The sequence below is a fragment of the Cucumis sativus genome, chromosome 6 (assembly GCF_000004075.3).
Source record: "Cucumis sativus cultivar 9930 chromosome 6, Cucumber_9930_V3, whole genome shotgun sequence".
Taxonomy (NCBI): Eukaryota; Viridiplantae; Streptophyta; class Magnoliopsida; order Cucurbitales; family Cucurbitaceae; genus Cucumis; species Cucumis sativus.
In genome coordinates, this window is record NC_026660.2 from 24,898,261 (window position 1) to 24,956,084 (window position 57,824).

The window sequence follows — 57,824 nt, forward strand, 5'->3', positions numbered from 1 at the left end:
GGACCAAACATTTATAGGTTTTTTGGTCAATCTTTAGAAGCTACCAACCCATCATAAGCTATTTCCTAGTACTATAGTACTATAGGTAACATTTGATTAAATATTATGTTGTTGTATAGATTCTAAGCAAATCTTGAAGAAATTCTGAATTCCTAGAGGTAAGAGTTTATCATAAAGATATAAAATTGATGTTATGTTAGGATCCAACAACTTCTTGAGTTTGAACAAGGAACTAATAGCAAATTCACAACTTCTAATTCATAAGTGAGTGAGCCAAACGCATCCTAAATGTTTCTTTTGTATATTTTAAAATAAAAAATCATATTTCATACACTTAAAGATGATGGTTGATTCGATTTTGCTAGTTCTAGTGTCAATTAAGATCTGAACCAATCCAACCAGTTTTTATAGAGAATGGATTGAAACTAATGTTCAATAAAGAATAAAACCACCAATGAATTAGTTTTCATTTGGTTTGGTTTATCACCAATTTGGTTCTCGATTTTAATACTTTTTTCTCCTAAATTTTGTTTTTGTTTGAATGGGTCATTTTTTGTCACTTAAACTGAATGTGGGCCAATTTTCTTTTAATAAATTAAAATCACAATTTTTTTATGATAAAAAATGACCAATAGATAACTTTTTACAAAGAAAAACATTGCAATGCATGTTTGAAATCCAAACATTTCACAATGAGTGAAGGAGTTTCAAGTTCTTTAATGCTTTATGACGTAAATAAAAGGTCGGTTTCCATTTCTTTATAGATTTACATCATTCTACGTTAACACATCTAGAACTGGTCATCCACGCAAAAACCTCTTATTGTTTTTCTGTCTGGGTTATGGATATTGTAGGCACTTACATCATGTTCTCATTGGACTACATTGCGTGTGCTTGATAACCTTGTCCTTCAACCTCCTTATTTTATATTGATCCTGTTCCAGTTTACCTATGTAAGAGAGCATCACACGAATTCACTATGGAGCCTAATGTACTCTAATGCTTAAATTAGTACAAGAAGTTATTAATTTAGTAAAAAGCACAAAAAAAAAAAAAATTGTATATCTTCCTTAAAAAATTACTTACTCCTTTTTTTGAGTGGTCAAATAGAATTACTTTTAAGCCAATTCTTTTACACACATATACTGACCAAGATTTAATAGACGTGTTTGGTAGTTGTAAAGTGTAATCTACCATAAGCTTATTTATTCCTCGTGAATAGATTTATATAATACTTTACAGAAATTTAAAAAGTCATACAATAAATTAATACCCAACCTCTCTTGAAGTGGGGAGTGGACAATTTAAAAAAATGGCAGCTACTCTAAATGAAATGCAAACCATACACATTAAAAAAATTCATTTTTGACCCACAAAGTTCATATATATATATATATTTAGAAAAAGAAGTTTTAATATTTTTCTTACTTAAAAGAGATTTTCAAAATGTGGATTGAAATGTATAAAAGTTTTCTAGTAAATAAAAATTTTGAAAAAACAGTGGGTGGACACGTGGCATGCAGTAGAAGGTGGATGTGCATAAAGTGCAAAAACCTACCCCCATGAACCCAACGCCCGACCTCACCTACCAACGCCACCTAGAAACTCCCAACGTACCACAAACTCTTACATCTTTCTAATTACTTTTTTTTTTTTTATATATATATATATACACATATTCTTTCACTACTACGAAAATCAAACCAAAATTTCCTCTTATTCAAACAAAAATTATTACAATACTTAATGTTGATTTTCACAACACAATATTGAATACTATCGGTCCATTTAATTCCTTAATTGGGCAGGGATGGGTAAGTTATTAAGTTTTGACACAAGTGGTTAACTATTGCAATCGAAATCAACCTACCTTAATTACTACCAAGTTTAATTCCTTCGATCCTACCTTTTATACATAAAAATCATCTTGATAATTGCAATCAAAGCCTCTAATTTTCAATTACAAAAACAAAATATTAAAATTGAACTCTAAATATTTTAAGATCTATTTATTGTTATTATTATTTTTTTTTGGAAGGAAAGGAGAGAAGAAACAAATATTGTAATGTAAAGGAGGGAAGGGTTATTATAGAGCGCACGAAAATGGATACTGTGATAGCATATTGACATTGAAACTTCTGACGATGACACACATTATATATGGAATACACTGCCATCTTCTTTCTCTTTGTCCCATTCCGTATCTCCTCCTTCCCTTTTGCTTCTGATTCCAGTTACTTCTCTTCCGCTTTCCCCATCCTTCCCATCTCCTTCATCTTCTTTCCGCTTCTCCCTTCTGATTCTCCTCTGCTACCTGACATTTTTTTTTTAAAACAAAATTTATTTCAGGATTCGCCGCATCCGATTCTTGCAGTTTCCACTTCGGTAATAATTCCATATTTCTACACCTGCCGATCGTTGACCCCGACACCTGTTCTTCTGGTATCTTTTTTACCTCTCTCACCTTTTCATGATTCTTCTCTTTTGCAATTTCGCCGCCTCATCAGTATTCGATTTAACCTGCAGGTTGTTTGTGGTTATCTCTGTCTTTAAAGGTTAATAATACAGGTAGCTGAGGGACGGAGGTGGTTCGGTTGGGACTATGGAGGTAAACTTTGGACATTTGCAGCATTTATCAATCCGGATTGATTTCGGAATGGTTGTGAGGAAACCGAGTGGTTCGGTTCGATTTCTTCAGCCAATTTCTGATCAGCAGAAGCTTCCGGGGCTTGTTTCGGCTTTTCAGCAACCTCTGAGACTTTCGAATCGATGCAGAACGGTCTCTGTGGAGACTTCCTGTTATCGTGAGAATATTTCAGGTAGCGTGAGATTTTGGAGTTCTAGTGTGATATAAGAAATGTGAGAGTATACTCTATTGCTTTTCTTGGCGGAACTTCATTTATAGTGGGAACTTCTGATCTGTTTCATATTTTATTTTATTTTTTTAGGAGTAGTACTAGTATTTGGATTGGTGAAGTCCTTTGCGTCCATTTTCTGACCTGAATTAGTTTGTATTTCTCTGATGAATCATAATCATATAGTATGGATGCGCGAACTAAACAGTATAATTGAACAACTTGTCTGAAGCAGTCTAATTCTACATCTATCATGCTATGTTATCATCAGTTTTTTTTCTTCTGAAGTTTCAATAGAACCTTTCACATTATCATGACATCAACATCCCTCATGCTTACTGCACTGTAATCACATTTAATTGGTAACGTGATGGAAATGGTTTGAAAAATGAATTTGATATCATGCTCAGAAATTTGTGTGGCTTCTTTTCGATGCAATTGGTCCCCCTAGATCAAAAATTCACATTGTCCCCTTCCTAAGTGGAAATGACCAGTGTTATCCCTTGGGTTTGGCCAACGAATTAAGAATTATGTAAACAAAAGCAACAAAATTCATCTCAGGAACCGATCCTCCTTGTAATTATACTTCTTACTTAATAGGCCTCTGAGTGAGTAAGTACTTTATTTAGATGTTATCTGTTGGATTTTTGAGTGCCTTCAAATCTTTAAGGGAGAAGTGCTATGCTGAGCGGATACACATTCTTTCACATTATCACGTACGATACCAGTAGTGACTTTGTTGCCATTTGAAAGGCTGAGAGCCCAGAACATGCTTTTTGTGATTGTCATGCATGATGATCGATGAATGATTTGTCTTCCTCTTTATTGTCTACAGCTTGCAAGTAACCAGTTGATCTTTGGCTTATGCTTTTCAATATTCCTTTCGTAGGTTTGACATTGGAAACTGAAAAATCTCATCCCTTCGACAAAGATCTACTTTTAAAGGTCAAGCAGAATTCTTGTTATATGTTTACACCTTCAGTAGCGTTGTGGTAACGTGGAATATGAGCTTTTCTTTCTGATTCATGGAATATACTCTTCTCTCTCTCAAATAGCTTCAAACCATAATAGATGAGATTTGAAAGGATCTTTGTTGTGCAAGTTTGAAAGTTTATCTAACTAGAATTTGGAAAAATGTGCAGAACAAGTCACAAGAGGTCCAGCCCCATCTAAATGGACAATGCATATATTTAGTTGGTTAGTGTCTTTTCTCTTTTACGCTTTATAATTGGAATTCTTGTGCTTGGATACTATACTAAATCTATCTAAATGCTGATTTCCAGGAATGATGGGCTCTGGAAAGACAACCATAGGCAAGATTCTAGCGAAAGAATTGGGTTACACATTCTCTGACAGGTTTGTTATTTAATTGCTAGCTATCAAAAAACATTGAATAACATATTGGAAGAAAAATTGTTGCACAATTTCATCATCACATCATTATTCCAGCATACAAGGTCTATTACAAATCTGGACTGCGTTGGAACAACAGTTTTGAAGTGATACTACATGCAATATATGTTTTTTTTATTCTATGCTATTTTATAGGAAATTAGGCATTCATAATTTGCGTCCCTTTTGAGCACAAATGAGTTATTAACCCAAGTTTTTTGTGAGCTTCCTTTCCTATTAATTATGCATCACATATCTGGATCAGCGATACATTGGTGGAGCAAGAAGTTGGTGGAACATCAGTGGCTGACATTTTCAAGCTTCACGGCGAGGTTTTTTTCAGGGATAAGGAGGTTAGTGTTACGAGGACATTACTATCTACTGTATTTGATGTTTTTACGAACCAAGTACAATGTGGGAAGTACAGTGCATCATGACAATTTTCCTTGGAGTGAATATTTTAACTCTTGAGATGTTTTAAGGGGCAGATGTGACCATGCGATTTTCCTTCCTCTTTTATAGGAATTGAAAAGGTTCTGGATTTATAATTAGGAATGCTCAAAAGGCCGAATGTTTTTTTTTTCAGTTAGGCTGAGTTGAAAAGTTTTATGGATTGGTTTTACTACATATAGATTAACCCCTGTAGATTGCTTTAGTTCATGAGTACTAAACTTAGTTTGGATTGGACCAAATGTATCCAAGTTCAAGTTCATATAATGTATGGTAGATTGGGTTGAGTTTGGTCTGTTAATTTAATTCAAGGTTATTTGGGGTGGACAAATCTTGTCACCTTTGAACTTTTGAGTCTGGTCTAAAATGTCATTGAATTAAGTCCCTCAACCCAGCCCACTACCACCCTTTCATAGTAGTGATCTGTTTTGTGTCTTCCAATTATTAATATATTGGGCCTATTCGTCGAGTAATATCAAGTATGATTGTTTATTTTACTACGTTTAGTCATGGACTTTTAACCATCAATGGATGGTTGATATTTTAAAAAATATTCGAAAGTCATGCTGATTTTTTAAACATGATGCTTCTTAGCCATTCTTGCCACCATCTCTACCTAGTTACTATTGCTGTCTTATTTCCCTGTCTAGCTGCCATGGTTTCAAGCAGCTAAGTAAAATGTTTTGCAACTCTGAGCTGTTATAACAGATCAAAGTTAAGTGACAGTGGTTTTCCTGCTAGACTGAGGTATTGAGAAAACTATCATTGATGCACGGGTTTGTTATTTCCACTGGAGGAGGTATTGTTGTTCGTCCTATTAACTGGTAATTTGTTTGGACACTGACACTTTCTAATTGTTTTATAGTTTTATCTATTTTTGTTAAGTGAGAGTCGTCCGATTTGATTGTAGGAAATATATGCGCAATGGGATTAGCATCTGGCTAGATGTTCCATTGGAAGCCTTGGCAAAGAGAATTGCTGCAGTAGGTACTGATTCTCGCCCCCTCTTGCACCACGAGTCAGGCAATGCCTACACGAAGGTGGTGAATCGTTCTCCATGAGGAAACATTTATCCATAAACTACTCACTTTTCTTTATTTAAAGCTTTATTGCTTATTCAGTTGTTAACTCATCATCCTTAATTCTAATACATCTTTTAATCTGCCGATTCTCGCTCAGGCTTTCAGGCGATTGTCAGTCCTTCTTGAGGAAAGGGGTGATGCATATGCCAACGCCAATGCCAAAGTTTGTTTAGGAAGTATGAAATATAGAAATCTTGACATCCTTTGTCTTTCTGGAAACATTGAACCTAAATAAGGCTTCATTACACGATCTCTTCTCTTTCTTCTTCTTTCACGCCCGAACTGCCAATGTCACAATATTTATCGTTAAAACCTAAAATCAAGTTTTCTTTTTCTCAACTTGCAGGTCTTGCTGACAAGCTAGGGTTGTCAGATGTTTGTAATCTTACACCCGCAGATATTGCTGTAGAGGTTCCCTTTCTGTCTCATCTATTGTTCTTTGCTAAATTCGATTGAAAAGAGATAACCTTGTAAACTTGGAGTCCTTTTCAAAACTTGTTTTATAACACTGATTGATTTTGAAGTTTATTCTTTTCAGGCGCTTGTACAAATTCAGAACTTCCTAGAACAGGAAAATGATTACGCTACAACTTAATAGTGCAAGAAGCATGGAATTCATTTGCTTCTAAGCCCGTTGTATAATCATGGGATGGTAAGTGCTTTTCTGAACTTGACCTGGTCGGTATGGTTCTTTTGAAATGTTAATGCTACTAGTTGTTGTGTAGTATGGAAATTTTGTGGTCAATGAAATTTGTGTCTATACATATTATATAGTTGCAAAGACATACGAAATAAATATAGACTGTTGAAGATGTAAGCTATAATTTATGTATTGTTGTTTGACCACAATTTTATTTTTGTATCATTTATGTATATGATAGGGCGTTGCATACGAAATAAAAGGCCAATATAAGTTTTAATTTATATATGATTCTTTGGCTTTCCATGCAGGATAGTTTGCAAATATAAATCCAACTGTGGGGTATCATTTAATTGAAAACCTATTAGCATCAATAAATAATTTGGTTTTGTTTGCAATTATTTGAAAGCTGTGAATTTTTAATTCTAAAGACCAAATGACCATATTGTCCTTTTGAACATATATCAACGTTACAAAAAAGAAGCCCTACTTAGTTGTCTCACTAATTTGACCCAAATAGTTGTGATGAGACACAAAGCACATTATATAAGCTTGGTCTAAATCATACTCGTATTGAAAAACATACAACATCCATTCTATTGTGTGATCACTCAATATGAGCACATATTTTATTGAATACATATTTTGTTGTTTGATTGCGATGTTTCCTATTTATAATTCACATCACATCTATGGAAACAAAAAAATATTATTCTTTTGTACGTAATAAACCCAAACCACAGCAAAGGCTAAAGTAGAAATTATTAAATTAAGAATAGGATGCAAAGATTCTTTATTAAAATAAGAATAAAAATAGGATGTAAAGATTCTTTCCTCAAATCTCCTTTTATATATGATATAGGTAAATAAGTGATTTTCAATAAACTAAAGTCTATATGTATAAGGCATTTCATTTTTATGATAGAAAGCTGAATTTTTGCTATCATTCCTCAAGATAAATAAAAAGTATTTTGAAAAATACCTTGGATGATATTAGATTGTCCAAAGAACTATCAAATGATCGAATATATTTTTTATTAGTTGAGCACTAACATATCTATTGAATTACTCTTTCCCATTGATTAGACTATTAAATGGCTTCCACAAAAAATATTTGAATATAAACGATTACATAATAGGAAGTAATTAATGATTACCATCCATTTCAAGAGAGACTTCTCATCATGGACATCCAAAAGGCAAGAGAATTCATATAATTCCTCATATATATATAGACATTTGCCTATTAGCAATGTTTCACTACAAAAGCTTAGTATGATTTTACATTTCATGCATTAAAAACAAACTTATTATCTTCTCTAAATTTTACCTAAAAAGAAGTGGAACTTCTTCAATCATGAAATAGTTGGGCTTAGAATAACTAAACAAAATCAAAATTACTCAACCCTTTAACTATTTCAGATTCTTTCTCAATTCAGATGAAGTTCTTCTATATATGTGTATGCATAAATTACTTACACTGTTGAATTGAATGTGTTTCAATTCCACTCGGATTTAATAATTTATATATACACATTACTTACGTACCTCTGTTTCCAACGCTCGGCATTCAAATGTCGTCGGACCAATCGCCGGTGTCGTTTTCGTAGAAAAGACCGTCGACGATCTGGTCAATAAGCGAATCGATGAAGGTAGTGCAGCTGATGCTGAAGATTCGACCTACTCTGTTTCGAGCGTTGGAGGAGAACGCAAAAATGGTCGCCAGAGTAACGGCGCCCAAACATACTCCTAATCCTTCCTCAATCCCTTCCAGATCCATCTTTCTGAATACTGAATTTCCGGTGACTACCTCCATTGCTACAGTCGCCGCAAACACAATCTACAAAGAATTGGACTATAATAAAGGAAGAAATCGCCTCGCAACAGTAGTTTCAACTATCTTTTTCGAGTTCAATCAATTCAGCTATTTCTAAACCCTAATTTCTCGAATTATACGAAAATCAAAGTTTCATTAGGTAGATCAAGACTCGAAACATGAAACTCACCATAGCGAGGCGGCCGGAAATGATCTCGAATTCATGGCTGTCCTTCGAACTCTCTATGTACTCCGACAGAGTCGCAAAGAACGGAGAAACGTCGTCGTTTGTAGCATCGTCTCGAGTGGATACTCTCTTAGACTTGATAGGAACGAGCGGATCGGATCCGAAGGATCTGAGAGTGCATAAACGAGGCTGTAGAACAATCTTCGAGGTAGTTTCCGAATCCGCAGGCTTAAGTTTGGGAAAAGAAACGGAAAGAGACGGCGATCGCGGGGGAACGTCGGGCAAGGAGGAGCGGAATTGGTAGCGAAGGGAGCGTGGCGACGCAGCCATGGAAGAAGATTGGAGAGAATTTCTTTGGAAGAATATGAACAGTGAAATAGAAGAAATGAGAAAGAATTGCGTACACGTAAGAGGTGATTGAAGCATGTTACGTGGCCTCTTTTTTGTACGCTAACGCTCTTTTCAATTTTTATTTCTCTCTTTTACTTTATTTCATACACATTTTTGTAATCTAAGTTACTAATAATAATTACATAATTTTGCAATTGGTAGAATTTTCAGTGTTAAAATTATCATTTAACCTAATAGTACTCATTTTTGGACCTTTTAATATAATGATTTTCGATTTTCTTATAAGTTTGATCAAATTTCACAATAGCAAACTACTTTTTTTAAGTTTTAAAATTTATTTAAATGTTCAAAACATATTCTCAATAATAACAAATTAAGTAAGTTTATTGTCATTAGGAGACGTAAAATCTAGTCCTATTATACTTTTTTAAAAATTACCAAGTTTACCTATAAGGTATATTAAAAAATTTGACATTCGGAATTAGGATTGATCAAAGATAGCCAGGATAAATAACACATAAATGAAGGAGAAATTTAAATTCTCAATTAAGAATACATGTTTTAACAAAGTTAAGTCTAAGTTATAGTTGGTGATAATTTTATTTAGAAAGGTATATTTTTACCCTAAAGCACCTATTATCCTTCTGAAAATTGATCAGCAGCAATTCTTGCGGAGGGAGGAAGAAAAAAAATCACAAGTTTCAACTACTTGTTATTTTGCAAATTTTTATTTATATCTCTAGATGTTGTACACCTAAACTAATGCTTTTTAAAATGAGATTATTTAAAGTGATATTATTGTTATAGGACAAAATAAAACATTAGAAGGCGTCTTCCAAGTTGGGTTGAGAACTTCTTGCTTGAGATGGCCTTTTTGTCTTTGTGTTGAATTTGGACATGACAGCCCACAACATGACATATATCCATCCTTTATCCTTCAAGAAGAGGGGCATGAGTTTGGCATTCACTATATGCAAATCCAAACCAAGGACTTACATGGCTATCCTTTTTCTTTTAACATCATAACCTCTTTCTTTTAAAACTATATATTTCTCTTGTTAAAAATCAATTTTGGTCTCTCAACTTCCATAGAACTAATAATTTAGATTTTGGACTCTGAACTTTCATAGAACTAATAATTTAGATTCACTTTTTTCAATTTTTGTCACAATGTAACAATATATAGTCCCAATATATTAAAATTTATAACAATTTAGTCCTTGTCATTAAAATTTGTTTCAAAAGTTAACAAGATTTCTTACACAAACAAAACAACAAACTAACTAAAGACTTGGTGTCTACATCGTAAAATACTAGAAATTAACATCTACTTTTAAAGATTTCTTTTTTACATTAGGGACTAAATTGTTACACATTTGAAAGTGTGAGGACTGAATCGTTACATATGAAGGGTAGTGGCTAAATTGTTACCAATTAAAGTTTAAAGACTAAATTGTAACTTTCACAAAAGTTTAGAGACCAAAAGTGTCTTTTAACCTCTCTCTCTCTCTAGTATGTTCCTTTCATGTTAAAATTACCGAAGGAAACCACCATAACGTGGTTGCCATCAAATCATTTAATCGACTTAAAGTAAAGAAACTACATGATTTTCCTATAGTATGTTGGTAATCACAACTTAAAATTCCTCCACGCACATAACCTATATGCCTCTCCTTTTCCTGTGGTCCAGAAGTGAACAGAAAAAGAAGTCTAATGGTAGGAAGAACATCAACCAACAATGTTTGATAAACCAATCATCTAATAGCAACAAAAAAATGGAAACTTGAAAGCAACTTCCCTTCATTTTTTATGGTGGTCAATCACATTTTAAGAACACTTGACTGACGAGGGTAAAACCTTGAAAATAATTCTTGAAGGGAAAATTCATAATGGGACATCCGATAATACATAAACTTGTTAACTCAGAAGGAAAAGAAAGGAATTTACTTACAGTGATCAAACTTTAATCGATAATCTTGAACTTCCAACTACTCTACTTCTTACCTCGTTTGCTAAAATAATTCAAGGCCAGCCCAGAGAATCTTGTAAGGGAGAGAAATAATTGGAAGATGGAACGTCCTTTCAGAATCCCTTCCTTAATGTCTTTTGCCCTTTTAGCCAGAACTGGCTCTGCTCCCCTCACTCCCAGATTGGTTATTGTCATTTCCTGCACTGAGGCTAATCAAGTGAAAAACCAATTCATTGCCTAATATTCAATACTCTCTCTTTTGTAGGAACAAATGGCAAAGAAGTCATAAGAAAACCTGTTGGAGACATGTTTGTCAAGCGACGTAATCTCTCTTCCGCTACTCGAACAGCTCTAGTGGAACTTCTCACACCTTGGGTGATACCCTGCCTGCAAAACATACCTAATCAGTCTTGTGTATTGTTCTTTACAACATATAACATTAGTTGCCAAATAAACAACAGAATTCAAAATCTGAGGTGAACAAACCCAAGATCACTGAGTTCCATGGTCAAATCACTGATTTCCATGCCAGATAATCGAATGGCTGCCATAGTTCCTGGAATTTCCTCCCTTGTGACATCCATGAGTTTCTCTAATGATTCGGCTGCTCTCTTGAATGCCTTCGACATTAAAATGTTTCGGACAACAGGTTATCAGTTTGAAGCATTGAAGGAATGGCAGATTAATGCTTAGACAACATCAAGTTAAATTGAAAACATTCTTCCTAATCGAAGTTGAAGAATACAAACCAGAAGAGTGGGGATCGCAGAACAAAAGAGCCAGGTTGCAGAAATTGCCGTCTACAAAGATGTGAAAATGCACAGTTATCAGCAACATATCCCAATTACCAGTAAAAGAACAAGCCAAATAAGATTTCAACAGCTTTACAAAAAAGTCCACACATAGAATTACTCTCAGCAACAACTATGAATTTTATCAGAATTTCTCGGCATAATTCGAATTGAAAGGCCCCAATACCACAGTAAAGCAAATTACCAACAAAATAACATAACTGCTCGCATATTTCCAACTATTACCGCTGGAAAACGTAAATAGAAATTTTCAAGTTCAACTTTGCTTGAGTGAAAATCGAAAGCAGTCAAAAAAAGTGGAGCTCATGCTTCCAACAATAATGACCACTTGAAACTAAACCTAAAATGAATTAATCGCATCGAAAAAGTCCATTGAAATCAGATTCTTAGAGAAAGCTTTTAAAAGGAGTGGATTACCGCGCAGGCAACGACATTGAGAACAAGGATGTGGCGTTGAGTTAGCGTGCACTGAGGGAATTGAAGAAATGCTGGAGAGGAGGTTCCAATCGTGTCCGTATAACGCGATGAAGTCGATGGATCAGATAGCGATTGTGCTCGTATCGAAAGCGAAGGAAGTTGACGGTTAGGGAGGCCGAGATTGTAAGGTAGTCGGTAGAATCTAAATTGGCTTGGAAGTGCTCGAACGACATTAAGCTTCGCCGCCGGACACGGTGGTGGTATTTCCAAAGCTGTAAACATTGCTTCCGCAGTTGTTTCTCTGCAGAGAAATCTCCGAGATCGGAAGAATGAGCATAGCCGAGAGGATGCGAAGATTATGGGCCTGCCAAGAGACGGCCTGCTTGTAGTCATCCGGGCCACCATAGCCCAAGTATTTACATATAAAACCTTCCCCTTTTTTGTCTTCCAATACTTTTCATAGATATTACATCTAAAAAGTTCATTTATTGTATAACTTTTTAAAAGACTCAATTTGGTCCTTTGATATTAAAGGGTCACATTGTCATTTCAAGTTGAATCATAATTCCATTACGAAACAATTATCTTTGATAAAAAAAAATAATAATAATTAACAAATGTATTCATTGTGAGTCTAAATCAACGATAAAGGCTTAATATTTGAACTTCATCATCGTAATGTTTTCATTCAAGAAAAATAAACTAAACTTTGGTCAAAGAATAAGATCAAACTAAGGCAATGAATTATCTCACTCACATGTTATCTGTTAACATACTATTAAAAGAAAGTTTCATAAAAAAGTGAGTTTAAACGTCCTGATATCCACGAGCACAAAACCATGATCTGAAATATCTTCCTCCTCACTTTAGGCCAAACTTTATGACAATAAATAATCTAGAGCCATCCTTGTGTACTTATTTCTAAACTTAAAACTATACTTTACGCACCTTAGACAGTTCAGAGTATATGTGTGTGTGTTACCAATGGAGAGTGCCGAAAAATGATCTCTACGTTTATCAAACGGCCACCGATTACTCCAAAATGCAGAATTTAAAGCTAAATAATCAGAGCATATAGCTCTAACTTCACTTGAATAATCATTAAAACATGAGTTCCCTATTTTATAAGGGGGAGACAACCGGATTCCAAATGAAGGAAATATTTTGCACTCGCTATAATGGTGCACGGCAGATAGCTTTTACTGCTTATGAAACATATTTACACTGGGATCTCAAAGAGAACTCACTTTGTATGCATCCGAGAGCCACACTTGCTCAGTTTCTCACAAGACTTCCTTTTCATCCAAAGATCAATGTCCAAAATTGGATCTTTTTATCATGGAGACATTATGACTGTAAAACTTCCATCTCTACATTGAAGTTGAGATCAACAAGGAAGAGCACGAGCACGAGCACGAGCACCGCAACCCTCCTTAGAACCAAACTTTAATTCATGCAAGCAGCGGAAGAGAAGCAATCTGTTCCCACAGCCAAACCTTCCTTTTTGTAGATGTACTTTGTTGAAAATGCCACTTTCAGCTCCATAATTCTATCTTTTAGCTCTTGAACCAGAATGAGATTTTGATGGTGGCTAGCTAGCCTTCTTCCGCCTACTCTCATTTTAAAATTCTTCACTGATTATCAGAGGAATGCTGTAGGCTATAGTCAAATCCCTTTGAGAAACCCGAAGAGAGTAGCTCCATTTGAGCTATGGATCTCCACGGATAATTATGCTATGATTAAAAAAAATATAGTGATTCACTAAGTCAGAGAAAGTGATAGAGAGGAAAAGGGGAGTCATCAAGTACTTTCCTTGGTATTTACATCTCATATATACAGAATATTCCCCCTCAAACTTACTACAAAATTCCCTAACCAGGATATGCTTTGACATATAACCCAATTTGTACACCTATACAACTATATAGCTACATGTTTAAATTTGATTCAAACTATCTTCTATTCCGACCCCCCTCCCTAAAAAGAAAAGTACCAAAAGTAATAATAATTAATAAAATAATTGCCTCCTCTGATAGGACCTCATTTGTATCAGCACAATGATTGCGCCTATTAAGTTCATTGGTTGCTAGGTCTGCACCACCAAAATTGGTGCCGTCTTATTTTCATTTTTCATTAGTGTGGAACATAAATACTTACTAAAATGTCTAATTAGTAACAGCTCTGATAACGTCCTCCACTGCTGCGTTGCAAAAGAAACATCTCTCACAATTCAAAAGATGCCTGGAAATACAACCATAGCACGATTGGTGAGAGCAGGGTTTAAAACATGCATCAGCTACACTTGCATAACAGATGCAGCATATGCTGTCACTAGCATCTGTTTGATCATCAAATGCGGAATTATCAAGAGCTAAAGACTCCATCCTATAAAGAAGAAGGCTTAAAAAGTTCTCCAGCCGTTCAAGTTGTGCAACATAACCATCCCCTCTAAAGGAACCAGCCTGTAAAAAGTCACTGATGAGAGTTAAAAAGTTTATTTAATAGAAAAAAGATTCTCATTCAAGAAGATGACTGCACAAAACACAAGAGCACACCAGTGAAGAGGATTCAATATAGTAAAATATTTGGGTGCATCACGGATTTTTCCCATCTTTTTGGCCTACACAGTCAGTCCAACCAGAATTGTCCTATGACAAACTCTCCTCTTTTTCTTTTCTTTTTTATTTAATGTTTTTGTTTTTTTCTGCTATGGTTGGAGTTGGAGTGGACTGCAAAAGAATGAATGGAGCCCAAGATGTACTCAACTATTGCTCTTAAATATATAGATACACACACAACACAGAGAGGGAGAGAGCTAACCCAGTTGTAATCCAACAGAAGCCGAAATCCACAGTTTACAGTATTTAGACATTCCATGCTAGCGAAAATACCAACAATGTCATTGTATTCTTTGTACTTCAGCTCAGCACTAGCATCCCACAGATTCAAAATGATACCGACAAGAGGAGCCAATATCATGCCTCTGTTTACTTTCTCTAGAGATTGGCCAGTACGTCTAAGAGACCTGCAGATAATATTGAAAGTTTATATGCAGACTTCAATTGTAGTTATGCAATCATTTAAATATTCCTCAATTTTCAACTATGTACAGAATAAACTAAATTTGCTCCAACTAATCAAAACTTACAAGTCAAAGAATTCAGCATCTGCTGCTGAAGTTACATGGTTCAGCACAAAAAGTACCAACTCAGTCAACCTTCTGAGATTTGTATCAGATCCTAACAGGAATGCTTGAGGGATTTCCCGTGTAAAAAATTCCAAAACCCTTGCCAGATTGCATGAAAGATCAAATATGACATTGCATTTTCTTTGATGAGAATCTAGTACCTGCAAGAGTGTTATACGTCAATTAAAATGATGATACTACACAATATGATCAGCTAACTAGATAATAAACAAAAAATTTATCTACTTGAAAGGCATATTCCACTTCAGCACCTATGTGATTAAATAATGAAAAGAGATAATATAAGCACACTTCAGGGGAAATAACAGGTCCTATTTCACACGAATCAGCTTTTCTTTCCAAGCAACGGATGTGGGATGTGAACGTTTTTCACATATTGGCGAAAGGGAACAGGGTTATGTTAGATACCTAGATTAGTATAGGGTAAGGGTAAAAGGGTAATTAGATTTGTTGATAATTAGTTGGTTATAAATAGGAAGTTGGGGAGGGAAGAAGGGTATGAAGAATTTGGTGAAGAATTAGGGCTGCAACATTCCTTGAAAGAGAGGAAGGGCAGAGGGTTAGGGTTCTTTTACTGCTTTTATATTGTAATTCTGTTGAAGGTATCAATAAAATAGAAACACTATATCAGTGTTCTATCAGGTTATTACTATGTTGAAAACAATATAACTGTACCTGGTATTTTTCTTGCATTTCTCGAATTGAAACTGAGAATTCAGTCATAGTCCAGCTAAGAGTATTGAATAAACGATTAAGAAAAGGTGAGAACAGCCCTTCATCTGTGACACATGCCTCTCGTAGTAGTATCTTCATAGAGCAGGAGGGCAGGATGAAGAAACAAACATATGGTGAGAGAAACTACTAAAAATAGGACTTTATAGGAAAAAGGAAAGGAAAGATCATTTTACCTGAAATGTGATGGATGACGATGATGATTCTCCATACTTTGAAGAACCAAAGCCAGAACCTTTGCATAGTCGCAGAAGAATGTTCGTCACGGGAATCCAGGATCTGTTATCAAATGCTAATAGCAACGACTTTGGCAACTTTTGTGTAGCTGCCTCGTTACTCTCAAAAGTGACCAAATATTCTTTGTACTGAACAAGAACAGATATGGACTGAAGAAGCAGATCTTTTAGATCGGCACTTGATATCCTTGGGTCATTAAAGTGAGTAACTACAAATGTCACCTGATAAATAGGAAACCGTAAAGAATTTAGTATGGACTGTTGATTGGTTGTATCAGAAAGAAAAGAAGAACATAATTAAGTATTAACTACAAATGTTGTCTGATTAATAGGAAACCGTATGGAAAAGAAATAGATTAAACATTTCGTAATGACAGATAATAGGTTGGAATTTGGAAGTCAAAATAAGTCGTCATGCCAATATCAGACTTGTCGGATGCATCAGAGTGAGTCTATGCACATCCTAAACTCTAAAAATGACTACTTGCAAAATGTTCACCTTTTTCTTCCATTCTTGTTGCTTGTTAATCGATTTAATTTTTTGAAAATTGGGCAGAAAAAATGGTGGAAAACTATGGACAGAAATTGGTAGAAAATTAATGAGTGGCAGACAGACCATTGAAGTAACTCGCTGGAAAGTGGGGAGAGGAAGGTAAACAATGGAACAGTCAAAAGAACAATGATGGTGAAGACATGAGATATAATATCCATTTTATTGCCAAATAAGATAAATACTTTTTATGTAATCTCCAATTTCAATATTGAAATTCATTTAACTTCAAGCCTAAACTTCAATAGACAAAACGGAAAGGAAACTATCTACAAAAAAAATAGAAGAATGAACTGTCGCAGCTAAATATTGGGTCTAAAAGGAAGCAAGAACACCAACAAAACACAAAGTTCCGCCTGCCAGTCATGGAACAAATCAATAAGCTAGTCTAGTCAATATGTTACAAGCTTACAACATTTATTCAGAAGGAAAAAAAACTACAATAGTGTTGGAGATATCAATCTTCACATTTTTTTTATACCTGCCAGTTATTAAGAACAAAAATAAATAAATTGAATTACAGGATCATCAGGCATTTTATCAAATTAGATAAAGAAACTAGTAAACATTTAATGTAAAAGAAAATCAGTAACCCGATTCGTCTAAGAAAGATAATATGGTACAAATGTAATATTTTGTTATGAACTGTAGGCACACACAGCTGGGGTTTACAAATCAATATGAAAGTGAGAAAAATGAATACATACAAATGACGCAAGTCCTTGCTTGAGAAATATAGTTGAAGGTACAAATGCAGGATCTCCCTTGCGTAACACATGGAAGCAGTCAACCTGTAAAAGGACAGAACAACAAACAGAATAAAAGTGGTACGATCATTATTAATAATTTTCATAAGGTTAATTTATAATGAACTACAGAGTAGCAATCATTAATAATTTACATAAGGTTGAAAATCACTTTTGATCCTGAACTTAATAAATAAGAGTAACAATTTAATCTTTGAGCTTTTATTTCTAATGACTTTCTGGGTAAGAATTTAGTCTTTGAATTTTAATTTGTAACGATTCAATTCTTGTACTTTCAAATTTGTAATAATTTATCCTTGAATCATATAGTATGCACCGATTTAGTCATGTACTTCAAAATTTGTAACGATTTAGTTTTTATCGTGAAAATTATTGTTAAGATTTAATGAAATTTTGTATATAGATACAATAAACCAATTAGGGACTCAATAGCTTTATCAGCTCCAAAATCTAAATCATTAAATTATGAAAGTCAATATTTAATTTTGATGAAAATTTATGCTGCATGGATTGTGAATTATTGAAAATTTGAAAGTAAGAAAATTAAATTGTTATATACTGAAGTGCGAGGACTAAATTGCTACAAAATTGAAAGTTCTCTAAATCATTAAGAATCAAATATCAGGAACCAAATTGTTTTCTAGAGGCAAAAAATGATTAATAACCCTTCAAATAATGTACTTCCTCTCCTAGCAGCTCTGAAAAAAACATATTTGTCACGTGGTTTTAAGAAACATATTAAATTGTTCGCAAATCCTCTAAATCTAAAGTGAAATATCATGAAAAATTAAATTTTTTAGGCCACTAAAAGTAACTTGAAGATTAAAAACACCCTTAGACACTTACATCTTATAGAAAACTTAAAATATAGACATTAACAAAAGCAACAAAATTTAACATGGCATACTGGAACATTAGATATAACAGCCATATTGATTAGGGTGATTTACCAGTGCTTCCACATAAAACTCAGGGACATAAATAAACATCGAGTCCATTTTGCTAAGAACAAGAAGCAACTGAACAGTCCACATGCACATTGCATACATTCCTCTTTGCTTCCACTGGGAAAACAAAGAAATGCGATTCCTGTAATGAAGGACAGACAGCAGAAGGTACTTAGACTTTAGAGCATGAGTAAAAAAAAGCAAACAAATTTTACAGAAGACAAACTGGGAAAAATTGAAGCTCAACGATACAGGCCCATATAAAATATAACTACAAAACAAGCTCCCTTGTCCCGCTGACATTATACATACACGTTTTTGTATCCAACACTAATAGGGTGCGTTTAGGGGAGGGAAAGAGTTAATGGGAAAAAAGGATTATGATAATCCTAGGATTATAATAATTCTATGTGATGATAATATGCGTTTGAGAGAAGGTTTATTATTGGTAGTATTATGATAATATATGTTTGGGGGAACGATTATGAATGGTAGTGTTATGATAGTATGTGTTTGGGGGAAGGAATATAATAGGTAGTATTATGATAATATTTGTGTGGATGATGGATTGTGTGGGAAGGATTGTGAAAATTATTAATTATTATTAAGGTAGGATTGAAGTAAGGTTGAGGTAGGGTTGAAGTAGGGCTGAAGGGATTGGGGAAGAGTTATGATAACCCTTCCCCCAAACAAGGAAAGAGTTGTATAACCCTTTCCCCCATAATCTTTTCCCTCCCCCAAACACACCCATAGAGATTTAAAAGTGAGTAATACACAAGGAAAAAATTGAGACAAACTTTCCTGGTGGGGGATAAATAAAAATTACAAGCTCTAAAAATTGATCAAGAGCATTCTTCACATTTTCAGACCAACGGAAGACATACAGTTGTATTCTAACAACATCCCAATTCTCTACTTGTTTTCAATATCCTAATGAAATGTGAGAACTGCAAATACTCAAAGCTTGGACAGAGAAAAAAATCCCACTACTCACATCTCTTCCAATAGTATCTCACAAAATAAATAAAATTCTCACGGAGAGTCAACAAAAGTAAACGAGAAAGAACGTTGTACCATAGGGTAAGACCAAAATCACAAGAAAGAAAAAATGACTAACTGATTCATGCATTATTTGAGCCTTGGAAGCAACATGAATGATGTGTATGTGAAATTTTGACCATGAAAATAACCCAACTGCCCTCTAACGGGCATTATCTTAAAGAATGAATAAGCAAGACATTCCATGTAAGAACGGGACGATGTGAAAATCTCTTTTACTGTCAACTGTAATTGACATATATAAACAACACCACAAGTTGCAGAAATACCCGATCAGAATCGATAGACAAGGAAGAGAAAAGTTCCTCTAAGTTAGATGCTGGTCCTAGATGCTTGCTCTTCGTTTTAATTAGAGATTGGACAGGGTTTCAAAAAAGAATTACAAAATGGATAGTAATAAAGTTTCCAATATTCATCATGATGATCTTACCATGCACAACGTCTGACACAGTCAATCACCTCCTCTCTGTAAGTGCTACGAGCTTCTTTTAGACGCTTTATTTGCTCCCTACAAGCTCGTTCTCTTATCTGTTTATCAGTTTCTTCAAGAAGAGCTATTAACTGAGATTGATGTGACATGTAATGTGATGCCTGGAAACAAAATGAATTGGTTAATATTAGAACATTTAAAAATGAAGAACTTGTATGCCGGTTTACAAATGAAATTTAACAGTTCTTATAATCTAGGCAGTAGAATAGGCACTTATTACTATCGACAATTATGTAGTTTTGTGGGATGGAGTTTCCTATACCGTGGCCTTAGACTGTTCATCCCCCCCCCCCCCCCCCCCCCCCCCACCACTTTTTTTTAGTAGAAGAAAAAAAGGGGGAGGGGGGGGGGGGATCAGATCAAAGGATGAACTAACTGGGTGCAGGAGGATTCAGATTAGGATGCATGGCTTACATTAATTATAATACTATGAAATGGTAAAGTGAAGAGGTGCATCTTAGTTCCAAGAGGCATTATGTTGAAAGAGGGAACGGGGAATATTTTGGGGAATGATTATGGTTTTTTCAAGGAGAAGTGAGTTGGAAAAACCAATGGAAAAGGGAACAATGTTGAAATCGTCACGAGGAGAATACATCCTTTTGTCAAGTATCTAAAGAAGGGAGAGAGGCAAATAGCTTGGTTAACCCAAAATATACATCACATATCTATCCTCAAAGTTATATGAGGGGGAGAAAAGAAGGGATCAACCCTAACAATTTTATAAAGAAGAAGATTATGCATCTGTCTAATACCTGCTTAAAATCTGGTGCAAGTCCCATGTGATAAAAGAGAAGCAAGAAGTCTAAAAGTTCTTCTTCTCTTAATGTAGCTGAAGATGTATTTGTCTCTCTCGGCACAATTCTCATGTGCTGCATTGGGCAATATCCAAACTGTGCATCAGATTGTTCGCTTGAACTTGGTTTGTCAGTTATTTCATCATTCAAATTTCCAGCACTACATTCACTAGCAACATGAGCAGATCTATCGTGCATAGGAATTCCACGACAGTTTCTGATAGCATGTTTAATAGGATCCTTTGAACTCCTCATGCCTTCAGCATCATAACTTGAACAGCAACACGGCTTCTGCCTGGTGGAATGAGTTACTCTGGTCTCATGGTCATCCATGCAACCTTCCTCCCAATGAATTACTTCCACTTCTTGATCATGAGGATGTAATTTTGATATATGATTGTATGAACCTCCAAGCCTAGCTGTGACAGTTCGATGGGACTCATCTTTAAAGAACAAATATACAGGGAAAGTGCGTTGCCCACCTCGATGAAGAAAACCAGTATCAGGGCCATCATTTTCATTACTTCTCAACCAGTCACAAACACTGCCCATTCCAAATCCTTCAGACAAGAAGTGAAGTATCACAGCATATAGAGAAACAACAATTGAATTGCTTAAAACTCCAGAAGGGGATGCATTATGATCAGTTCCTCTGTTCTTCAGTAATAGGTTCTGCAAAAATGTTCTAAATACTGAACCTGGCAACTGGGGAGATGTTGTGGGTGGAATGAACTGAATGACAAGGCGGCAAAGATCTCTGTGCTTCTCCTCAATCTTCAAACCAAAAATAAAATAATAAAATTGAAAGTAGACTAAACAAATCTCCGAAGCTACATCTAACTCAGCTTAGATCTTATTACTCAAGATAGGTCCTCGAAAGAAGGATTCTTGCAGTGAGTAAGGAGGCAGGCAGGTTATACTGACCATATGAAATGATGCCTCAAACACATCCATTTCATTTTCAATGATAAATAACAGTGACAGATGGTAGATATTAATTAGTGAAAATGTTCAACGTTTTTTAAAATGAATATGCAAAAATGAGTCAGGTTCAGCAACACAGTTATAACAGTACAATAAAGCAACGAACCAAAATATTAACAGTATAATAGAGCAACAAAGTAAGAAACCAAGAATTCAACTTGAACATATTTCTTAAATCCATGCCTCCAACTTCTTCCCTGTCATACACATAATTTTGTTCAAAATTGAAATCTAAGCTAAATGGACGAGAGATTTCCTTCCATAGAAAGTCAAGAGTTCAAGTCAGTTTGGGATAGCCATTAGTCGACACCCATATCAAAATCTCAAGTTTGGCCAACAAGTGCCATCTGACCACCACCAGGACATGAACCTGAGGACGTGTGGCCTACTTGATTTTTGTTCCATCCCACACATCATTGCAATATAGAGGATTAGAGAATGAATTAAACTGCTAACTTGGCAATTGTTAAGGCTTTGGTAGGAAAATGAAACGAAACAAGACAAGGTTGAAGATTTGATTTTATCTTAACAAAGGTAAGGACCTGGACCCACATTTATTTTTAGCACAGCTTCATAAAATTACACATATATTCCGCTATTAAACTTAAAAAGCAGAAAAAATAGTAAAGAAAGAAAAAAACAACTAAACTTAATTCTATAGAGCCATCAAATATAAGTACCTCTTGACATCTCAAATATTAATAGGCAATCAGATTAAGAAAAAGAAAACAAGTAGCATTGCAAACTAACAATATTTTCATGAGTTCTATATGGCATGGATATGGTTATGAAGAAAAGAAGGGGATGATAATTGATATACTTTCCAAGAAAATGCTTTAATAGTGAACAGCACCCATAGCTTCCTAATTAACTCAAAAACAAGTAGACCAACAACGTATAATGCAATGCTTGAAGCAGATGGGAGACAAGGAAAGTGGATGAATTATTAAGATTTTTCACTTAAGCACAAAAGCAAGAGCCAAATGGGAAGAGAACAGATAACCACAGGTCCACACCCTTCGATCAATGAGTTTAGCTATAATTCAATTATCACGTAGTTCATATCCTAAAAAGGAGGTCCATCATTCCATGGTAATAATTCAAAGTTTTGGTACTCATGTATGAGTACAAGCATATCCTAGTTGACTTCCAATTGAACAGCACTATCAATTTAACAGGAGACATCAACTGAATGGAGGCCAATGAATATTAACATACATAGTCTTAAGGCCACAAAGAGAAGGGGAAAAAAGTGGAATTGAAGGAGTACCTCATTTATTGCTTCAGATAGAGCTGTTGTAGTTAAATCCATGCTACTTTCGTATGACACATCCTCACGTGAACCAGGCCACCAAACCGAGGGCATCATATACTCAAGATCCTGCTTATTTGGATTCTTCCGTGATAAAAACCCTTCAAAGAGGAATTCAAAATCAACTGACTTCCACCAAAGCACCAATAATTCTTCTCGTCTGAACATGTGACAAGCCAATGCAAGATAGGAATAGGATCCAGAATATGGGCACTCAGTTAGGACTAGTGGGGATGTTTTACAGCTACAAGAAAGGGCATTTATTAAATGCTCAAATAATGCAAGAGAGCCTTGACATCTTAGAAGAACATCAATAATTCTATCTAAGCTTGAGTGATTGTGTGGTGGCTGTTGTCCAAACACTTCCATCATGAATGCCAAAAAAGGACCTCGTCCAATATACTCAATACCATTTGCATCAACTTCAAGTGCAGAGAAGAATTCATCACAAATCCCAATAGAGACAGGACGAAATAGTTCTTCAACTGAGACAAATCTTTTTAATCTCCTCAGTTTCTCAACGGAGTTAATCTCAAGGCATTCTATGCGTTTCTCTTCCAAAATCCTTGATAAGCATTTCAGCATATGAGAAGCAAAATCGTTAATCGATGGGGGTGCTTGAAGGGGCAAGTAGCCATCAATAGGATATTTAAAAGGGTGAGCACCAAAATTTATTTCGCATCTCTCACCTTGAGATAGAGATATTGCTGGATAATATCCAATACCAGGACCCATTTTGCGAACCCCAGAAAATGCAACCCCAAGTGAGATGCCATTCCTATAGAACGAGATTTCATTTCTATCCAAGTCAATACAACATCCAATGACATCACCAACAACCCAAGACTGACCATACCTCTCAGCCTCCTTGTTCCATTTGCGAACTCTTCTGCCATCAAAAGCATAGGAATCATCTGCATCACCAACACCCTCATGGTCAGTGAAGGGGCAAGCAAGGGTTGCCCACCCAAGCTGTTGTATACCTGAAGTTTCTAAAATAACTTCGTACATCCATTTTCCACTCCAGACACAAGCATTAGCCCTAGCACTGCTGAACATCGAAAAACTTTCCACAAGTAATGGCGGCTTAACTATCCTAATATCACCACAGATGCTGACTTTCTCAATACAGACTACATTAGATCCCAAGCCATTATCAACAATACATATACCATTTCCCACACCGTGGTGGGCAATTGGGCGAGCAAGTTCTGAAAACTTATTCTTTATTATAGAGCGTATAAATGCCGTATCAACTGGACTAGTCAGAGGATTAATGGACTTGTTGGGGAGACCAAATACATATTCAAGTGTCCGCTCCACGGATTGATGATTGAATTCATCACAATATGAAAAACACCTACCTTTGGATGAACTCCCTCGGTTATCATTATCATTTAAAATAACAGCCAATCCAGAAGAAAGCCCACCAATCCTTGGACTGTCTTCTGCCATATGCCCGAAGATAAGCTATTTATTCCAACTCCAGGCAAACACGAGAAATAATGATGAACAAATCACAAATCCAAGAACGGTTCCTTAGCAACCTAGCAGGCCTCCAAATATATTAACCCATTCCAACCAACTCAAAACTCTGAAAGAAAAGCATCCCCGTGATCCTGAAGTATTCAACTAAATTAATTTTTTAAAAAAAAATGCAACTTCAACACCAAGCATCAAGGATAGAACACACCATATCTCGATTCATCATAAGACAGATATCAAATTGAACTAGCGATCACTTAAAATTACCCCTTGCAAAGCTACAGTTTAGGCATATCTATCCCAAATACGGACACGCGAAATGCAATTAAGCAGAACATCTCATCATTAATCCACAATTAGAACGACATCAAAATAACTAAAACTAAAAACGCAACAACCATTAACTCGAAAAGACAGTGCCCATTTCTCGTGTCAGAATTTATCGCCCTGCTGGTTGCCAAACGGCAATGAAATTGCCCAAAAACACACACACACACACACCTATGGGACAAAAATTTGAAGAAAAAAGAAACAAAAGCAAGTTATATTACATGTCCAAGAGACAAAACCAAAACACGCAAGGAGATGGGAACTTACAGGGTATAAGATTTCAGTTATTTAGTGGTGTGGTGCTGCAACAGTAGAGACGGCGTAGACATGGCAGAAAAAAGCAAAGTAGTTGAAGTGGAAATTTAATAGGACCGAGACCGAGACCGAGACCCAAAGAGACCCAGAGAAAGGGAGAGTAAGATTTTGCAAAAAAAATTTGCCAAAATGTCAGGAAGAAGAGGGAACCGCACAAACGAAGCAGTTGCCTCGAACCAGAGAACGCCGACCGGAAACCCTAATTTGGAAATGATGACACGTGTCAGAATTTGGCCATGTTGACGTGGCGGGTACAACAAAATCACGCGCGAATTTACTCACGGCCTCGGGCACCGTTGGCCTGTGCCTCCGTTAACGTCGTTTAAGCCGAACCTCCATTTCGCGTTATAATGACTAATCCGAACCTCGAAGATGAACAATTGTATACGTGGCTTGTCTACATTGGACAAAAAATCCTTATTCTTTTGTTATTTTATTAGGAAAAGCAAAACGGATTTCTAATCCCACGAGTCTGGAAATTCCTTTAATATGATAAAACTTTCTCTAAATTAAGCTAATTAGAGTCTCGCTCCTCATAAAGTTTATTTATCAATTAGTTAGTGCACATATCTCATCCGGCGTTCTTCTTCCTTATCATCCAATCTTTTGAGTCGACTTGGAAAATAATTCGTATTAATCAAGTCTCGAGACTAATATACCCTAGTATCTTAGTTAGTATGATGGTGTGTTGAAATTAGTGTAATTGTCAAAGTTGTAAATAAATTCAATATGGTTATTTAATCTTTTAATGAAATTGAACGAACTCTTTGTAAACCAAATTTTTAATAAAGGATAAATATTTTGTGGACCTTTTTATTTTTAATAATTTTGTTAACATTTATTTATTTATGGAATAGAAGTTGGGAATTGATTAAAAGTGGAAGGTTATTCCAATTAAAGGTATTTTATGTGAAGAGGTGGTAAGAGGGAGAGTGAAGCAAGAAGTGGAAAGAAATTTCTGGCATGGGCAGAATGCGCGCCACGTGTTCCGAACATTCAGAACCGTCAATTTAGGGGCCCATCTGACGGCCTACGTGATCTCTAGCGAGCACGCGTAGTTTGAATACTTTGTGTTCTTTTTTAAAAAAACTTTTATTCCCTTTTCCTAAAAGTTAGTCAACTCAATTTTTAGCAAATCTCATTTCTATTGAAAACTTTTTATAATATTCCTAAAATTGCTTTTCAACTATTCTTTCCATTTCTGAAAGAAAATATATACATTTTTAAAAAAATATATCAAATTACATAATCTGCTACTAGGATGACATACTCAAGCTTTCAATAATAACAAGTGAGTCCTTATACATGTACAAATGTTAAAGTTTGATACTCAAACTCATGATAATGAGTATAATTTATACATTTGGATAAATTTTGGATGAAATTGAAGATCTGATTTTTAATCTACAGTTACTACCATACTTTTTAACGGTTGTTTTTCAATTTGACATATTTTTAATAAATTAACTATTCTATGGTTTTTATTTCTTCGATGCAGCAATTATTTGCTTAAAAAAGGTAATGATTTTAGGGAGATGTCTTATCAGTGTAACGCTGTCTTCCAATGAAAATCACTTTAGGAATATTAATTTTGGAATCTGTTTAGTGCATGTTGTCCATGTGTTATGTTTGTCTATATTCATAAGAAATCAAAATCATGAAATTAAAAATGAGAAATTGACAAGTGTGGTTTGTCTACCATAAGAAATGAAGATGCCACCGCAGGGTATTACAGCTTCCGTTTCATTATTTACGCCTTCGCCGCCGTCTACTGTTTGTGGCCCAATCATTATCTCAATGCTTTTCGGTTCACACGTATTCATACAACGCTAATCAACTTGTTTAGTGTTGTAGAACAACTCATTCGATCCTATAGCAAAAAGTGACTTAGAGAGGATTGTTTTCACTGATCCAATCTTCTTTCGGTGTTCCTAATTCTTAGTTCCACTGATCTCCCAAAACTCTAGAAACATTTGAGTCAAAAGTGACTTAAGAGAGAAGGTTAGTTTCAATAATCTAAATCAGCTTGTTCATAGTTCGACTAATGTCACAAACCGCAACATTGAGAGTTAGTGAACTGGATAAGATTATTTTCACTTGTTCAATTGTCTATCGATATCCAAATCAATTTATTCATAATTCGACTAATGTCACATCTCATCTGATCCTATAGACTTAGAGACGATGATTTTCACTAATTCAATCCTCTATCATTTTTCCAACTTAAGAATTGGTGGGTGGGGGATCCAAATTCCAAATAATACAAGAACCAGATGGAGCATCATTACCTAAGCATTCCACCCTTGGCAGGTTCCTTTTTTAATATCAAGCAAAAGACCAGAAATGTAGGCGGAGGCATAGCATAGGGATAATGAATGAGACAAATTTGGAAGTTCTCTACACAAAATCAGGATTGAAAGACTATGCCAGCCCGTATTCCCATGGCTTCCATCCAAAATATTGAGGAAAATATAACCATGTTAATTGACAATATAGAAATGATACACATTAATATCGCTAAGTTCATTGGGCTAACACAAACGTAAGTGAATGGATGGGATATCTCTAAATGAGCACTTAATGTACCAAGAGACAAAAGCTAGCTACATACAGCGCAGGAAAAGATGAACGTGAAGGATTGAGAGTGAGTTACATACATCGTGGGAAAAAGGTCTGCCCCACGTAACCCCCAGCCATAGCCCTTCTCACATTAGATTCAAACAACTTCGGGTTGTCTCTTAGAACTGCAGCAGCATCATGATTCAGTGGGTCTTCATCATTTGGTTCCTGGTAGGGCATCACCAAAACAAGGTAAGGGAACAGCTTATGATGTTAAAAGTTTATCATACTGCAACCATTTAATAATCATGCTTTGTTCATACCGTGAACAAATGGTAGAGTCCATAAATCACAGTGTTAATATTAAGGACAGGCTTCCAATCTTCCCGTAAAATGTTGAGGCACACATTTCCTTCCAAGTCAATGTTTGGATGGTAAACCTGCATTAAAGTATAAGTAATCACTTTAGCATTCTATAGGATCAAATTTTATGGGTAAGAAGCCACTCAGGTTTACCTTCGTCTTGCACTTGACTTTAGGTGCTTCATGCGGATAGATGGGGGAAACTGTAAAGGAGAAATAAAACGTGCCTCCTCTGTAATTTTGAGAAAAGCAAGCTGTTAGGAATAATGGTATGTAAACATTGAGAATATTATTAAGAGATATTAGAAAAGCAGGAAAGCATAAACAGATGGAGCAAGAGAATTTGGGATCAGCAGTTTTCTAGAATTAGTCTGTGGGAGAGTACAATGCTCCTGAATTGATTGGAAACTTACAATTTTCTTTCTACATATCAAGAATATTCTGTGTTAGTTTCCACTTAAATTTCTGGTTCAGAGTTAAACGTTTGGATGAAATAAATTAACAAGAAGAGGAAAATATTCTCCACACCACTAGGGGCAACAGTAAGAGATTGCTTGAGTGTGAATATAGAAGAAAAAAGAATACTTACAAATAATATCCCTCGTCCGGTCGTATTGACACTTCAAAGTTCATAAGGTCATCCTTGCCATTGGGAAAGGTTATGTTACATGACTTTGGTAGATTCAGCTCACTAATATCTGTAACAGATTAAGCACCAACATAACACACTGTCAAGTAGCTCTCCCTCAAATTAGAATACACATAACAAAATTAGTCAACTAAAAACTCCAACAGAATTGATAGACTTCAGTTCATATGTTGGGGTGTGAATTATTTCAAATGGTCAAATTCCATTGGATAAATTATCTAAACAAAGAAACCGCAAGAGCATGCCAAAAAGGCTGTGAAATTTGGAAGCCCCGCTCGATGAATAAGTATCATGAAAAGAAATAAGAAAAAGAAAAATGCAAAATAGATCACTCCAGGGCTTCTACCAATCATGTTTTCTTTGGCTATCAAGAGTCTTTGGGATATCATGCCCCCAACCCAACATTACTAATGTGATAAAATGACATCATATATGATCACAAACCTCATTAACATCTTAGAAACCGATAATGTCTTAGAATGAAACGCCTTTTTTCACAAGACAAGCAAAATTTCCAGTGTCCCGCTCAAGTCAATTGATTTAATAACATCCACTCTCAATTGAATTATGACAAGGTTCTTTAATGATTAAAAGGGAAGAGATCAAAATTTACTTCTATTGACCAACAATCTTATAACTGGAAAAGTCGCTTTGGGTTCACTCCTCATTTCATCATACATCAAGCAAAGCTATAGAACCTTTGCGTTCTCATGCACCAATCACCATGTATCTCAAAATTTTACACAAATAAATTTAAATTCCACTCAATATCTACCACAAAATTACCTATGAAAATCTTGTCTAAACGATCAAATAAAAATATAAAATTCAATGGAGATTAGCCTAGGACCATGATACATGAAAAATCTAATGCACTCAAACACTCCAGTTAACTCCTTGCCAGGAGAAACAAATCAAGAGAATGATGAAAAATACAGACCGGATATCTGTCTCTGTATAAACTCAGGATCCTCATAAACATAAAATAATTATATACTATCATATGTGGATGTGACACATACAGGGAAACATGGTATTTGAATATAAGACATCTTGTTTGTACATGAAGTGTTCAAGTCTCGAATCACTTAATAAGAAATTAGATTATCAAAAATATACTAAAGTTCGCGATATATTGTACTAATTGACTGGCATGACAATGTCTAATCCACAGAAGAAAAAAAAGCTTCAAATGTATGACCCATAATCATTAGTCATGTATGGAAACCAAACTGATATAGTTTCCAAACAACTCATCACCTCTAACGAGATCAAGTTTTCAATAAACCCTATTAATAACCAAGACCTTTATGAAGACGTAGTTCCCCAGCACTTTGCTTCTTTGTAGGTACGCCATTACTAGCATTTTCAGCAAGTTCTCTCTGCTTCTCCTTGACTTTAAATAACTTAATCATATCTCCTGCAGCAAAATATGCAATTACACCCCTTGCATATGTTATGCTATTTAAAAAAATTACCTCTAAGGGTGAGAAACCAACTTTCAATAACAAGAATGAAACAAAACAAATATGCCACGAAAAAACAAGATCAAACCACCATAGAATGGGCTACCAATACCAGAACAGCACCTAGAAAAATGAGCCCCAGCAGAATGTTCTTTATGAGAGAGAAAGAAGGAGAGTTTAATAAACAACTTATTTAAGGAAATCCAATTAGAGAAATAAAAATAAGTCTCCCTCCAAACCTTCAAAAACCCTTCCGATCCTCTCGAAGGAAAAATTTTACAACACAATAAAGAGAACAAACAAAACCTCTTCAAGCACCCAGCTGAGTCATGGACTTGTGACATCACTAAGATCCAATGTAAACCCAATACCCAATTGACTACAAAAACCCAAACTAAATCTCCATGGCAAACAAAAAAGTCAAAAGGGTTGGGATTCTGATCCTCCCAAAACCTCTCAACAAAGAACATGCCACTTAGAATCGAACATACCAACAAAACCCACCGGAAACTCGAATGAAAACTAATCATATTATCCACAATCCCAACACTAGAAATCGTCCCAGACAAATAAGAATACTCAAATCTTAAGTTATAAAACGAAAAACAAAAAAAAACAAAAAAAAAAAGTTGAAACCAGAGCCGACACAATTACAATGCGATTCCGCGAGTAATCAAAACATAATCACGTTTGTAATTACAAGAAAGCAATCAAGAGGCTATATTCCAAAGACCCAATAGAGAACACAGAATTGAATGAAGAAAAAAGGCGATAAACAGCAATCCAGAGAAACAAGAAGTGAAAGGGAGCTAGAAATTGGAAGAAAACCGAAAATCGATAAGGAAAAAGGGGTTGTGAAGAAATCAAACCTGTGAATAAGAGAAGGAAGTTAGGTCTGAGTTGCAGAAAATGGAAATAGAGAGGGAGAGAGGAAGGTGGGCGGTTTAGCGAGCGTGGGTGAGCCCTACGGAGGTCAACAAATAAAGAGTTGGCTTCGATTGGACTCTCATAGAATCCACGAATTTTTATTTTGCTTTTTTGTTACGCTGCTTTTCCAGATTTTCAATTATTATATCATTATATCTAATATTCATCATTCAAAACTATATTCTCCTAATTACCCCATTCAATTACAACTTACTTTTTACCTTCTTTATTTATGCTTTCAAATTTTAGATTTTTAAAACATATATTTTCTTTACCAAAAGTCTAACTACTCTGCCAGTATTGGATATGTGACCGATTCAACCTGTTCTTCTCACCTAGCATTGTTATAAGAGATTAATTAACCTAGCATTGTTTTATAAGAGATTAATTGTTCGAAGTCTAACTTCTACCTAAAACCATACTTTAAGAATTTATGTGTGAATTCGATCAAAGTCTCACATTAGTTAGATAGGAGGATGATTTTAAATATATAAGTAACGACAATTATCTTAATTGGTACGAGGTATTTTGGAATGATACCAAAAATAAAGTGATGAAAGTGTATACTCCTTTTTTGTTTTTTTAGATAATATATTATAAAATAAAAGGATGGTAGGAAGGTGTTGAGTATGAACTAATTTTAAGTATGTTTTAACACAATAACTGGTCTCTCTCCTTTTTTTTCTTCATTTTTTACTAGATTTTAAATTTTGAAAAATATAGTAAATAAATTTGAAATTAGTATCCTATATCTATTTTAGGAAAAATCTTCAAGTCTGATTTGAAATATTTATTTTTAAACAAATTTATGGAACTGAAACTTTAGAGAGATTGTAGTGCCTTTATCATATATTTTGGTGTAAAACTTAATTTCTTTCTGTTTTTTTATGTATGCCAATGTGAATATTCGTTATTTTTAATAAAAAACTGAATAATTTTATTTAATGATTTGAAAATAAAGAAGACAATAAAACCTCATTTTCCATCTCCACATAAATATCAATCTAATCCAGTAGGTTAGCTCCACCTAAAATCACCCTGCATTTATTACAATACCTTAAAAATATATATATATATATTAACCTAAAATCACGATTGTCTGACGGTGACCCACTTCGACGAGGATCGTGAATAGTGGTCATGGCTTACCTGTTTTTTATTTCGAGACATTGCGCACAGCTAACCCTTTTATTGTTGGTATGCTTGTGACTCTCTCGACCTGTCTACTTACCAAATTTGAGTTGATTAAATGTTGCATTCTGTACTAGGGTCTAACTTTTAAGCTAAAGTTCAAAGTTATTAAAACGTGAGTCTGGGAGCAATGCAGGACAAGGAAGGTATATCACCAAATTGATTTCAGTGTGTCGTCTTTTTAATCATATTTTGAGTTTTGGAATGTATATTTCTTATAGCTTTAAACAGGGGAGATTAGACAATTTGGTTTTAATGGTATGTTTCAATGCAGGACAAGGAAGGTATTCCTCCTGACCAACAGAGATTAATTTTTGCTGGTAAGCAATTGGAAGATGCCTCCTTCTTTAATTACTTAAACTACAATAACTATGTTCTCTAGGCCTTTTGTATATATGGATAACTTGTTTAATCTCCCTCAAATGTGTCACTGTGCCTTCTCTGTTTAAGAATGGAATTTGGTGTGGAAATTTCTTACTTAACACAGGATTCATTAGTACTTTTTGGTAAGGAAACAATGAAGTTGGGTGACTTATAGTGAAGGTTTAGAAAAGAAACCTAAATTCAATTAGTATGTTTTCTAGTTGTTTCAAAATAACTAAGAATAGGAATTTGAAACAGAATTTCATGTAAAACAGTATTGAATCTGTTGATTTAGAATTCTGAGACTTCTGTTAGTTTTACGTACTTGGAAAATTAACTCCATGGTTCAAGTTCAAGTATCTGACAACCGATAGTTTGATAGACTTAGACAGCCACGTTACTTAAGTTTAAGTGTCCATGATTTGTAACTGTAAGCTTTCTCTAGTTGGCTTCTCATGGTCTTTCCTCTAGTTTCCAATGTGTGATTGTTTTCTGGATTGGTGTTAAATATATCTTACTCTCAAGATTTATGTTAAATATTCTCTGTGTTCAACTATTTTTAATAAAATTTAAATGCTAAATACATTTTTAAATTCTTTTAGTAAAACCTTGAGGATTTTTTCATAATGTTGTCAATTAACATACACGTTTAGTGTTCAAGTTTATCCTCTAATCTATTAGCTTGAAGAAAATAAAGTATGTGGGCAGAATCTGCTGTAGACAAATGGTCTAATCTTCATTCACTTTGCAGTTTCTCATTTTTGCTGATGATGATGAACTCCAGAATCTTCTTGAGCCCCTTCAGAAAGTTGCCAAAATGTTGAAGTCAAAGGTAAACAAATTATCTGATCTTTGATTATCAAAAAAGTCACTCATCAGACATCACATTGTCTAGATGAATATATTTCTTGACTACAGGTGATGTTTATCTCCATCGACATTGCAAATGAAAATCTTGCAAAGCTCTTCTTGTCATTATTTGGTCTAGAAGACTCAGATACAACCGTAGTTCGTTTTTTATTTCAGCCATCTTTTTGTCAACCAAATAATGTGAAAACTAGGGAGAATCATGCTTTTAGCCAAATCTATATCTCCTAATGAACTTTATATTTGATATGCATATGTCAGGTTACTGCTTTTGACAATGGAATGAGCTCAAAGTTTTTGTTAGAGTCAGATCATGAGTCCGAGAAACATAGAGGTAGCACTATTGTTCTATGCATATATATTTTCTATCTTCAGTCAAATTTGTTTTCAAACAGCCAGTTCATAAGGTTTTGTGAATTCCCATCTAATGTAGGAGTTTGCTAGAGGCATTTATGATGGTACTCTGTATCCGTACTTCAAATCATAGTCAATACCAAATAATGTGAGTTCCTTGTGAACTTGTTTTGTACCATAAATTTGCTCATTTCTTATATAGTTGTATGGGTTTGATTTCGAGACATTCATATACAAGATGGCTACTGTCTTGATAATTCTGTTGTTTGTGTGATTTAAAAGGATGGAGCAAGCATTGACGTAGTTGTTGGAAGGACATTTGAAGAGTTGGTTTTGAAGAATTCCAACAATGTTTTTTTTTTCTTTTGAGGTAATTAATGAGTTAATCGGAATAAATCCCTTTCTTTCTTAATTTTAACTAAACCAATTGAGATTGAGTTGAAAATATTATGTAACAGGTGTATAACCCATGGTGCATTACCTGTGAGACAACAACCAAGAATGTGGAGAAGTTGGCTAAGCATTTCCAAAATTTTGATAACATTGTTTTTGTCATAACTGATGCTTCCGCAAATGAACATCCAAAACTACAAGTCAGTCGGTCTACAACTTTTTTTTTATCCTTATTCTTAATCCACCATTTCAACTCCACAAATCAAATCATAACAATTTGATATCTGTTTGGAATTATAGATTTATTTGGTATGTGTTCAACTCAATATTTATTTACTGTTGATGAAGCTGTCTAGTCCCATTCATTGTTTTAAAAATGTAGATTTGGTTATTTGCAACATTATTCTCACTTTTCAAGAGATTTTGTACATTTATTTGTTCGATGATAGTAGTGTCCATCTTTCCTTTTCTTTCTTTCTTTCTTTCTTTTTTTTTTTTTTTTTTTGAGAAAAGAGAGAAGAAAATGAAGTTTTTATGTTATTTTAGTGAAGGTAAGTGATTTGTTAGGTGTATTTGATTTGAAGTAGAACTTCATCTACACTCGGTTGGTGTATTTGATTTGAAACATTATGACATCTTACTGAATGTAAATTTAGGATGGATTACTTGACGCATTTAAAACTCTAATTTTTTACACTGAATTACCCGTTGTATTAAAAAACATCAAGTAAACAAATACTTGACAGGTAAAAGGGTAAGTAAATCCATTTTTATAGTAGTAGTGAGTGGACATAGGCATGATTAGTCCATGGACCTAGTCCTTCACCTTGAGTTTTTGGTTAGTTAATCTTTAAACCAAAACCTATTTACTCAATTGAACCTAGACTCAAATGTTAATGTTTAGTTAAACTAAATTCATTAATTAAATCTAGCAATCAAGCATCAATCATTGACATTAGAACATATCAAGATGTCAATATTCTATAATAACGAGTTTTATCATGATAAAATTAGTAAACTTAAATGTTATATATTTTTTATCCTGTTAAAATTGCCAATGAAGAGTAATAAGACGTAAATTTTATCATAGCAATTCAAATAATGGTTATGAAATTCAAATGAGACACACAAATTTATTAGCCTAAGGTTATAATATTAATTTAACATCATAAATGTTGAATTGAGGTTTTTTTTTCATTATATTAAAAACAGTTAAATTGAAAAAATGCACACTTTATCAATCATATAAAACAATTAAAACATTTCTGACCTTTAGGGTTTGTTTGAATTGAAAATATTTTACGTGTAGAATGAATAAATTGATTTCCCTTTTTCCCCTTATTGCATCACCAAAACCTTATATATTTTTTTTCAACAATAGCTTTCGGACATTCATCCAATAAAAGAAGTGAACAAAATTTTCCGCAAATAAGAATAGTTATATGCCATAATGAAACCTCAATCATCTATAGATATGTTTATATACATCAGATTTTCTTTTCATAAATTATTTGAATTATGTATATATATATCCTTTAACTTTATCACTTAATTAAAAAAAATATTATTATATATTTGAAACTTTGTAATATCTCAATTTTCCACTTTGGTAGCTCTTTCGAAACTATGGTTATTTGAAGCATTCAATTATTTAAAACTTTAATTGAAATTTAATATTTTCATTTGTTAATATCTTCATTTTCACAATATAATTCAGTATTTATTTGTGAGCCACAATTATCAATTTAGTAAATTTAATTTGAGAATTAAAAAAGAGATATAAATGGAAAATTCTAATGTCTATATATATTTGTCATCAATCTCACACAATCATCCATCTTTTGGTCTATGTATATATTTGGCTAGTTAATCTATAAAACTTAATTAAACACATTTCTTTAAAAACAAATCTTGATCTTCACATTTATAACTAATTTATTTTATAAGTCATTTAGGCAAAATTAATCTTTACATTTAATTTTCTTTAATAATCGATAAATGTATCTTTATATTTGGTAATAGATTTTTAACTTTTGTTTTCTTGGTGGGATATCTATTGGAGATTCTTAAAACTTAATCATTTAAAATTTTGAAATAATCTATTGATTTCACACATAAATATAGAATAAATAAATTGGGTAAGTGACCAACGTAGTACTCTATACTTTTTGTGTTGAATGAATTTGAAGATTATTTTCAACCCATTATTCATTGTATTAAACAAATGTCCACATCAAAATAATATAGTGAAAACATTTATTTATTTTTTCTAAGAACATTTTCCATTTATGTTTGTTCTTAGAATTATATAAAGTTTAGTACAACCTATGGAAATGGAAAGTGATCTGCACTACATAATTAGCTCAGCAATACAGATTAGGCACATCTTTCTTTCTCAAAACATCAACCATTCATGAATTTTCATTTACTTGTCATTTCAAGCAAATACATTGTTTCTTCTCAAAGTGAAATTTTGTTGGATTTCACTGAATAAATTGTAAGTTCAAAACCATTGAACAAAAGCAAAAACATTATTTTGTTTAAAACACCCACTGCATTTATAATTTCTTTAAAACATAAGTTTATATCTACTAGATTCATGGATGAAAGGTAAATAATATAGAAGTTTAAAAATATTTAAGCAACATTTCAATATTTATTTATATGTACTAAAAAAATATAAATCACGAAGCTTATATTATACCAATCATAAAGCTTATATTATACCAACTTACTTACGCCTATTATTGGATACAAATTTGAGTTACAATTAGCCATTGTTATTATTATTTTCATATACAATAGCCAAGATGAATCTTAGAAAAAGAAAAATGTTAATAAAGTGATAGTAATAAAAAAGAAGTTAGTAAGGTTTTAGAGATAAAAACAGATAGTTTAGATAGTTCTGACAATTTTAGTATTGCATGGAAAATAAAAACAAATAACCTTCACATTATGAAAACATACATAAAATCACAAATACGACAAACTGTATTTTTTTTTAAATTATTCAACGAGACTTTCACAACAACACGATATAAATTGGAAAATTTATAATTTTGAAATCCAACGGTGCAAAATTGTGAGTAGGCTCGTCTGAATAATTAATTTGTTTTATCTTTGCCGGTAAGCGATGTAATTGGACAGCGCAATTAACGGCTCCGCCTTAACCGGATCGAATCCGGCCAACGCTTCAATGGCTTCTTCCCTCAATTTTTCTGCGAATTCTTTCGATTTTTCAATTCCCATTAATTTAGGATACGTCGCCTTCTCCGCCGCCACGTCTTTTCCGGCCGTTTTCCCCAGTTCCTCCGTCGATTTCGTCACATCCAGAATGTCGTCCACCACTTGGAACAACAGTCCGATACGTCGGGCGAATATCCTCAGTTTTTCTATTTCCTCCTCGCTTCCGCCGCCCACGATTGCTCCCATGACGGCCGCGGCTTCCAGAAGTGCCGCCGTCTTATGCACATGGATGTACTCGAGAAGTTCCAATCCCACATCGTCTGCTCCTTCCGAGTCTATGTCCACCACTTGCCCTGCCACCAACCCTCCCGTTCCGGTCGCCTTCGCCAGTTCCCCAATCGCCCGCACCACTCTCTCTGGCGACACCTCCGCCTTTGTCGCCGCCATATGTTCAAAAGCGAAAGATAACAGCGCGTCACCAGCAAGTACTGCGACGTCCTCCCCGAACATACGGTGGTTCGTCGGCTTACCTCGCCGGAGGTCGTCGTTGTCCATGCATGGAAGATCGTCGTGGATGAGTGACATGGTGTGGATCATTTCGATGGAACAAGCAGCCGGTATGGCGGCGGATTCAGAACCGCCGACGAGATCGCACGCGGCGAGACAGAGTACTGGGCGGACCCGTTTTCCGCCAGCGAGGAGAGAGTAACGCATGGCCTCGTGGATTTTGAGTGGGTCCTGGAGAGAAACGGCTTCGTCGAGAGCTTGATTGACTAAATTAGACTTCTGGATCATGTAGTCTCTGAAACGGAAGGGGGGGTTTTGGACATCATTTTGTTCAAGTTGTGGATGGAGCTCTGTTTGTTCTGTGGTTAAGGCGGCGGATATAGGGCGGCGAGAGGAAGAATTTTTTGTGGATTTGGAAGAAATTAGAAGAGAAATGGGGGAGGTTAATGGATGAAGAAGAAAAAAGGGATTGGATTTGAATTTGTGAGAATTGGTGAAAACAGAGGAGCTCTGTATCAATGGGTTTGTAAAATTAAGAGAAGAGCTCATCTTTATACTTTTAATTAGTCTTCTTTTTCTTCTTCTTCCTCTTCCTCTTCCTCTTCTTCTTTGTGTTCTCTGAGAGTGAATGGGTGAAGAAGAGAGATGAGTTTATATAGGGAATGTGGACCTCAAAACATTCTGACGTCATATTTCAAAATGCCAACTATGCTTCTTTTTTTTTCTTTTTTTGTTAATAACTATTTACACTACAACCATTTTTTTATTTGTTTTTTAAATTCTATTTCTAAATTCTTTTTGTTTTGCTATATGTTTTCTATCTATATTTTAAAAAACTATAGCAAAATTAAATTATTTTTAAAATTTAGATGAGAATTCTATTTTTCACTTAAAAGAAAGAGAAAACCATTGTATATAAAATCTTTAGAATATTATTGATATTCTAAAATGAAAAATCAAGTAATTACTAAATTTCATAATTTCTAAAGAAAAAAACTACATTATTTATTTTCAATTTTGACTAGATTTTAGAAATTGTTGGTAAAAAATAGATAATAAGGTAATCAGTTTAGAGTGGAAAGTGATGTTTGTGGACATAATTTTAAAAAAAATTAAAACTAAAAAACCAAATAATAACGATATAGGACGTAAATAGTTAACATAATTATCTTTTTAGTGTAACTATTATAAAGCCAAAATAAGGCATGCAACATTTACTTTGTTCCATTTTGTGTTGAAAATGACATTTCATATTTTGTTATATATATATATATATATATTCCATTCTTCCACGTATATATTGAATTTACAATATACTTTTTTTCTTTAAAAAATTAACCTAACATATCAAACATAAATATAATTTAACTAATATAAAACATACATATGTAAGTGATAAATCAACTTCAAAAAAACTTATTTTCATCTTTTTGTCCCTTGTTTATTTAATAATTTTTCAATTAAAATTGCTTTTTTTAACATATAACACATTTAATCTCTAAAACTTCAGATATGTGTTTCTTTTTAGACTTTTAAAAGTACTTAATAATACTCGAAGCTTCGATAAATTTTTAAATTTTCAATATTACAAGAATTAACTACAAAACTCCATCTAATTTTTATAATAAATTGATTTATAAGATATAAATTTAAAATTAGATGGGATAGAAGTGTGCATCATACACTGTTAAAAATATTAATTTCAAAATTAATGGATTAGGATCGTAATTTGAGCTATGAAACATTCGTAAACTTAAGAATTAAAATATACCATTTTGAATTATATGATTAAGAAATTTATACCTGTGAAATTAATTGTTTGGTAGAGAGAGGGAAAAAAAAGGCATGCAAACCACATACATATATATATATGGTCATGCAAAACTTTTAAAATAAGAAATTTATTGGACATGCAGAACTTTTAAAATAAGAAACCCAGAAGACACAAAAATACAAATATCTCTATTTTTGACAATACACACATATATAATTTGAGAATTTAATCGAATGGTTCAACTACCAATTCTAGTCCATAATTTTTAGACGTCTTTCTCGAATGACACATTTAGCACTTCTTTTTTCTTTTTATCTTATTAAAGGAAAATTCATCAATGTTGTTGAAGAAAGTTTTATAAGTTATTCAAAAATAATATGAAATTTTGTTAAAGAGTGAAAACTTCAACAAAAGTTTAGAAGGGTTTAAATACCAATTTTATCACTAGACTATATACTATAAATAGCATAAAATTGGAGGGTTTAAACTTCTCGACTTATACTAAATTTGTCACACTTTTTTATTGTTCGTTATATGTTAAACATTTATAAAAATTAAAAATTTTATCGCTCAATATTTTTAATTGAAAAGAGAAATGTCAATTAAGATTAGCCTACACTAAAGTTTGTTATATTAATTTAAGCTTTACTTTGATTTGTGTATAAATTTATAACTTTATTTGGAAGAATTATGATTGTTCCAATAATCATTATATAGGGAGAATTTGGATTATTTGTTAAAATCACACGTAGAAAAAGTTAACAAAATGAGATTTTAAAATTGAGTTCAAAGTTATTTGTTTATAAAAGTTTAGTCGATAAAATTGTAAATTTTGAATTTTATTTACTAGAAATATAATAGAAAAGAAACCTATAATACGTGAAAATAAAATATTAATATTCTATTGGACACATCCTAGTATCACAATAATTTTGTCAAAAATAGAAAATTCAACAAAATATTTAAGTGTAATAAATTTTGCTTTTAATTATTTTTTTATAAGATGTAAATAGTTTAAAATAAAGTTTATAAATTTATTTTTTTAAAAAAAGGTCTATAACTATCCTCGACAACGAAGGCTTTTTTAGAAGACGAAAAAAGTAACAACATTCTAAAATGAAATGATGAATAGACATTTGTAAGCTGCAAATGTACTTCTATGTTAATATAAAATAATTGTATACAATCTCTTTAACATATACGATGTTGACAATATATCAATGTTCTATTAACATCTCTAAAATTGATCATTTCGATATTTTGATGGGTATTTGTCAATTAAGAAAAAAAGAAAGTTTGTTTTATATATATATAAGAGCATCGTTTGAAGTGCCCAACAAAGAGATGCCAAAGCATAGCAATTTGGATTTTGTAAACTTATTACCTAAATTGGAATCTACTTTTTGACTCTTTTGGATTTTTTCATTTTCATTCCTTTTATTTATTTAAACCCAACACCCCCTTGATTGCCTTCCCAACTAATCTTTATCAAAAAAAAAAAACTTAACATTTAATCCATTAATACAAAATAATAATCACAATTTCCCTTGTCAATGAAATTAATATATCACGTTATTATTAGTCATTTTAAAAAAATAAAATAAAATGAATAAACATTTAAGATGTAGATGAAGAATTGGGTCGTACATATTTGTTTTCATTATGAATATATTTGAAATAGATGAAATTATAAATTAAATGTGAAGCATGAGGTTCAACATCATGCCTATCTACCTCAAGAAAAGAAAAAAAAAAAGGAACTACATGAATACAAAACCAAAAACAAAATAATAAACATCATGTCTATCTACTTCCAAAATTTTAAATAATTCCATTTGTTTTTTCTATTTCTATTCATTTAATCTTTACCAAATTTGGTTATTGTTAGTATGGCAACAAATTGATGAGTTAAAACATACAACACTCCTTTAGTTTTATACGTTTATTTGTTTTTATTCATTTTTTTTACCAATCTTCTTAAAAACCAAACCAATATTTGAAAAGTAAAAAAAAAAATCCAAATATTTATTTGTTCGTATTTAACATTTATTTACTTATGTTGAAAAACGTTAGAATTACCATTTGGATAGAAACTATAGGAGTTCTTATTTCTAGTTTTTGAAAAATAAAAGTGTTTTAGAAACTTTCAAAACTGCGTATAAATTTTAGAAACAACAAAATCTAGGTTTCTCTCTCGTAATTAAAGTAATGTTTTTATCATTCTAAAATGAATAATAAAATTACTTTTTCAAATTTTGTCATAATTGAGTACGTGAGATAAGATAATTGAACTATTGTTTTAAAGTTGATAATACAAATATAATGACAATTGAACCATACTCGTTTTAATAAATTTTATAATGTTGATTAAAAAATGAAGAGAATTAAACGATAATAATGAAAGACGACAATCTAAAAAAAAGTTGACTTCAGAACTACATAAAATTCAATCATGGCTGCCTTTTTAATAAATTCATTCAAATATCAATATCCAACTTCCCCACTCTCAATTTCTTTGTTCTAATGCATGTTTTGAAATGCAAGATCGTGATACACATTTATTTCACAATTCACAAAACATATAACTCATCTTTTCACATATTTTGGAGTACATATTTCTCAAATTTCAGCATACTTCAATTACAAGATAGATCATATATTGTTTAAATCTTCTTCTTACTTTGTTTGTTTATTCATCTACTTTTATATAGAGATCATATCATGTCATTTCATTTCTTCTATTTGTTCGATATAAGGAGTGTAGTATTGGAAATTTAAATTTATGAATATTTGAAATGAATGAAAACTGAGACACAAATGAAAATAAGATAAAATATGTGATGGAGGAACCCGTTTGAGCCTTGTAGCAAAGTATAGAAAAGTCATTAACTATTTGTCTTTTGTTGAAATTAAAGTTGGATTTGATTTTATTTATTAATTTAAGTTAGTTTTCGAAACTAAACTTATTTTTTAATTTAAAACTACGAATTAATTGTTTGTTCAAATAAGATTTTTGGAAAAATGTAATTCGTAAAGTTTAACTTTGTATATTGATTTCGATTTATGTATCGGAGTTTAAATTTAGAATTTCTTGATCTTCGGACTTCAAAAAATTATAGGTGCAAGTTAATTTGAATTTTGATCCTCTATAATCTAATAAAAGTTTAATCTTTTGAGCCTTCAATATTTTAGAAGATGTTGATCTCAATTTTGATGATACAATCTCTAATATTTACTTATTTGATACTTGCACGTTTTTAGAGTTTTTAAAAGTTGAAGTCTTCAATTTTTCGGAACATGAATTATCCATTCAACCAAATATCCAAAATGAAAGGAAGTGTGTTAGAAATTTCATGGGCTTTAACTGGACCTAATCTCATTTGTTTTGTGGATTTGGACCCACTTTTTCTGTTTAACTTGGGCTGGGTCCATTATCATTTTGGCCCAGTTTTATATATGGGGCTGAATTGGATTGGGTATGACAAAGCTTAACTACCCAAACCCAATAAATTTATCTTTATCACAATATTTTGGTGTGATGACGATGTAAAATTTAATTAGTTGAAATTTTTTGCTCAACATCGCCAGTTTTGAAACATAAAAATAAGTTTATAAACTTTTATTTTTATCGGGTTAAAAACTTGGCTTGATTTTTTATAACATCTACAAAAAAAAAAAACAAATTAAAGCAAAAAAGTTAAAAGTGTTAACGATGTTTATAAACGTAAAAGTTATAAAAAGAAAAAACACAGGAAATGCTTAACAAAGTGGAGCAATGTGATTTAAAGAAACTAAAATATTCTCCCCTGAAATTGTTAGTTATTGCTTTAATTAAGCCCAACATCGACGCCCTCATGGGCCAATATGGGTCTGGGCTTTCAAGGAAGTATGCCTCCCAAATCAAAGTTACAATTCAAGTCTTACTATTCACAAATTAGACATGGATAATCTTGCCAAAGTTCACCAATTTTAACAATAATCCAGCTCTAATTAATAATATAGTTTGTTTTAATCTAACTAATTTTTGTACCATAGGAATACTTTGGTTAATGTATGTCTTAACGAGCACTTAGGTCAAAATTGTGGGTTAAGATTGCACAATAGTTAACTAAGTTTGTAGTGCAATTGAGATAACAAGATATTAGGTAATGGGTGAAATCTAATGATCAAACAAGTTCAATTTATCCATCGACTCTCTAAAGAACAACAATTTTGTTTTTAAATGCTTTCCATTACAACTCTAAACTCCATTGCAATTCTGAATCATCACCTATTTCAACCTTACAACCAAATTAAACTAATATTAAACTCAAATTAATAAAACAAATTTAATTTTTAGAAAGAACTTTATGACTAGTGGGTTGAATATGAATTAATTGAATATAAAACAAATTGATAAACTGAGTCTATTATATTGTCTAATTATGACTTCTTATTTTTTTTATCACAACAATATTTTTAAAATCCTTTAATTTTAATTATGGTAATGTCATTTTTTAACAACAATCAAACAATAATGACAAATCAAAAACATAAATTCAAACTTCATATTCATTTGAAAAAAGTCCAAATGTATTATTTTAGTTAGTTAGGTGTGGAAATTATGAAAGCTTTGTTTTATTGATAGTCACTGATAATCTTAACCTTTTAAACAATTTTAGAAAATAATTTTGGACTAGTAAGTCATGTAAATGCAATTAGGTACTACTTAATTTGTGAAATAATTTGAGTTTTTCATGTTTAAATTAACACAATGTTTTTATTGTCATTGTTGATGTGTATAAGTACAATTTTAGTGAATCTTTTAGTCTATTTACTAACCACACAAGTTCACATATGTAACACACATACACAATTTTTCTAACCAAATGCTTTAATTTCAAAGAGTTTGAAAAAGTATACACTTAAGGGTGTGATTTATGGAAGCACGTTATCAAATTTTGTTTTCAAATAAATGTTATGTTGAAATGTCTTAAATATAATATTTAACATTTCGAAATCAAAATTGTATTCGAGTTTGCTATATTTATGTTATTTATTATTTTAATCTCAATACGTGGATAAATAAATTCTATAAATTCTATAACTTCATAAGCGCATCTAAATAGTATTTTAGATATTATTTAACGAAATTGTTCTCTCCTTCCACCGTTGCCGACGTAGGTAGTTGTTGAACAACTTAAACATATCTCAATTTTCTTTTGTTTCACGTTTTTTGTCAATTCCATAACACGTTAGCATGGTAATTATGACTCTACGAGCATAACGAATTCTATGTTGTAAAGTTTCTAACCCTAGCAATACACACATCACCAATATCGTAATGAAGGTGGTGAATTGAATTATAAATTAGTTGAATTCATATAATTATGGAAGAAAAGTCCAAAAGGCACATTTAAATTGTTTTGAAATTGATTACAAGGAACAAACAGATGTAACGAAATCACATATTAATAGTTTGGCATAGAGACAAATGCTATATAATTTCAAATAAACTAATAAAATTATTACTTCAATCATAAATTTTAAATTTTTAAAATTTTAAACCTCTCACATTCTACGATTTCTATTATATTAAATAAATTAGCGTTAATGGTTAGTTTAGTTTCTCAATTTTTTAAGTTTGTCTTTATTTGAATTTTAGACTATTAAAAATTGTTAAATAAGAGCGTAAAATTGTTGAATGGATGACTAATTAATAACATATTATCTTAGTTGACGTATTCAGCAATGTTTTTTCTTCTTACCTACACTAAAATAAAATCAAAATTTGAGGGGTTCATTAAACATAAAATTTAAGTTATATACAATAGCTCAATTATCAATTATTTATTATAACAATCAAATATATATATATAAAAGGTATAAAAGCTTAAATTTAGATATAAATTGAAAGTTTATAATAGAATAAAAATTAATTAAGTTAGCATTAATGTTAATTTAGGTAAAAAGTAATTGAGTTTGAAAATTAGTGTTGAGTCGGCACCGGCAGTTGTTGGTCAAAAGGTGAGTCTTATGTGGCGACACGCTTGGGTCTCATACACATCCCTTTCCTTCCCTTTCTATTTATGCTCTTCCTTTTTCTTCAATACAAAAACAATTTTACAAATATTCTATTTAAACTTAGGTGTCAAGAAAGCCCGTAAAAAACAATATTTTCTTCTTATACAATCGACTAATTAACTAATTTTTAGCATTTTCAATTTTATTTGTATGTTTCCGTTCTGTAATTCATAGTTTAACTAGAGATTGTTTATGAAGTTTTTGTGAAATCACGTTAACTAAAATTCAATCATAAACTATGTATAGAGAGAGATTACAAACCACATAAACTTCTATAAATTAAAAGAGTATGATAAGTAAATGTCTCATTTAAAACATGATACTTAGTTTTCTATAATATCCCCTTGTGTTAAGGGGTATGCCTATTGGGAAACGTTGTGGTGATCAATTAAAAATGATAATATTATCTTAACAAATAATGGGTGGAAAATCATTTTTAAAAAAAACCAAATAAAACGTGTTGTGGTTTGAAATAAATAAATTCCATAAGATTAACATTAGTGGTTGAAAAATAAAGCAAAAAATAATCAGATTTTTGTATTTAATTTAGAAAAAGAAAGTCAAACGAGAAGATAAATATTAGAAGAATAATAATAATTTAAATTAAGGTGCAATTATATAGTTTGGGAGTAGCCAATAAGAATTGTGATAAGGATGCATCTAAGGCGACTAGATTACACGTGTGAAGCGTGTCCAACTACGAAGGAACGTTGCCAGCGCCCTCTCGCCTCCCCATTTCGTTACATAAATTAATAATTTCAAATATCTAATTTTCTTTCTCAATTCTTAATTCTTCCTTATCTTAATTATCGAATCTATAATCTCTAATTTATACCACACAAATTGAATCATTCCAACCTTACTCCATCTACTAATATAATTTGTGTTTTACCTTTTATATTTCAAAAGTTCTATCAATATTGTTTACCATCATTTTTTTTTAATTTGATACAAAAAAAAAAAAATTATCGTTTTTAGTTTGTACCCCAACTTTATAAATATCTATACCTATTCATTTAAAAGTTTACTACCATGTATAAAGATGCGTTAATTTAATGAAATAGAATTTGTTCAAGATTTAATTTGATGTTTAACTCTAAAAAACTATCTACAAATTTTTGAAACTGATTCTCTCATAATTTATTGATTTGATATTGAATACATGGTATTCGTTGGATTTATGCGTTGTTTTTTTTTTAATGATTTTTCTTCAACTTAAAAGGTATAAATGGTGATACTTTTAAAGTTGAAAATATTGTGGTATGTCTCTAAGGTTAAAGTATTTTATAAAGTTGTAAATTTGTGATTAAATTGATGTTTTTCGTTTTTTCTCAAGTGAAAGTTTTGTTTGTTTATTTGTTTTTGTTAAATTAGTACAAAAAACTCAAATGAGAGAAAATATATTATATGATTGAGTTTCAAACATATAACAAGTTTTTACAGTTAAAATAACACTAAATTTCAAGAGTTTTGATATTTATTTTAGGAGTACACGTTGATTATAGAAACAAAAAACAACTTTTTAAGTAGCACCCATCGTTGAAGTTGAAAAAACAAAATACGTTTCAACTTTTTGGGTGTCGTAATTATGGTTGATGATAGATAGATATCAAAACGTATAAAATAGTCAATTAATATTTTTAAAAACAAATTTAAAACTTTTGGATAAGTATTTAGGATAAGCTCCAAACTGAATCTTTTCGATCAAATACACAGTTACTCGTTGACAAGATGATGACACAGTTTAGAAAACGTATTGAGATGTGAAATTTTGGACCACTAACTTTCTTAAATAAGGTATAAATTCTTTGACTTCCGTCGAGATAAAGTTATTTTCACATTTAATTCGATAGATAAAAAGGAATTTTCTATAAATAGAGAAAATAAATAAAATAAAATAAAAGTAAGAAAAGTTGTTTCCATTGCATATCTTAATTAATTTCTATCTTAACATACTGTTTTAGAAGGCCATTCCATTCTAGTTATTTTAGTTTCAATGAACAAATAAATAAATATCATTTAAACCTCCATTTAAATCGTTTTTAATAAAATAAAATTTTAGTTCTTCGAATTATTTTGTTGATATCAAAATTAGTTAAATAAGAAATATATATATATATAAAAAAAAGGCTATTTTCACAATTTATACGAAGGAGAACACTAATTTTAAACCTCTTATTTATTTTTGAGAAAAATAACAAAATAAGGTTTATCAAAACCGAAATTTTGATTAGTTCAACTAAAGGATTAGGAATTTGTTTGACAATTATATGGAATTTAGTTTTTGAAAATTTAGTATACTTTCCTTTTATTTTTTAATTCTTACTTGCACGAGTTAGATTCTCATCCAAATAGTTTTATTCTAAACTATATTTTGACGTATGTTTGGTAAACATTAATAAAAGTAAATAATAAATCAAGCAAATCAAATGTTCGTAAACTTAATTTTTAAAAACCAAATAGTACCAAACAACCTAAAATTTGACAATTTGCCATATATTTTGGTTAAAGATAGTATATAACAGAACGTTTGAATTAATACATATTGTTATGATATTTGTTTGAAGTGGAATTTTGATATTTAAGATTTTGATTTTATAAAATTTCAGTTAGTAATAGGTGTGGTTGGTAAATTTAATTTAGTTAAAAAAAAGAATATGGTTTAACTGAAAATTGAAGTGTATTTTGGTGATTTGGGTTAGGAAGTTTATTAAAAATTTAGACTAACCGAAATAAACAAAAACCACGTAGAGTGGTAGTGTTAAAATTCAAAAGAATATATTTGAACCATTTGATAAGTTTCCTAATAATTTGAATTTTAGCCTTGGGGAAAAGAAAAAGAAAAGGATGCGGCGTGCGGATGCGGTGCGGGACACCTATATAACACACACCTAAATTAATTAAATACATATCACCCAATTCTCCCTTTTCCAAACTCTCCAACTTTCTTTTTCGTTTCTCTTCTCTAACAAATGGCGTCCAACAAAGCCCTACCTCGCCGTCTCTTCAACGCCGCCAATCGCTTACTCTTCCCAAATTCCCCCAATCCCCGCCCCCATGTATCCAATAACCTCCCTCTTGATCCCGGAGACCATGCAATTTTCCGTCGTTTCCTTCATCGGAGGCCCAGTTTTCCCCCTCCCTCCACATTCACCCGATCATCATCGCTTCCCCCACTGCCCGTCGGATTTGGGAATGTGATGGAACAGCTACTTTCCCGCGATAGGATTCTTTTAGATGGACTGAAGCCTCCGACGTCGGTTCCTTCGGAATTGGAGGGACTTACGGTGGAGGAGACGAGGAAGTTAGTGAAATTGACGGAGGTGGTGAGATTGAAGAGGAAATTGAAGGAGATTCCTAGGAGTTGGATTACGTATCGGGAATTTGTTCGGATTTGTGGAGAAGATTGTTCGGATGGTAATGAAGATTATGGCGTTGAGTTGGCTAAGAGGCTTGATCATTCCGGTGCCGTCATCGTTTTGGGCAACTTTGTGTTTCTCGATCCCGAGCAGGTATAGTTGCCGTTACGTACATCATCAACCAATCAATTAAAAAACTTACAATCAACATTAAATTTAATTATGAATTGGTAAAATTGAAAAACAAATAAATTCGAACGTGATATAAATATTAACATTTCTAACCAAGAATTTTCAATATTTATAGATGGCGAAATCAATTGCTAGCTTGATTCCCAGTCTAGTAAACCAAAACGAAGGCTCAAAAGGCAACGAGGAGCTTGAAGAAATGGAGAAGCAGAAGACGATGATCGACATGGAGGCCGACCAACAAGTCCGTCGTGAGCTTCGGTGGGGGCTTGGGTTTCTGGTAGCTCAAACCGCTGCCCTTATGAGGCTAACATTTTGGGAGCTAACTTGGGACGTAATGGAGCCAATTTGCTACTTCATAACGTCATCATATTTCATGGGTGGTTATGCCTTCTTTCTAACCACTTCCAAAGAGCCTTCTTTTGAAGGGATTTACCAAAGCCGCTTCATGGCTAAGCAAAAGCACCTCATGAAGCTCCACAATTTTGACATCCATAAATACAATCGCCTCCGAGGACTTCATTGTTCCAACCCTTTCACTTCTACAAACCATCATTTTTTATAAAATTTTTGAAAGTATATATATACAAAAATTGGTTTTGAAAATTATTTCTTTCATACTTTTTATACTTTCTTCTGAGATGAGTTTTTAACATTTGTATACTTCGAAGAAACTAATGAAATTTCATTTACTCTTAAATGTAATCTTATATTTATGCCATTAACATTCACACCTAGCTACTCTACTATACTCTTCTCCTTCCTTAATTTAAAGCTAAACCATCTAATGGGTTCTTTTCTAACTAATTTTAATTTTAAACACACCACCCCAATGGCCAAATGTCATACAAAAGGGGGTTTAATTAAAATAAATATATATCATACATATACATGAAAAGGCCAAGTGCATGAAGGAAAATAAATTTGGTTAGTTTACATGATTAATAAAATTAGGTTATTTGTGATTCTAATTCAACATATTTAGGATGGATGTTTGTGAAAACAATTAAAGTGCAAACAAATAACTTAATAAATATATTTTTAGCATAAGATATCATGGGGATATAAAAGAGGTCTTTGGAAGGCTTAGCTACACAAAGGCTACTTAAGGTATGGGCTAAGGATTTTAATTGGCCCAACAAAGTAGGTTGAACCGGTCCCACATGAAACAGCAACAATTTATTTCTTTTTAATTGAGAAGTTAGACAACAATTTGAAATATAATTTAACTAAATCATTAGGTAATTAAAAACTTTAATTCTTAAGCAAATAAAAGTGTGGTAGCTAAAATCTAATAATCTATGCTAACTTTTATTTTCTAAATAAGCTTTTATGGATACTAACGTTTTTTTTAATTCACGAATTTATTAAACACAACAAATTTAAATTTCTTTTTAACACATAAAATTCAGCTCTAAATATAGTAATTCAATTAATTTTTGTTTATATGATCCTCTCATTTTATTCAATTAACTTTTCATTTTTTTTATTATTTTACGGGAAAAAAATTAAGAATAAACATTCATATTAATTATTTTGTAGTGATTTTAATAATTTTTTTTAAAAAAAATAAAATTTGAAAGCTCTTCTAATTATGTTGGCAAAATAGAAAAATTTGTTAATTATTTTCTAGTGGATCGTGATTTTTCTCCGATTTTAGAGATTTTCACATGACTTTGAGTGTTTTCTTTCTTTTTATCACTTAATTGTTTTTAGGGGGGTTTTCGAAAATAATAATTAAAAAACAAAAAGTGTTTTACTTACGAAAGATTTCAAGGAAAAAAATGTTTGCCAAATGGATTTGATTTTATTGGAGGCTATTTATAAATAAGTAAAATAAATCCAAATATTTATAAATATTAGAAAATAAATTAAAATATTTAAAGAAGTTTTGTGGTTTAAAATAAATTTTATAGAAATATTATTATAATAATAAACAATAAAAGATAATATTATTGGTTATTTTTTAATAAAAAAATAAACCGTAAAAGACAATTGGTAAATAATTAAAAGAAGGGCGGAATTTAATATTAAGAAGGGGACAAATTGAAGTTGAGAAAAATGATACAATTTGACGATGATGTTTAACTAAAAAAAAGGTTATATAATAATATTACAAATAATAATCTAAAAGACCTCTCCAATAGAGACAACATGATGTTTGATGTCAACAACAAATTAAAAACGTTTTGGTTTTATTCTAAAAGGCGTAGGTCGTTTTCTCAACGCTTTGTTTTTTCTTTGTTGCTTTTTGAAAATTGATATTGTTATGGGTAGATTTATTGAGTGAGATGGAGATCGAGTGTCTAGAGAGATAAAAGACCTATAAACAAAGTTTAGAGAACTCATAAGATAGTTTTGAAAAGATTTGTAAGATAATTTAAAGGGAACTCAAAGGACCATCAGAGAGCCTAATGGTAGACTCGTGAAGAGCTTAAATGTAACATAAAGGATGTATGAATGAACCTAACTAGTTATAGTTTAGACGACCCATGAGAAGCTAAATTGTGTAACTCAAAATATTCATGAAAATGTTTGGAGGCAGCTCAAACTTAAGTCAAATAAAAGTTCTTGGAGGACTCACGGTAGATCTATGTAGGACCCATGGAGTCATTGTGAAATTGAGTAGGGAATGCACTCAAACATCTTCAAGTGGTGGTAGTGCAAATTTAACCAGCATCAACTCAGCAGTTAAAAAACAAAGGGAAGAGAGGTAATTATGAATCCAAGCGTCCGTTACACTTACTATCGACTATTGTCAAGTGCTTGAATTCTTTTGTCTTGCAACTACTCTATGATACAAATTCTAAGTTGATCTATTTTTTGGCATCAAGAAATCCTATTTTCTTTGGTAAGAGATTTTCTTTTAATTTATTACTATATGCTCTTTTTAGCCAAAATTGAAAAACAAGAACACTCTTTTAAAGAATTACAATTTATAGTTTCTCAAAATTACTTGCCTTATAAATAAGTTTTGTTTTCAATATAATTTATATTGGTTGAACAAATACTTTTCTCCAAAAGTCAATTTAAACGTTAGAAATGTCCTCGATTGATAATTACATCATGTTACAAAAAATGCAAAATTATACCTATTAAGGTACAATCAACATTTGAGAACTTCCATACTTCCAACGTTTAAGCATTGGGGACTATTTAGTATTGAATAAAGCTTTGGTTTAAATTTCACATTGTATTTCAAGTTTATTTCATTTATGTTCAAACAACAACCCAAATATATATTTGCTAAGTGTGGCTAAGAATATGTCTACTTGTTAAACTATGTGCTAGGAACCACAATATCCCTTTATTAAAAACTTAAAAACTTAAAAGCAAAAAGAACATAAAATATAAGAATATTTGTTATGTTTCAAAATTTATGAGCTAACTAAGATTAACATTGAGGCAAATAAGGTGTTGTGTATGTTGATATTCATATAGATATCATATACAATATTAAATCTGTGCAAATCTAACGTTGACACAGTACCAAACATATTGAAATGAAGATTGGGAAAGTGGTCTTCCCACGTCCTTTTTAAAGGGGCCATTTCATGTGTGTGAGTTCGTATATATAATAAAGTTACAAAAAAAATAAAATAAAGATTGTTTGCTTGTAATTAAAGTTGTTCAAAAGGAATAACAATGGAATCTTTAAAATGCTATGGTAAAATCTTCCTACCACTTTGAAAGAACAAGCAAATATTTGGATACACTTGCATCTGTCGTCCTTCGTCTTTTGGAGCTCACTTCAACAACACTAAAGAAAAAATTCAAATTTTTTTCTAAAAAGAGAATTTATCTAATAGCAAATTATAGTTGAATGAGCAACAAAAAGACAGATACATTCACATTCAATTAAATTATAGTTGTGTTGAGTTTCATAGTAATGCATGCGAAGGAATTTTCAAAAGAAAGAAAGAAAGAAAGTTTTGAGAAGACATGAATTGTTTAATCACAAGTTAAAATTCAGATAAAGATTTAAAAAGTATAATGAAGAGAGGGAATAAGAAAGTAGGAAGCACATCTCATAATAATTTCTCCCTTTTTAGGTACATAACATTCAGTGCCATGTTAGTTTTGTTTATTTTTCCTGCAAAAAGTAACACTTCAATTTCAAACTTTAATGCAGACATTATTAAGAATTTTCTTTTGTTTAATAAAAAATCATTCTATTGTTTCTTCATCATTTATTTAAACCCTAAATCCTGAGGTGTGTTTTCCTAAACATCACACTTTTCCTCAGCCATTGAACAACCCTATACACATACATTTATAAATTTTATAATAATATACATAACACATAATATATTTACTTACCTCTTTACAATACCAAAATTTCACAATTTGCTTTCCTTAGCTTCCAAACAGGCAGTCCATGAGTCACCACCACAGCACCAAATCTCTTTCTTTCTTTCTTTCTCACCATACATTCATCAGATTTTCCCACCAATTCCTTTGGAAAATCCAATACCAGAAGTGGGATTTCAATTTCCATTCCTCAAAAACAGAATTAATCGATCAATTAATGGAACTTCTCTTTGATATTCTGAGATTCAGACATTCTTTTTCCAAGAGACTGATTCTTTAAATTTCCAGAACAGGGCGGTTGATGATGGTGGTGTTTGATGATCTTCACAGAATCCTCTGTATCCCCAAGATGGATTTTGAGGTAGAAGTTCAAGAAAAGCAGTAAAATGGCTCCATTGAGTACAGAATTGAAACTCCAAGCCCCAATTCCATTGCATCCACCTTTCATGAAATGAAGCAACAAAACCCCCACATGGCAAGCTAAATTACAACCCAACAGAACGAATTGACAATTCACAACAAAAGGGAAACAAGCCCTTCGTAATCCAATCGCCGTCCAGAATCTGTAACCGTAAACCACCGCGTACACCACGGATGTCGACAGAATCGCCAGAACCTGAAAGGATTGAGAAAATTCAAGCCACATGAAGGACATAAATGTGGAGATCGAGTGGTTAAAAAGCTGGAAGAAGGAGAGTCTGCGCCGAAGAAGAATGGTGAAAATGGTACGGAACATATGGAAGAATCGAGATAAGTAATAAATGTAAGACCAGAAGAAGACGCGCCCTGAAGGACGAGTTCCTAAGGGGAAACAGAGAAGCCATTGGAAGGGGGTTTTGGAGCGACGCCAGAACCAGCGGGTGTCGCGGATCTCGGCGAGGGAAGAGAGGAGGATACCGGCGGAGATGAGAGTAGAGATTAGGGCCATGGAGAGGGAATGGATGGCTGGAATGGGACCGAGAGGGACAGAGCGACCGGGGCGGAGGAGAAGGGTGAGGAAGAGATGGAGGGCGGTGGAGATGGCGAGGTAAAAGGCTATGGAAGAGAAGAGGAAGGACCAAGTGGAACCCCATGAATGGGTATGACTCCAACGGAATCCGACGATGGAGGGGTGCTCCGATAGCCAGTAGGTGAAGTCGTTGATGGGAATGATTCCGGAAGACATCGCCGTCGACGTTGAGAAGAAACGACCAGACGGCGGTAGAGGAGAAGGGCGGGGGTGGGATTTACGTCAGGATCATGGGGGAAGCCATGAGAATGGCGAAATCGGAGCAAAATTGAAGAAGAGAGGAAGTGATTTGTGGAAAAGGTAGAAATTTTGGGCCGTTTTTTAGCGGAAATGTGTGGGTGGAAATAGAAATACTCTTTTTTTACCTTCCACACGTGTGTAACCTATCTAACACGTGCTCCTCCTATTCTAATTAATTTCAATTAATTTGTTTACATTTACAAGGAATACCATTCCCCCCTTTAATTTAGTTAAACTAAAAGAAAGTCTTTGCAAAGATGGAGTTTGAAATCGCTTTTCCTCTCACTCTCTTCCATACATGCAACTCGTGAAAATTGACAATCATTTAAACTTTTTTCTAACATTTTCTCTTTTTAAAATTTTAATTAATAACAATATACTTCTTTAAAAACTATTTCTTCTTAATTTTATACAACAATACATATGATCAAACTAATTGTAGTATTGGGCATTTATGAATCTTTCTAAATATGACACAAGCAAACAAACTTTGTCATCATGGCTACTCTTAACAACATGTAACTAAATAGGGACAAGTGTTTTAGTTAATAAAATCAACTTTTATTCAATCCAATTTTAAAAAGTACTTTAACTATAAAGTATATCTGACACTCAAATATAAAATTTAAATGATATAGACAAACTATAGGAACAACAAATTTTAATTCAACCTTTGAAATATAGTTAATTTGGTCATCAAAACTTCCATTCTGTATTAATTTTGTTTTTATACTTCAAAATTCCATACAATCTTAATTACAAAATTTAAAACTGTATTAATGTTTACATCAATTAGATATACAGAATTAACCATTTAAATTTTGTAGATTAAAGACCTGTAATTTGACCCTAGTCATAAAATACATACACTATATTTTCTTTAAATTTAAACTTTAAAAACTTGTAATATAATTAGATGTTGTTACGTAAGTCATCAATGATAGAGCAACAACCAAAGATCACTTAATTAATGACAATCAATTAAAGTATAGCATTCTAAGCTATTTTAATATTTTGTACAAAATGATGATTTCGTCATGTTTATCCGATATGGTCACGATGTGATTTTAATTAATGCTTGGATATTTGTGCAATTTTAAGTAATTAAACATACAATTTGTTAGCCAACTTAATTAATAAGGAAATTAAATCATGTTTTTTTGAAAAACAATTATTGATTATTCTAAAACAATCCAACCATGTTAGGTTAATTATTGTTTATTTAACTAAACCTTTTAATCTAATTTTAGGTTTCTATACTTGTTTATTGATTTGTAGTTTTTAATGGTTAGTTAAGTTGTTTTCCAAAATCTACATGCCCTCGTCAATCTCAAATATACACTCATCAAATAAAATAACGAAATTAAGAATTAAGTTTACTCAAATTAAAACGTAATTAAGTTAAAAAATCATTCACTTTTTCAAACATCACTCAAACCTGCCTAAAAAAACATTACAATTCTAGGGTAGTATATGAGGATTATTTATATATTCTTTTATTATTTTGTTTAGAAGGGAATCTATAGTGATATTGAATCTAACCAAAAAAGATTAATATATAGTTGAATACTACATTGTGATAGAAAAAGTTGAGATGCAAAATTAAATGCAGTAAGGGTAGGTGGAAAATATTTATTACTTTTGAAATTATTGAGAACCTACTGTAGATGAAAGTGTAGGGATTGGATATTGCATGCAAAGCAAAACAAATATCATCAATTCCTTTCCTAAAAAATGTATATAATATCATGAATTAATGATTTCTCTATTACTACCCAGATGAACGTCTGACCTATCATTATATATCATATATTATCGACTTTTAAAATTATTTCATACATTAATTACCTGCATGGACGAAAAAAAATATTTAACATCTTTTATGGATATATTGGATGTGGTAGATCGTGTTTAACAATTAAATGGGTGATTGAGAAAATGACATTAGAAATGGATATTGAAGTGCTATAATATAATGTTGGAACAATTGTTAAATTAATGATAAAAATGAAATCGTAAAAAATGAATACATACAAAATAGAATAGTTAAAATTTATCGAAAACTCCAAATGTCTAATTCAAATATAAAATAGAGAAGATCTGATTACAATTGGACTTAATTTGAACTATTTTATTTAATAACTTTAGGTTAAACACATCTCAATTTTGGGTTGTATTTGATCCGGTAAAACTTTTATGTAAAAGGAAATAAAAATTTTAATTAAACAATTAAATTATACCTTTGGAAGTATTTGTATTAGATGGAATTGAATGAAATTAGATACAAAAGAGTCTAAATTAATTAATTTATTTTTATGTGTGTAATGTAATAATTTGTGTTGACTCATAAATTTTTTCTATGTTTATCCAGAAAGCAAGTACAAGTAAAGGCATAATTAATTTATATGTTTGGTAAGAAGCCTCTAAATATTCAAAATTTTCTCTCTATTTTGTATGCGACAGATTTGTGGTTTGGCTCATTATGTAATTAATACCTTTGAAACTTGTGTTAGACAAATTAAATAATTTTAATATTCATATAGTGCTTGTGATCGTTGGCATCCAAAATTCCCAGTTAGCCCTTTGACATTTCTTCGAACACGTACTTGGAGTTTGTTTGCATGAGAGTTCTCTTAGATCAAGTATAGTTCAATGAATAAGCTTAATATTGGAAATACTTACTCACTTAAACGTAAGAAGAGTGTCAAACTTTCTCATTTCTAAGTTATAATATCTTTTATTTGACACTTGTATGTTGGGTTATATGTAAAGTTTGATGGTATTAATTATATGAATTTTAGATTCTATCGACAGTTTTTTCTAATAACAAAAAAAAATATAGACAAAGATGTAATGTATCCGACGTAATTTTAT

The 57,824-nt window shown here is 32.3% G+C and overlaps 8 protein-coding genes across 15 annotated transcripts; 2 read left to right on the top strand and 6 right to left on the bottom strand.

Moving 5' to 3' along the window:
• The first annotated feature begins 2,065 nt into the window (after positions 1-2,065).
• Positions 2,066-7,075, top strand: LOC101204463 (shikimate kinase 1, chloroplastic). 4 transcript variants are annotated; one of them, XR_969858.2, is made up of 12 exons: positions 2,066-2,442; positions 2,527-2,819; positions 3,745-3,800; positions 3,998-4,052; positions 4,139-4,211; positions 4,513-4,600; positions 5,439-5,521; positions 5,608-5,737; positions 5,877-5,955; positions 6,126-6,190; positions 6,318-6,431; positions 6,731-7,075. XR_969858.2 is itself a non-coding variant. In XM_011659494.2 (12 exons), the coding sequence occupies exons 3-12, from the start codon at positions 2,603-2,605 to the stop codon at positions 6,372-6,374; spliced, it is 903 nt and encodes a 300-aa protein (XP_011657796.1). In that variant the 5' UTR covers positions 2,067-2,233; positions 2,350-2,442; positions 2,527-2,602; the 3' UTR covers positions 6,375-6,705. The 4 variants fall into 4 exon arrangements, 2 of the variants coding, with proteins under 2 accessions (XP_011657796.1, XP_011657799.1); XR_004217195.1 differs by having other exon boundaries at positions 6,736-7,075; XM_011659494.2 differs by lacking the exon at positions 6,731-7,075 and having other exon boundaries at positions 2,067-2,233; positions 2,350-2,442; positions 6,318-6,705.
• Positions 7,076-7,606: 531 nt separating this feature from the next.
• On the bottom strand, positions 7,607-8,931 carry LOC101206288 (stress enhanced protein 2, chloroplastic). Its single transcript, XM_004141911.3, has 2 exons — positions 8,426-8,931; positions 7,607-8,259 (listed from the first exon to the last, which is right to left on the bottom strand). The coding sequence occupies exons 1-2, from the start codon at positions 8,846-8,848 to the stop codon at positions 7,990-7,992; spliced, it is 693 nt and encodes a 230-aa protein (XP_004141959.1). The 5' UTR covers positions 8,849-8,931; the 3' UTR covers positions 7,607-7,989.
• A 1,614-nt stretch (positions 8,932-10,545) lies between these two features.
• LOC101204218 lies at positions 10,546-12,391 on the bottom strand. Of its 3 annotated transcripts, none has more exons than XM_011659498.2 (5): positions 11,972-12,391; positions 11,492-11,542; positions 11,229-11,362; positions 11,038-11,129; positions 10,546-10,945 (listed from the first exon to the last, which is right to left on the bottom strand). In XM_011659498.2, the coding sequence occupies exons 1-5, from the start codon at positions 12,374-12,376 to the stop codon at positions 10,767-10,769; spliced, it is 861 nt and encodes a 286-aa protein (XP_011657800.1). In that variant the 5' UTR covers positions 12,377-12,391; the 3' UTR covers positions 10,546-10,766. The 3 variants fall into 3 exon arrangements, with proteins under 3 accessions (XP_011657800.1, XP_004142034.1, XP_011657801.1); XM_004141986.3 differs by having other exon boundaries at positions 10,546-10,951; XM_011659499.2 differs by having other exon boundaries at positions 10,550-10,940.
• Positions 12,392-13,021: 630 nt separating this feature from the next.
• Positions 13,022-25,356, bottom strand: LOC101205736 (E3 ubiquitin-protein ligase RKP). 2 transcript variants are annotated; one of them, XM_004141909.3, is made up of 11 exons: positions 25,133-25,354; positions 23,009-24,669; positions 20,713-21,528; positions 19,901-20,061; positions 18,415-18,553; positions 17,405-17,488; positions 16,088-16,369; positions 15,855-15,986; positions 15,120-15,319; positions 14,792-14,996; positions 13,022-14,433 (listed from the first exon to the last, which is right to left on the bottom strand). In XM_004141909.3, the coding sequence occupies exons 2-11, from the start codon at positions 24,503-24,505 to the stop codon at positions 14,137-14,139; spliced, it is 3,813 nt and encodes a 1,270-aa protein (XP_004141957.1). In that variant the 5' UTR covers positions 24,506-24,669; positions 25,133-25,354; the 3' UTR covers positions 13,022-14,136. The 2 variants fall into 2 exon arrangements, with proteins under 2 accessions (XP_004141957.1, XP_031742426.1); XM_031886566.1 differs by lacking the exon at positions 13,022-14,433 and adding an exon at positions 14,536-14,700 and having other exon boundaries at positions 25,133-25,356.
• A 2,209-nt stretch (positions 25,357-27,565) lies between these two features.
• Positions 27,566-31,283, bottom strand: LOC101205966 (NEDD8-conjugating enzyme Ubc12). The gene is made up of 6 exons (XM_011659500.2): positions 31,087-31,283; positions 30,058-30,171; positions 28,692-28,800; positions 28,256-28,334; positions 28,063-28,179; positions 27,566-27,967 (listed from the first exon to the last, which is right to left on the bottom strand). Exons 2-6 carry the CDS (start codon positions 30,164-30,166, stop codon positions 27,830-27,832), a joined length of 552 nt encoding a protein of 183 aa, XP_011657802.1. The 5' UTR covers positions 30,167-30,171; positions 31,087-31,283; the 3' UTR covers positions 27,566-27,829.
• A 5,920-nt stretch (positions 31,284-37,203) lies between these two features.
• Positions 37,204-38,609, bottom strand: LOC101203974 (geranylgeranyl pyrophosphate synthase 7, chloroplastic). The gene has a single exon (XM_004141985.3). The coding sequence runs from the start codon at positions 38,552-38,554 to the stop codon at positions 37,427-37,429; it is 1,128 nt and encodes a 375-aa protein (XP_004142033.1). The 5' UTR covers positions 38,555-38,609; the 3' UTR covers positions 37,204-37,426.
• A 10,132-nt stretch (positions 38,610-48,741) lies between these two features.
• On the top strand, positions 48,742-50,127 carry LOC101205500 (calcium uniporter protein 3, mitochondrial). The gene is made up of 2 exons (XM_004141908.3): positions 48,742-49,354; positions 49,509-50,127. The coding sequence occupies exons 1-2, from the start codon at positions 48,815-48,817 to the stop codon at positions 49,953-49,955; spliced, it is 987 nt and encodes a 328-aa protein (XP_004141956.1). The 5' UTR covers positions 48,742-48,814; the 3' UTR covers positions 49,956-50,127.
• A 2,663-nt stretch (positions 50,128-52,790) lies between these two features.
• LOC101205262 (elongation of fatty acids protein 3-like) lies at positions 52,791-55,045 on the bottom strand. 2 transcript variants are annotated; one of them, XM_031888253.1, is made up of 2 exons: positions 53,711-55,045; positions 52,791-53,150 (listed from the first exon to the last, which is right to left on the bottom strand). In XM_031888253.1, exon 1 carries the CDS (start codon positions 54,864-54,866, stop codon positions 53,916-53,918), a length of 951 nt encoding a protein of 316 aa, XP_031744113.1. In that variant the 5' UTR covers positions 54,867-55,045; the 3' UTR covers positions 52,791-53,150; positions 53,711-53,915. The 2 variants fall into 2 exon arrangements, with proteins under 2 accessions (XP_031744113.1, XP_031744114.1); XM_031888254.1 differs by lacking the exon at positions 52,791-53,150 and adding an exon at positions 53,371-53,483.
• Between the last annotated feature and the right edge of the window lie 2,779 nt (positions 55,046-57,824).

Bases quoted from the DNA above. Each gene is read 5' to 3' on its own strand.
- LOC101205262 (XM_031888253.1), bottom strand. From the start codon at position 54,866: ATGTCTTCCGGAATCATTCCCATCAACGACTTCACCTACTGGCTATCG.
- LOC101206288 (XM_004141911.3), bottom strand. From the start codon at position 8,848: ATGCTTCAATCACCTCTTACGTGTACGCAATTCTTTCTCATTTCTTCT. The intron at 8,260-8,425 runs GTGAGTTTCATG...AATTCTTTGTAG, and splicing joins TTTCCGGCCGCCTCGCTATG to ATTGTGTTTGCGGCGACTGT.
- LOC101205500 (XM_004141908.3), top strand. From the start codon at position 48,815: ATGGCGTCCAACAAAGCCCTACCTCGCCGTCTCTTCAACGCCGCCAAT. The intron at 49,355-49,508 runs GTATAGTTGCCG...CAATATTTATAG, and splicing joins TGTTTCTCGATCCCGAGCAG to ATGGCGAAATCAATTGCTAG.
- LOC101204218 (XM_004141986.3), bottom strand. From the start codon at position 12,376: ATGGTGGCCCGGATGACTACAAGCAGGCCGTCTCTTGGCAGGCCCATA. The intron at 11,543-11,971 runs GTAATCCACTCC...ACATCTTTGTAG, and splicing joins TCAATGTCGTTGCCTGCGCG to ACGGCAATTTCTGCAACCTG. The intron at 11,363-11,491 runs GTTTGTATTCTT...TTAATGTCGAAG, and splicing joins CTGCGATCCCCACTCTTCTG to GCATTCAAGAGAGCAGCCGA.
- LOC101205966 (XM_011659500.2), bottom strand. From the start codon at position 30,166: ATGATTAAGTTATTTAAAGTCAAGGAGAAGCAGAGAGAACTTGCTGAA. The intron at 28,335-28,691 runs GTAAGTATTCTT...TCAAAATTACAG, and splicing joins CCGGACGAGGGATATTATTT to AGGAGGCACGTTTTATTTCT. The intron at 27,968-28,062 runs GTATGAACAAAG...ATGCCCTACCAG, and splicing joins GACTCTACCATTTGTTCACG to GAACCAAATGATGAAGACCC.
- LOC101205736 (XM_004141909.3), bottom strand. From the start codon at position 24,505: ATGGCAGAAGACAGTCCAAGGATTGGTGGGCTTTCTTCTGGATTGGCT. The intron at 21,529-23,008 runs GTACTCCTTCAA...TTTGGTTTGAAG, and splicing joins TATCTGAAGCAATAAATGAG to ATTGAGGAGAAGCACAGAGA. The intron at 15,987-16,087 runs GTAAAATGATCT...TGCTCTATGAAG, and splicing joins CGTCATCCATCACATTTCAG to ATACTACTACGAGAGGCATG.
- LOC101204463 (XM_011659494.2), top strand. From the start codon at position 2,603: ATGGAGGTAAACTTTGGACATTTGCAGCATTTATCAATCCGGATTGAT. The intron at 4,053-4,138 runs GTTAGTGTCTTT...GCTGATTTCCAG, and splicing joins ACAATGCATATATTTAGTTG to GAATGATGGGCTCTGGAAAG. The intron at 6,191-6,317 runs GTTCCCTTTCTG...TATTCTTTTCAG, and splicing joins CCGCAGATATTGCTGTAGAG to GCGCTTGTACAAATTCAGAA.
- LOC101203974 (XM_004141985.3), bottom strand. From the start codon at position 38,554: ATGAGCTCTTCTCTTAATTTTACAAACCCATTGATACAGAGCTCCTCT.